Source organism: Bos grunniens, chromosome 22, assembly GCF_055505025.1.
Source record: "Bos grunniens cultivar Pamir isolate PY7600 chromosome 22, Bosgru_T2T1.0, whole genome shotgun sequence".
NCBI lineage: Eukaryota > Metazoa > Chordata > Mammalia > Artiodactyla > Bovidae > Bos > Bos grunniens.
The window spans coordinates 2628172-2700260 of record NC_141186.1 but is presented as its reverse complement, the minus strand read 5'-3'; the positions used below and the strand labels follow the sequence as shown (position 1 = coordinate 2700260).

The 72089-nt window shown below is 39.5% G+C and overlaps 1 long non-coding RNA gene across 2 annotated transcripts; it reads right to left on the bottom strand.

Moving 5' to 3' along the window:
• Positions 1 to 24744: 24744 nt before the first annotated feature.
• Positions 24745 to 69971, bottom strand: LOC147347929 (uncharacterized). Of its 2 annotated transcripts, XR_015150827.1 has the most exons (7): positions 69656 to 69971; positions 50106 to 50226; positions 49560 to 49758; positions 48141 to 48197; positions 46987 to 47055; positions 34173 to 34265; positions 24745 to 31924 (listed from the first exon to the last, which is right to left on the bottom strand). It is a non-coding gene; the product is annotated as an uncharacterized LOC147347929 (long non-coding RNA). The 2 variants fall into 2 exon arrangements; XR_015150828.1 differs by lacking the exon at positions 50106 to 50226.
• Between the last annotated feature and the right edge of the window lie 2118 nt (positions 69972 to 72089).

Here is a 72089-nt window from a genome sequence, read left to right as displayed (position 1 = left end):
AACCATAAGTTTTTCTACATCTGCAACTCTGCTTCTGCTTTGTAAAGAAATTCGTTTGTACCCTTTTTTAAGATTTCGCGTATAAGTGATTTCATATTTGTCTTTCTCTGTCTGACTGGCCTTGATAATCTCTAGGTCCATGATAATCTCTAGCTCCACCCATGTTGCTGCAAATGGCATCATTTTGTTGTTTTATATAGCTGAGTAATATTCCACTGTATATATGTACCACATTTTCTGTATTCCTCTGTCGACAGACATTTAGGTTGCTTCCATGTCTTTATGAACTACTTTTTTTTTTAATTTTATTTTTAAACTTTACATAATTGTATTAGTTTTGCTAAATATCAAAATGAATCTACTTTTTAAGCACCTACCAGGTATTGAGTATGATAGTAAACAACACAGAAATGATATCTGCCTTCACAGAGAGATGTCAAGTAGAGAGAAAGGACTCAGAAAAGTTAAAAATAAATGCACGTATTTTCTATTTTCCATATTTCTTTTTTGATATTCACCTTTTGGAAACACCTAAGCCTCCCTGTAGTGAGAGAACTTTCCCTGAAAAGAAGATGAGGTCACCATTCTGTTCTCTGTCACACTTACACCTTCCTGAAATAGTCTTTCTAGACTCCAGCCTGAACAACATGATCGGAAATAATCTTACGTTGCGCGTGGGCTCTTTCCGAACCCCACAGCCCACTTTTGGCAGGTTGTACTCATAGCCGAGAAGCAGTTGTTGGATTGCTTGTTAGCTCCAGCAATTAAATAACCATTGCTTAAAAAAGAGTATATGGATCAGTTGGAAGCAGTAGGTGCTACATGTTGGATATAAAGTTGCCTGGACTTGCTGTGTCTGGTGTTGATAAGGTAGCAGATGGTCTAATAGACTCCATCCTTGAGCAGCTAAATTGGTAGGTCTTGGTTTAATAATCTTGTGTTCTAATGATTTAGGCAACTGATGAAAAGCGGTGCAATTACTCACTTGTAATGATGCCCAGTTGGCCTGGATGGAAGGGCACTCACTCCTCATGGTGGGATGTAATTAACTCCTGGTCCCCATAAACAGGACTCTTTGTAGAGAGACTACCTTGATCAGACACATTTACCTTTGTGTTAAAATTTAAAAGCATTTTCCAAGTGAAAATGGCTCTTTGTTATTTACTTAAATCACATTTTCTAACTGAATGTGGTTGTAATGTCTCTGTTTCAAAAACATGTCCATGAACATAATTTCACTGGATTCTAAAATATGTTGCTGGGGGAAAGGTTCATGTGTTATGAAATGGTTCATGTGTTATGAACCATTTGTCATTGGAAGGGCTATCTGAGCCACAGAAAAAATCTGGAGGGCAGTTAGAACCCAGGTATCCTGAAATCCCCACCCAGGTGTACTCTTCTGTCTCTTCTACCCAACAGTTTCTTCCTGTCTCTGCGCAACTTCTCATCTGCTGTTCAAGCATGCTGTGTGACCTGTGGACTTAACTTATATCTTCTCCTGTTTTTCACTTAAACTTCTGCTATGGATAAATTGCGTGGTTTGTACACAGTCAAAATATAGGCAGTAATTAATTACACTTTAATATCCCCCATGATTCGATGTGACTTATACACAGTACTAACAAACATTTGATAAATAAAATTGCTTCTTAAAAAGACTGATTTGTAAGATCAACACACAAAAATCAATTGCATTTTTACTAACCACAAACATGTAGAGGGCAAAATTTAAAACAGTATCATTTATAACTACTTCAAAGGAAATTAAACACTTAGATACAAACTTGATAAAACATGTTTAGACTCTGTATGAAGGAAACTACAAAATTCTGATGAAAGAAATGTGAAAAACCTAAAATAGCTGGGGAATACACTCTGTTCATGGATTGAAAGACCCAACATACTAAAGATGTCAGTTCCCCAAACTGACATACAGATTTAACATAATTCCTATGAAAATTCCAATAAAATTTTTCTATAAATATAGACAAACTTATCATAAAATTTATATGGAAATATGCACACAATTTATCTATACAGTAGCTAAAAAAACTTGACATAGAAAAATAAACTGGTAGGAATCAATCTATAGCCAATGTGAAGACTTATTGTATAGCTATAGTAATCAAGACTCTGGGTCTTGGCAGTGGAATATATAGACAGACCAACAGAAGAGAGTAAACAATCCAGCAATAGAATAGAATTCATTCAAATATGCCAAACTGGACTTTTTATAGGTGCAATAGCATTTTAATGGATGACGTTTATTTAGCCTTTTCAACAAGTGGAGCAAACAAACAAAAGAACTAACTTTACCTAAGCCTCACATGTTATAAAAAATTATCTCAAAATTCATAATGGACTTAAAAGTGAATCAGGAAACCTTTTAGATGTAAACAGGAGAAAATCTTTAGGCCCTAGGAGCAGGTAAAGTCATTATCCAAAAAGAAAAATTTGTAAGTTTGACCTCATCAAAATTAAAAATGAACCCTGTTAAGAGAATGGAAATAAAAGCTACATTTTGAAAGACTACATTTGCAAACCACATCTCTGACAAAGGCTAGCATCTCAAATATATGAATTGCTCTCAATTTAAAACAGTAAAGCAAACAATCCAATTAGAACCTGGGAAAAAGGCATGAGGAGACATTTCACCAAAGATATACAGATGGCAAATAAGCACATGAAAAGATGTTCAACATTATTAGCCATGAGGGAAATGCAAATTAAAACCACAATGAAGTATCACTACACACCCATCAGAATGATTAAAATAAAAAATAATGAAAATGCCAAAATGCTGGCAGGATGTGGAGAAACCAGATGATTCATACGTTGCTGATGAAATTGTTCAGCCACTCTGGAAAACAATTTAGTGGTTTCTTTAAAAAAAAAATCAAATTATCATACAACTCTGCTGTTGCACACCTGGGCATTTATCCAGAGAAATGAAGACTTGTGTTCACATACAAATCTGTATAAGAGTATTTATAGCAGTTTTGTTCATAATAACTGTAAACTGGAAACAACTCAGATGTCCTTCAACTGATAAGTGGTTAAACAAACCATGAAACATATGTATCATGGAATAGTACACAGCAGTAAATAGGGATGAAGTATTAATTCAGCCAGTGGTCTGGATGAAATCCAGAGAATTGTGCTGAAAAGCCAGTCACAAGAAGCTACTACAAATGTTTTCATTTGATAACATTTTGAAATAACCAAATCTCAGAAATGGAGAATTATTGATCTGTTTTCAGGAGGGAATGAATGCAGGCAGGAGGAAAGGGGATGTGATGAAGAAGGGTACCATGAAGCATCTCTGCGGCAAGGGGGCTGTTCCTGTCTGTACTAATTTTTTTAAGTGTAAGAACATTTTCAACTATAGCCTCCTTTAATTCAACTGAAAAATATTCAAAGAAAAGAAATACGTGATTTCAAAATGTGGTATCATTGTCAGTATCCTGGTAGGAAATATCCGTTACCTAGAAGTTGGCTCTTAGTCAAATTAATTAGCCGTTTTGTCCTTCAGTTTTCTCACCTGTAACTTGAAGTCATGAATTAAAGATAGTTGTAAGGATTCTTTATATTTTCAAGTTATCTACATCACCATCTGATAGTCTGCAGTAATTTATTCAGATTTGACAGCAGATTTTGAAACTTACAACCAAACTTCATTTTAAACAATTTTGTATTTGTGTATAGTTGCTTTCAAATGTTGTGTTAGTTTCTACTCTACTGCAAAGTGAATCAGCTATACATATACATATATCCCCTCTTTTGGGGATTCCCTTTCTATTTAGGTCACCACAGAGCATTGAGTAGAGTTCCCTGTGCTATATAGTAGGTTCTCATTAGTTATCTATTTTATACATATATTCAATAGTGTATGTATGTCAATCCCAATTTTCCCTCCTTTCCCCTCTTGGTAATCATAAGTTTGTCCTGTACGTCTGAACTTCTCAGAATCGAATTCCTGACAATCACTGGGCACAAGCTGACTGCTGTCTCTTCCTGGGACCTCTTCCCAGTTGGATGGATCACAGCATGTATCGCATGGTGTGGGTTTAGACGGTCAGACAGATGTAGGCTTATGTTTCCTGCCAAGCATTGACATACACTTAAGCAGATGTTAGGGATAAGGTTTCTGCTGTTGTTTTTTTGTTTGTTTTTAGCTCTTGGCTTCCAGTTCCTGTGATGCATTTGTTTCTTTGGCGATATGCTGCATGATTTTTCAAACTGGGAAAAACCCTTCTGGCAACAGCTATTTTTTTAAGTGTAAGAACATTTTCAACTCTAGCCTCCTTTAACCCAGCTGAAAAATATTCAAAGAAAAGAAACATGGGGTTTCAAGCAGAAGAAAAATGGAATTGAGAACCCCCTTGCAGACTCAATGGTGATTTCATTCTGTCTTCACCCTACACAGCGAGAAAATAAACATTGGGATATCTGTAAAGCTTTAGCACTTCAGGACAGCTCTGAGGAACCAAAAAGCACCAGGGGAGCATTGGAAGAGATTTATTTTTTTGATTGCTAAGGAAATTTTGCAGACTTAATTTCATTTGCTTCTTGAAAATTCCACATCAGACACTTGGGTTTGCCTAACATGGCAGCTGGCCTATAGGGTCTGAGATTGTGTACTTTCTGCGTTTACTTGTCAAGGAATGGCATCTTAGTGATGGTGCTAATCTGAACTGGCACCCAGATGAAAAGTTTCTGGGACTTCCCTGGTGGTCCAGTGGTTAAGACTTCATCTTCCAATGCAGAGGTTGCGGGTTCAATTACTGGTCAGGGGCTAAGATCCCACATACCTCACAGCCAAAATGCCAAAACAGAAAACAGAAGCAGTATCATAACAAGTTCAAAAAAGACATTTAAAATGATCCACATCAAAAAAGTCTTTCAAAAAAAGTCTCTTAAGCACTGGGGAAGTATTGAATTGTGTGTTTTGGGGTGAGAAGGTGGTTCTGGGAGAGTTAGATGGGGGAAAAGTTGCAAACAATATTATAATACTGTCAAAGATGAGCATTCCTGAGGATCTATCTGGAAAACTCTCTCTGAAGACAAACAGAAGATTTTTGCACTCATCCTCAGTAACAAATCCTGTGTACCCACCTCATTTCTTGGGTCTCTAGTTAACATGCCTGGTACACAGAGTTTGACACAATAAGGCTTCATGGTGAGCATTTAACATGCTTATTACAGGACAGCAAGAAATGAATGGGTGAATGAATAAATGAATGAATGAAAGATTCTACTTCCTACTCCCAGGCCAATTACTAGAATGAAAAATCTAAAGCCAATGTGTGGTGGATGGATTCTGATTCTAGAATAGGAAAGACATAAATCTGATGCCTTGCTGTATTACTTACTGGGAGTGTGTATTCTGCAAGTTTGTTAACTTCTCTGAGACTTAGATACTGTATCTAATGATGAAAAGAATAAGAGCACAAATTTCATAATGCTGCAGTAAGGACTTACATATTCTTATACATTTCATAATGCCTGGTATGTAATAAACTATAATATAGATTGGCTACTGTCATCATCACCATCATTTATAGAACAAATTGAAGTAGTCAATAAACTTCCCACAGAGAAAACTCAGGCCAAATGACTTCATCAATGAATTCTAACATGTAAAGATGAAATAACATCATTTATACACAAATTATTCCAGAAATTACAAGAGGAAAAAACGCTTCCATTATTCTGACTCAAACCAAAGATGTTCTAAGATAAGAAAATTACAATTTATAGCCACACTGTCCTGAATGCACCTGACCTCAGAAGCTAAGCAGGGTTGGGCTTGGTTAGTAGTACTTCAATGGGAGAAAAGAAAATTACAGACCAATATCCCACAGAATATGCAAAAGACACCACCTTTATGGCAGAAAGTGAAGAGGAACTAAAAAGCCTCTTGATGAAAGTGAAAGAGGAGAGTGAAAAAGTTGGCTTAAAGCTCAACATTCAGAAAACTAAGATCATGGCATCTGGTCTCATTACTTCATGGGAAATAGATGGGGAAACAGTGGAAACAGTGATAGACTTTATTTTTGGGGGGCTCCAAAATTACTGCAGATGGTGATTGCAGCCATGAAACTAAAAGACGCTTACTCCTTGGAAGGAAAGTTATGACCAAATTAGCATATTCAAAAGCAGAGACATTACTTTGCCAACAAAGGTCCATCTAGTCAAGGCTATGGTTTTTCCAGTGGTCATGTATGGATGTGAGAGTTGGACTGTGAAGAAAGCTGAGCGCCAAAGAATTGATGCTTTTGAACTGTGGTGTTGGAGAAGACTCTTGCGAGTCCCTTGGACTGCAAGGAGATCCAACCAGTCCATTCTAAAGAAGATCAGGGTGTTCATTGGCAGGACTGATGCTGAGGCTGAAACTCCAATACTTTGGCCACCTCATGCGAAGAGTTGACTCATTGGAAAAGACCCTGATGCTGGGAGGGATTGGGGGCAGGAGGAAAAGGGGATGACAGAGGATGAGGTGCCTGGATGGCATCACTGACTCGATGCACATGAGTTTGAGTGAACTCCGGGAGTTGGTGATGGACAGGGAGGCCTGGCGTGCTGGGATTCATGGGGTCACAAAGAGTCAGACATGACTGAGCGACTGAACTACTACTACTACTATCCCACATGAGCATAGAAGGAAATTATCTTTAAAAAAAGATAGCAAATTAAATTCAACATTATATAAAAAGGATAATTCAAGATTGTTGTTCCTGGGGCATGTTATTTTAAAATCTAAAAATCAGTGGAACCACTATAACAGATAAAAATATACATATGATTATCTCCACAGGTGCAGAAAAAGTTTTTGATAAAATCAAACATACATTCATAGTAAAAACTTAAGCAAACTAGAAATAAAAGGGAAAGGATACAAAATAAACCAAAAGAAAATAGAAGGAAATAATTAACTTAAAAGCTAAGACTAATAAAGAAAACAAAAATTAAGAAAGACTGATAAATGAGATTAAAATAAGCTTATTCAAAGACCTGAGTATACTTTATATACTAAAGTAAGATCATAAATGAGGAAAATAAACAAAAAATATACATTAGGAATGAAATAGGAAAGAATTACAACAATTATGAAATAGGTTCCAGTAATGTTGAGTAACATTTTGCATCCCTTTTGTCAAAAACTTGAAAATCAAGTTTGAGTGAATGACTATATAACCAAAATAAAATGGGAAAAATGCTCAAGAAAAAGAAAAGTCAAGTAGACTGAAATCCAAAGAGGAAAATGAAGGTTTGTCAAAGATCTACCATTTGAAAGGGTGCCAGGCTCAGAGTATATCTAATAGGTAACTTCCATGTTATTGAGACCATAAGGTGAACAAATTTCTTACATCAAGACGAGAAGTGATAGCACTAAAAGAAAACTGCTGCTGAGTTATTAATTACTTGCATACATACAAAAAATTCCAAACAAAACATCAGTAAATCCAATGCTGAAAAATTAACAGAATAACTTTCAAAACTGAATCAGCACTTTTAAAAAATCTGTGATACATTTAGTTTCTTAATGTATGTAATGAAAAATGTTATTGTAGAAAGTGGTACCCAAAAGGGCAATAAAAATATTAGGATACCTAAGAAACTCTGAAATTGTATTTAAAGACACCAAGTAGTGTCTAAATAAAGAGATATGCCATACTGCCAAATGGAAACACTAAATATGTAAATTTAAGATGATTCAATATAAATCCCAGTCATTTCATATGTGTGTTTTTTTCACTTGACAAATTGATTTCAGAGTCCTTTTGAGAGAATAAATGAGTAAAATAGCCAAGGTAGTTTGGAAAGTGAGTTATAACGAGAAGATTAACAGTGTCAGGTGAACCAGTTATAGGAACAAAATCTCTAGAAATTCAAGAATGAGTAGAAAGTTAATATATACTAAAGATAATATTTTAAATCCTAGGGAGAAAATGGATTGAAGTAAATTGTGTTAAAGCAATCAGGAATCCATATATAAGGAAAATAGGCGCTAGCTTATATACAAAAATTAATTTCACCTGGATTAGAGATGTAAATGTAAGACCAAAATTTGAAATGTATTAAGAGAAAATGTTTGGGCATTATTTTTCTAAGTTTGGGGTTGGGAAAGCTTTAAAATTCAAAATTCCAAAGCCAAAACCTAATAAATATAACTGTGTAAGTATTAAATGCTTTATTAAAGCAAAGAATACATCAATAAAAATAAAAGTGGGAGACTAGGATAAAACATTTGGAAAATATTAGAAATAAAGGATTAACAATCAAAATATAAAATGGGTTTATATAAATGAATATGAAGAAGTCAATCTAATAGAAAGCTGTATGACGCAATAGGCAATTCACACAAAAATGAACACAAAGGCCCAGTCGATATGGAAAAAGAGGGAAAACCTGGACAGTGACTGTGGAAATGCAACTTTTGAAAACAGTAAGAAGGCATTTTGCTTATCGGCAAAAATTTTAAAGGTTAAGAGCTAATATAGGCAAAAGTTCTAGAAAAGAAGCATTCGCAGTTATTAAAAGACTTACAAGTATAACATTTTGAGGAAGAAGTTGGCAGCAACAAATCTAACTTAAGGAATTTCTGCTCAAGTAATAGTGTCACAAGTACATAAAGATATATGTCAAAACATATGCACTGTAGCAGCAGGTTACAGTGGAAACTCTTTAAACGTCATCAATAACAGAATGTCTACATAAAATTATGCTACAATAGTGGAAAATGCCCATACAAAAGAATGAGATAGATCCATACTAGCAGACCTGAAACAGGGCCAGGGTGTGATTTTAAGAAGTTTCAGGACTGTATGTCCGGCATTGAGGCAGGCTGGGACCTGGGATCTGAATCACTTAGCTGCAGTGCTTGCACCTGGACAAACATCTCCTCTCAGCAATAAAATACAAAGAAACTAGAAGGAACTAAACCAGGTAGCTCAGCTGGTAAAGAATCTGCCTGCAATGCAGGAGACCCAGGTTCGATCCCTGGGTTGGGAAGACCCCCTGGAGAAGGGCATGACAACCCACTCCAGTATTCTTGCCTGGAGAATCCCATGGACCGAGGAGCCCATGGACCATGGCGGGCTACAGTCCATGGGGTCACAAAAGAGTCAGATATGACTTACCAACTAAACAACAAACAACAAATGGACAAGATATGAAAAAAACAAAAAGACCAACTGCCACTTCTGAGAAGCTGGGAGCAAAAGCAGGGGACTGCACTCAATACCACCAAATGGATGAGCACACCACCTAAGCTACCCCTTCAGCCCAACCCTTAGACACACCCCTACCCTCACCCCATGAAAGGAACAATCTCACCCCACCTCAATGAGCGAGCAAGGGAATCTGTTTATTGATCTCACTGCCCTCTGCTGCAGCAGGAGCCCCCAGTAAAGCCTTGCCTGAATTTCTTGTCTGGCCTCTTTTCAATTTCTATTGATAAAGGAGACCAAGAACCTGGGTCCATAACTGTATGAGTCCACTGTTGCATAAAACTTATAATAGATGGTGTAGTGGGTGATCTCTTTATACTCATTTGGTTATCTTTATGTTCATCTTGTTATCTTTAAGTCTTCCTTTTGGCTTCTCAAACTTCTCCTCTACTCTTCAACTTCTCCAAATCTTCTTTAAGCTCTTGTGCTCCTGAGCAAAGTAGAAACTCAATCTACCCTTATCTGGAACCACTTAGAACCAGCAAGAAGTACCTAGGATTCTCACTTTCAAGAAGGGAACACCTGGGTACTTTAAAAATATATAAAAATATACAAAATTTGTGTGTGTGTGTGTGTGTGCGTGTGTGTGTAGTTTAACTGATATTGCAGTTAGAGAAAAAAAAATAAAAATATTTCTCAAGTTGAATAGAAATTCTAAATCTGGTTGTTGGTATATAGAAGATACATGATTCAACCCTTATGCATGTATTTATTGAACATTCAGTCCACAGATCCTCACTGAGTGCTTACTGTATGCCTTGCACTAGTCTAACTGCTGGGAATACAGCAGCAAGGTGAAGTACCTACCTTGATTGTGTTGTTCAGCTGCCCAGGCATGTCCAGCTCTTTGCAATCTCATGGACTGCAGCACTCCAGCCTTCCTAGCCCTTCACTATTTCCTGGAGTTGGCTCAAAGTCATGTCCATTGAGTCAGTGATGCCATCCAACCATCTCATCCTCTGTTGTCCCCTGCTTTCAATCTTTCCCAGCATCAGGATCTTTTCCAGTGAGTCAGATCTTTGCATCAGGTGGCCAAAGTACTGGAGCTTCAGCTTCAGTATCAGTCCTTCCAATGAATATTCAGGACTGATTTCCTTTAGGATGGACTGGTTTGATCTCCTTACTGTCCAAGGGACTTGCAAGAGTCTTCTCCAGCACCACAGTTTGAAAGCATCAATTCTTTGGCACTCAGCCTTCTTTATGGTCCAACTCTCACAACCATACATGACTACTGGAAAAACCATAGCTTTGATGATACAAACTTTGTTGGCAAAGTGATGTCTCTGCTTTTTAATACACCGTCTAGGTTTGTCATAGCTTTTCTTCCAAGGAGCCAGCCTTTTAATTTCATGGCTACAGTCACCATCCGCAGTGTTTTGGGAGCCCAAAAAAATAAAGTCTCTCACTGTTTCCATTGTTTCCCCCTCTATTTGCCATGAAGTGATAGGACCAGATGCCATGATCTTCGTTTTCTGAATGTTGAGTTTTAAGTCAGTTTTTTCACTCTCCTCTTTCATCTTCATCAAGGGGATCCTCTCGGCTTTCTGCCGTAATGATTGTGTCATCTGCATATCTGAGGTTGCTGATATTTCTCCAGTCAATCTTGATTCCAACTTGTGCTTCATCCATCTCTGCATTTCGCATTATGTACTCTGCATGTAAGTTGAATAAGCAGAGTGACAATATACAGCTTTGATGTACTCCTTTCCCAATTTTGAACCAGCCCACTATTCCATGTCTAGTTCCCCCACCAGGGATCAAACCCATGGCCCTGCATTGGAAGCGTGGAGTCTTAACCACTGGACTGCCAGGAAAGTCTTGGTTCCACCACTGTTTTTTGAGCATAGTTCATGTGCCAGGCACTTTCCAGACACTAGAAATAGAATAATGAACAAAATGGACACAGATCATACCCTCATGGACCTCACATGAAGAGGGTAAATACGCAAATAAATCAGGCAACTGGTAGTTGGGAAAGTCTCCACTGTAAGTAACATTTCAGTGGAGACTTGAAGGAAGCTTCAGGGCAAGCTGTTGTTGATGTATCTGAGGGCTGTGTACATTAGACAAAGAGAATAGGCAGTGCAAAGGCCCTGAGGCAGGACGGTGTTTGACATGCTTGGAGGACCCATGTGGCTGGAACAGAAAAGCTTGAGAGGGGCCAGCCACATAGGGAGAGCCCTGAGAATGGGGACCCTCACTTCAGTTCAGTCACTGAAGTCACAGTTCAGTCACTCAGTCATGTCCGACTCTTTGCAACCCCATGAACTGCAGTCCACCAGGCCTCCTGTCCATCACCAACTCCTGGATTTACTCAAACTCATGTTCACTGAGTTGGTGATGCCATCCAACCATCTCAACCTCTGTCGTCCCCTTCTCTTCCCGCCTTCAATCTTTCCCAGCATCAGGGTCTTTTAAAACGAGTCAGCTTTTTGCATCAGGTGGCCAAAGTATTGCTGTTTCAGCCTCAGCATCAGTCCTTCCAATGAATATTCAGGATTGATTTCCTTTAGGATGGACTGGTTGGATCTCCTTGCAGTCCAAGGGACTCGCAAGAGTCTTCTCCAACACCACAGTTCAAAAGCATCAATTCTTTGATGCTCAGCTTTCTTTATAGTCCAACTTTCACATCCATACATGACCACTGGAAAAACCATATTGTTGACTAGATGGACCTTTGTTGGCAAAGTAATGTTCTGTTTTTTAATATGCTGCCTAGGTTGGTCATAACTTTCCTTCCAAGGAGTAAGCGTCTTTTAATTTCATGGCTGCAGTCACCATCTGCAGTGATTTTGGAGCCCCCCAAAAAATAAAGTCTGTCACTGTTTCCACTGTTTGCCCATCTATTTTCCATGAAGTGATGGACAGGATGCCATGATCTTAGTTTTCTGACTGTTGAGTTTTAAGTCAAATTTTTTACTCTCCTCTTTCACTTTCATCAAGAGGTTCTTTAGGGAACCCTAGGACACGACATTTCCACTGGGTCAGATGGGACAGCACTGGTGAGATTTAAGAATAGTGTCATGACCCAACATGATTTACAACCATCACTCTGTCCTTCATAGTGTCTAGGCTGTAGGAAGACCCAGTGGATGCTGGGGCCAGTTAGGAAGCTGTTGCAATGACCCAGGTAAAAGATGATGGTGGTTCAGGAATCATATTCTGTGTCTATTTTGAAGAAGACAGGCTGATGTAATTTGCCAATGGTTGTGCTGATGGGAGGGTCAATGGTAAAGAATCCACCTGCCAATGCAGGAGATTCAGGAGATGAGAGTTTGATCCCTGGTTTGGAAAGATCCTGGAGAAGGAAACGGCAGCTCACTCCAGTATTCTTACCTGGGAAATCCCATGGACAGAGGAGCCTGGGGGGCTACAGGGGTGGCGAAAAGTTGAACACGACTGAGGTTGTGTTCACATGCTGATGGTTGAGTATGGCAAAAATGATTAAAAGGGCTACTGGAATGGAAAGCCAGTAGATTCTGCCACTGCTATGTATATAACTTTTTGTATGCCTTTCACAATGCTTGGCACACCTTAAATGTTCAACAAATATTTGCCAAATGCAAATATTTTAACCTTTTTAGAGGGCTAATCTCAGAATTTTTCTCACTCTACCAGACACCCACCATAAATGATGAAGCAAATTTAGGGAAAAACCCAAATTCTAATAGCACACACCAAGACTGTGTTTTCCTCTGACTCTTTGTCAGTGACACAACTTCTGGAAGCTTAAGGAAAAAAATATACTGCAAGGACACTTGTTTGTGACATTATTAATAGAACTTTCCAGAAGAAACCAAGTACAAAAATCTCCCATCCAACCATGATGGAATTTACCTGCTGTGTAAGTGGCTGTTCAGACCAAGTCATTTTCACACTTTTGTGTGGGAATCACACGAGGGCATATTAGGTGCGAAAAAACAATTGAGGTGGTAGCCGTGTGTAGGAGATGGAAAAAGGAAGAGAAGAAAGAATTTTTAAAAAGATTTCTCCAAACTAGCAAACAGCAAAATTCGTGACAGAAAGGCTGTCACCATGGACTCAAGTTCAAGATGCTCAAGGCCATCTGCCAGATGAAGAGCTGTGATGTAGAGACAAGTGACTCTTTCTAGCCTTTTTTTTTCTCAAAAAATAACCCTGGACTTTCATTCTTTGAGTGTCTCTGGACATATGGGTTGGTACAACATAGAATTAAAAAGTTAGAAATGAGTTCAGTGATATGGGTTAGCTAAAATGTTCATTTGGTTTCTCCAGTAGGATGTATGGAAAAACCTGAATGAACTTTTTAGCCAACCCAATATGTTAGGGTCTAGTCCAGTTGTTAAATGATTTTGTGTTCAATGAAAGCCCTCAGGAAACAAGAAGACGGTTCTAAACCCCAGTCCTCCTGACACCAAGGATGGGGGTCTTTCATTCATTCCCATCTCCCTAACCACAAATGCTTATTTCTCTACCACCACCGCCCACCCTTGGAGACTAAATTGATAATCTCACCAACGTGAGACTACTCATCTCACCCAGCTTGAAACTCTTTCTCCATGGGCCCTTGAACCCGAAACTCCATTAGACACAAGTGAGATTCTCAGACAAATGTTACCTAGGCAAATTAAGTGACACTTGGGCCTTGGAAAGCTGGAGTAGGTTCAAGCACTGAGTTTTCAAGCATCCCATCCAAGTCAGTGGGCAGCCTTCCTTTCCAAAGGTTGAAGGAGGAGAAGCTCAGCACCGAACAGTCTGCAATGAGCTAGCACTCTCAATTCATCTCCTTCCTGTGGCTCCAGCAGGGAGAGGATTTCATTAACAAAAGCCAAGCCAGGTCAGACCCTGCCGAAGTTATTGATTGTCTTCTCTGAGGGCCCATATACTCCAGCCCCCTCCTTGGTTCCCATCAATACTGTCCTTCCAAGTCCAAGATGATTTTCTGGCCCTTGTTTTGATGTCTTTATTCTTTCTATTAACTTACTCCTCTTAAGGAAAAATTTGGAGAAAAAGAAATTATCAACATAAGGAAAAGTTAAAAGCAAGAATGACCAACAACAGCTCTAAGGAAAGATAAAGATTGAAGAGTGGTGATTTTTTTAATGTTACAATGATTAGTTTTAAAATCTAGCTTCTTCTCTGAAGTTTGGAAAAAAGCTACCAACAACACCAATTTATGGGGATATAGACTGAGCTGGATCCTGCTGAGGCCTCATTGAGTCTTTAGTCACTAGATAATGTGTGTTACTTCTAGACCTGCTGAGCTTTATTTTGGACAGTGGGATCTGACAGGATGATCTCCTTGTGTTGACTGCAAAGAGCATCCATGTTTAGGAGGTTGGAAAGAAAGAGGCGATTATACTCCAGTCACAGAATTTCTTTTTGCAGCCAGCATACGTGAGAAATGCAAAAACTAAAGAGAAGCCTGGCACTTTAGCCATTTTCCTTGGGAACCTCACTGGTTTCCTCAAATGCTCTTCATTGCACTCTGCCCATCTCCTCTGTTTTCTGACTTTCTACCATTTAGACCAGCTCTCTGTTTGCAGTCTGGGCTGAAATACCCCTTTTCTTGCCTGGAGGGACAGGACTAGAACTGATATTTCTGATATTTCAAAGCTCAGATGAGCCCTCTCCCAGCTTTGGTTAAAGCCTAATTGGATCCGATGTTGCATTGCTTTAAAAAATAATTTTTAAAACCACCATGCAGGAGGAGAAGGGTTATAATAGAAAAGATGGTGGCATTACAGCCATCTAGTCAAAGCTTTGGTTTTTCCAGTAGTCATGTATGGATATGAGAGTTGGACTATAAAGAAAGCTGAGCACCAAAGAATTGATGCTTTTGAACTGTGGTGTTGAAGAAGACTCTTGAAAGTTCCTTGGACAGCAAGGAGATCCAACCAGTCCATTCTAACAGTCCTGAATATTCATTGGAAGGACTGATGCTGAAGCTGAAACTCCAATACTTTGGCCACCTGATGTGAAAAACTGACTCATTTGAAAAGACCCTGACGCTGGGAAAGATTGAAGGCAGGAGAAGGGGATGACAGAGGACGAAATGGTTGGATGGCATCACTGACTCAGTGGACATGACTTTGAGCAAGCTCCGGGAGTTGTCGATGGACAGGGAAGCCTGGTGTGCTGCAGTCCATGGGGTCGCAAAGAGTCAGACACGACTGAGCGGCTCAATTGAACTGAATGTGATCAATAGAAATACACACAGCTCGTAGCAGGCAGTCATGGAAGAAGCCAACTTCTCCATGAGCTGAGGATCCCCAATTTTTTGAGAAAATTGAACAGGTGCTGTGGGGTGTGATGGCAGAAATGTCAACAGAATGAATAGAGAGACCAGGCATCCCTTTTCTCCAATCTTTTTTCCTGCAAATAAAAGGAAAGCTAGAGATGTTGCCCTGGGCACTGGACTGTGGATTCTGGCCATCCCATTACTTCCCTCCAGAGAACTGGGGGGATTTGTAAAGAGTTAGGAGGATTTTGTAAAGAGAACTAGGGGATCTGAAAAGAGTTGTGCCAAAGTGTACAGTCACTCTGCCCAGAGGAGTATTTTTGCTAAAGGGAGTGTCGGAAAGGGAGGTAGGGGAAGAACCCTATACATTGTTTTGCTCAAATGCAGAAATGAAAAACATCTAGCTGTAAAACTCGATTTCCTTCGTTTCTGTATTTTGCTAAGCTAGTGAGTTATAAAGAACCACAGATGAAAAAAAAATTGTTTTTCTTGCAGGAATTCACAGGAGTTTCGTATATATACATTCTCTTTCATGTTCTTTTCCATTATGGTTTATCACGGGATATTAAATATAGTTCCTGGAACTCACCATTCTTGAGTAAACCATGATGACTGGATTTTCTGTCAGAAGGAGAAAGACAAATATCATATAATATTGCTTATGTGTGGAATCTTAAAAAAAAAATGACATGAGTAAACTTATTTACAAAACCAAAATAGACTCACAGATTTATGGTTATCAAAGGGGAAGGTGGGAGGATAGATTGGGAGTTTAGGACTGACGTTTAATTAACACTACTATATTTAAAATAAATAATTAACAAGGACCTACTGTATAGCACAGGGAACTCTGCTCAGTGCTCTGTAATAATCTAAATGGGAAAAGAATTTGAAAAAGAATAGATACGTGCATGTGTATAACTGAACCACTTTGCTGTACACCTGAAACTAACACAAGATTGTAAATCAACTATAGTCCAATATAAACTAAAAAATTTTAAAAATAAGTATATTCACACATACATCCTTTTTTACAAAAAAAAAGTGTTTTTGCACAAATGTGAGTAAATTTGTAGAATACATTTGCAAAAGTGAAAAAGTGCTGTGCTGTGCCCAGTCGTGTCTGGCTCTTTGCCACCCTATGGACTGTAGCCCACAAAGCTTCTCTGTCCATGGGGATTCTCCAGGCAAGAATACTGGAGTGGGTTGCCATGCCCTCCTCCAGGGGAGCTTCTCAGCCCAGGAGTTGAACCAGGGTCTCCTGCATTGCAGGCATATTCTTTACCAGCTGAGCTACCATGGAAGCCCAGAAGTGAAAATATTGGGCTCTAAATTATAGGCCTTTACAGTTTTAATAGATAGGGCTGGATCCTCACTTTCCAAGTTATTTTAATTAGCATTCTAACCATTGACCCATGGGAGACTTGCATACTATCTCCTATCACGTGTCAGAATCTTCAGAGCTTCGCCAAATGCGTAGGTAGAGCATGCTGTCTGATCCTTTCAATTTGTATTTCGTTAAGCTAACAGCATTCTTCCCCAACTGGCTATTGATTTGTATTTCTTTAAATTAATAATAAAGCTCTAAATTTTTCTTTTTTTCTTGATGAGTCTGGCTAAAGGTTTATCAATTTTGTTTACCTTGTCAAACAACCAACTTTAGTCTCAGCGATCTTTTATTGTCTTTGTCTCTATTTCATTTATTTCTGCTCTGATCTTTATGATTTCTTTCCTTCTACTAACTTTTGGTTTTGTTTGTTCTTCTTTCTCTAGTTGCTTTAGGTTCTAAATTTCCTTTTAATGCCTCTATGGTCTACTTTCTTCTCTTTTTCTTTTGAGTAGTGCAAATTCTACTTAAGGCGTTGTCCTCAAACCATCAGCTGTGACATTACCTGGGAGCTTGTTAGAAGGGCAGAATCTCATGCCCTACCCCAGGCCTGTCTGAACCGGAATCTGCATTTTACAAGATCTTCAGCTAATTTGTAGGCACATTTCATTTGGGAAGCACCATTACAGATAGTCTCCCCTGGCCGTAATCTAGAACTGTACCCAACTTGTGCCTGTCATTAGCAACACTGTATCGTGTATGTCCAAGTTAAAAACTTCCAAAGCATTGAACTTGTTCATGTGACACAGTTCTGTGGTGCTTGGCTATGAAACGGTTACTGTCATCGCCATGGTTTGGCTTATCCCAGCCTCCTCCCTTCCTCCCCACCCCTACCCCTAGGGCCTAGACAGTCTATTTATAACTTGTACAACTGTCATCTCTCCACACGTCACTTCTTTATTAATGGGGTCTATGCAGCTGATGATTTAAGGAAAGTGTGTGTAACCAGGTCATGTAAACACACAAAACTACCACCAACTGGTTAATGCATTCTCTATTCATCACATGCACTTAATCAGGATTTAAACATCCTGGGCTCAGAAAGTTGACTTATAATTGTGAATCTAGAGCTCAACAAAGAAAGAGCAATTTCCCTAATTCTGTAAAACAGACTGATATCATTGCCTCTTGGCAATGCTTGGTAAAGAATCCCCTTAAAAAACAGATTTACAACAATAAGAAGGATCCTTCTGTATTAGTTGGCTAGGGTTGCTGGAACATGCACTGGGGAGCTGAAACAATACACATGTATTTTCTCATAGCTCAGGAGCTAAGAAGTGCAAGTTCAAGGTGTCAGGAGAATTGATTTCTTCTGAGGCTTCTCTTCTTGGTATAGAGATGGCCATCTTTTGTTTTTCTTTCATATTTAAAACACTTTTCTAGTGGTAAAAACACTTAACATGCGATCTACCCTCTGAATTTCTAAGTACACAATACGATATTGTTAATGACAGGCACAAGTTGTATACAGACATCTAGAACTTGTTCACTTTCCAAAACTGAAATGATATACTCACTGAATAGCAACTCACCAATTCCTTTTCCACATTCCTCTTGGCAATCACATTTCTTTTTGGCTTCTGAGGTCTGACTATTTTAGGTACCTCATGTTAAGTAGAATCATACAGTATTTGTCCTGTGATTGGTTTATTTCACTTAGTTGAATGTCCTCCTGATTCATCTGTGTGGTCGAATTTAGCAAGATTTCCCTTTAAAGGCTGCATAATATTCCATTACATATTCATCCCACAGCTTCTTTGTTCATTCATCCTTTGGTGGACATTTAGGTTATTTCCATATCTTGACTAATGTGAATAATGCTGCAATGATTATGGGACTGAAAATATCTCTTCCAGAAAGTGATTTCAATTCTTTGGTACACACACCCAGAAGTGGAATTGCTAGATAATTTAACTTCATTTTAAAATGTTTTAAGGAACATCTGTAGTTTTCCATAGCATCTGCACTATTTTACATCCCTAACCAACAGTGTACAAGAACCTCAATTTTTCCACATCCTCACCAACATTTGTTTTCTTTTGACTTTTTGATAATAACCGTCCTCACAGGTGTGAGGTGACATCACGTTATGGTTTTGATTTATATTCCCCTGAAGACCAGTGTTGTGTTGAGCATTTTTTTTTATATATTATGTTCTATACAGATACTTAATGCTTCATGCTATTCTTCATGTTTGTTGGCTATTTTAAATCTTTTTGGAAAATGTGTTTTCAAGTGTTTTTGCCCATTTTTAATCGGTTTATTTGCTTTTTTGCTATTGAGTTGTAAGCATTTCTTATATTGTTTGGATATTAACCCTTTATCGTATAAACTGTTTTCAAATATTTTCTCCCATTATGTAAGTTGCCTTTTCACTCAGTTGATTGTTTCCTTTGCTGTGTAAAACCTTTTTAACTTGATGTAGTTCAATTTGTGTATTTTCACTTTTGTTGTTTATGATTTTGAAGTCATATCCAAGAAATCATTGCCAAGATGGATGTCATGAAGCTTTTCCCCTAATTTTTCTTCTAGGATTTTTATAGTTTCAGGTCTTATGTTTAAGTCTTTAATTAAAGAGTTGATTTTTGTGTCTTATGTAAGATGAGGGTCAAATTTCATTATTTTGCATGTGAATTAGATGGTCATATTCTCCCTGCGTTTTCACATGAGTCTTCCCTCTGAACCAATCTGTCTTCAATATCCTCTTCTTATAAGGACACAAGTCATATTAAATTAGGGCCCATTATAATCACTTCATTTTAATTTAATTACCTCTTTAAAAACTGTGTCTCCAAAAACAGTCACATTAGGTTGGGACACAACTCAACACCTTCCAAATAAAATGTCTTGATTTCAAGACTAAGGATGTAAAGACTGGTTTCCTTTTGTGATTTTAGTGAATATAAGTGCTATTAAAGTATTCTAGAGAAAACATACAATGGAAAGCAAGACATTGTATGATTTTGGGTAAAGAGTTTACCTCAATTCTTCATGTTCCATTTTTTCTGTGTATAAACCAGGAAACAAATGTATTCCCTATTCTCTCTGAACTTTTCCAAAAGACCGCAAAATTTCAGTCTTTACCAATGGTTTTTGTTAATATCAAAATCTTGTGTTTATTCTCTTCTCTGTGGTCTTCATTGCAGTGTAGCCATTTCCCACTTGTGCCCAATGATCACAAGTTCACAGCAGCCCCAGGGTCTGGGTGAGCGAGCAAGTGCTCTGCCACCATTTTGCTGATAAGGAAATCAAGGAGGCTAAGGAAACTTACATCTCCAAAGTCACAGGTAATAAATTGTGGCTTTAAAAATAGAATCAATTTCATTGTTACATCAAAAAAGAATGAAATACCTAGGAACAGACCCACCTGAAAACTATAAGATGTTGATAAAAGAAATTAAAGACAACACAAACAGATGAAAAGATATACTGTCTGCTTGCATTAGAAGAATCAACATTGTTAAAATGGCCATACTCTCCAAGGCAATCTACAGATTCAATGCAATCCCTATCGAATTACCAATGGCATTTTTCATAGACCTAGAACAAAAAATTTTAAAATTTGTATGGAAACACAAAAAACCCTGAATAGCAAAAATAATCTTGAGAAAGCAGAACAGCTGGAGGAATCAAGCTCCCTGACTTCAGACTATACTACAAGCCTACAGTATTCAAAACAGTACAGTACTGGCACAAAAACAAATACAGATCAGTGGAATAGCATAGAAAGTCCAGAGATAAACTCACACATGTATGGTCAATTAATCCATGACAAAGGGGCCCTGAATACACAGTGAAGAAAAGACATCTCCTTAATAAGTGGTGCTGGGAAAACTAGACAGCTACATGTAAAATAATGAAATTAGAATATTCTCTAACACCATACAAACACACACACATACACCCACAAATTCAAAATGGATTAAAGATTTAAGTGTAAAACTAGACACTATAAAAATCTCAGAGGAAAACACAGGCAGAACACTCTTTAATATAAATTACAGCAGTATTTTTTAAAAATCTGTCTCCTAGAGCAACAGAAATGCAAACAAAATAAACAAATGGGACCTAATTAAACTTAAAAGTTTTGTAAAGGAAAGGAAACCATAAACAAAATGAAAAGACATCCTGCAGACTGGGAGAAAATATTTGCAAATAATGCTACTATGAGGGATTAATTTCCAAAGTATACAAATAGCTCATACAGTTTAATATTTTTAAAAATGCAATAAAAAAATAGGCAGAAGACCTAGATACACATTTGTCCAAATAAGACATACAGATGGCCAACAGGCATGTGAAAAGATGCTCAATATCACTAATTATTGTTGTTCAGTCACAAAGTCATGTCCAGTTCTTTTGCAACCTAATGAACTATAGTCTGCCAGGGTCCGCTGTCCATGAGGTTTTGCAGGCAAGAGTACTAGAGTGGGTTGCCATTTCCTTCTCCAGGGGATCTTCCTGACCCAGGGATCAAACCCATATCTCCTACATTGGTAGACAGATTCTTTACCACCTAGCCACCAGGGAAGCCCCATTACTAATTATTAGAGAAAGGTAAACCAAAACTACAGTGAGGAACCTACCACCTAACACCAGTCGGAAAGGTCATCATCAAAAAGTCTACAAAGAGTTTGTCCTGGGGAGGGTGGAGAGAGAGGAACATTTCTGCACTCCGGATGGGAATGCAAATTGGCTTAGCCACTGTGGAGAACAACATGGAGGTTTCTTAAAGAATAAAAATAGAATTGCTGTGTGATACAGTAAACCCATTCCTGGTCATATGTCTGGAGAAAACTCTAATTCAATAGCCAAGACATGGAAGCAACCTAAATGTCCATTGACAGAGGAATGAATAAAGAAGATGTGGTATATATGTGTATGTATGTATGTGTATATATATAGTGGTATACCCAGCCATGAAAAAGAATGAAATGACGCCATTTTCAGCAACATGGGTCATATTGAATGAAGTAAGTCAGAAAAAGACAGTATCACCTGATATCACTTATATGTGGAATCTAAAAAAAAAAAATATGCAGATGAACTAATTTACAAAACAAACACAGAATCACAAACATAGAAAACAAACTATGGTTACCAACGGGGAGAGAGAAGAGGGCAGAGGGCAGATAAATTAGGAGTTTGGGATTAACAGATACACACTGCTGTTGCTGCTGCTGCTGCTGCTCCTAAGTCACTTCAGTTGTGTCCAACTCTGTGCGACCCCATAGACGGCAGCCCACCAGGCTCCCCCGTCCCTGGGATTCTCCAGGCAAGAACACTGGAGTGGGTTGCTGTGTCCTTCTCCAATGCATGAAAGTGAAAAGTGAAAGTGAAGTCGCTCAGTCGTGTCTGACTCTTCGCGACCCCATGGACTGCAGCCTACCACGCTCCTCCGTCCATGGGATTTTCCAGGCAAGAGTGCTGGAGTGGGGTGCCATCGCCTTCTCCCAGATATACACTACAATATATGAAATAGGTAGACACTGCAATATATGAAATAGGTAGACAACAAGGTCCCATAAAATAGGTAAACAACAAGAGAACTATACTCAATGCCTTGCAACAAACTATAATGGAAAAGAATCTGAAAATGTATATATATATATATATAGTGAAGGTGATACTTGCTCAGTCGTGTCTGACTCCTTGCGACCTCATGGGTACAGCCCACCAGGCTTCTCTGCCCGTGGAATTCTCCATGAAAGAATACTGGAGTGGGTAGCCATTCCATTCTCCAGGAGATCTTCCTGACACATGGATTGAACCTGGGTCTCCTGCATTGCAGGCGGATTCTTTACCACCAAACCACCATGGAAGCCCGGATATATGTATAACTGAACCACTTCGCTGTGTACTTGAAACTAACACAGCACTGTAAATCAACTAAACTTCAGTAAAAATGTTCTTAAATGGAATCGATTTTTTTCTGGCCTATTCTCTAGCGATATTTTAACTACACTCTTAACATATCACAATTTTGAGCAGCAGTTTTTGATGTGAAATAGGATGAGAGGACACTATTCTGAGACTAAATAGCTGGAAGCACTAAGAATCTTAGCACTTTTCTCTAGAACTGGCCCCCATTTCCCTAAGGGTAACTAGAGTAGAGCATCTTATTAATAGCATGGCTTCAGTGAGAGTAGAAATATTGCCGTCATCATGTATCTTTAGTACCTTTCCAGGCACTGTGTTTATAGAATGATGGTGACTCTCTCCCACAGATGAGTCATGTTCTGTGGTTTAGATATGTTTCCTCAGCTGATAATCATGAACTGATTATCATTATGGCTTTTTCCTGGGCTGGTTTCAATGCTGAATTTGGTTTAAAGAGTGTGCTCACACATCTGTTGTCTTGTAATATCCTTTGACAACTTAATTTCTATTGGGTTGTTGGGCTTTCACTTATTAAGCCCCTTAGGTAGTACTGGTATTTACCCTGCGTATTAAATGGATTGTAAATATTTTTATGGAATATTTGCCACATGAAAGTTAGTTTTTGTTTACTTTTCATAGTAAAAATCTGTTGAATTTTACCTTGTTTCTGAATTTAATGATTTTCTTGCCAAGATTATATAATAATTATTTACATTTTGGCCTAATACTTTACAGTTTTTAAGAACGCATTTCATTTTTAAATTTACCTGGAATTTTTTTGTATTTGTGAAGAAAGAAAGGATATAACTTTATTTTCTCTCTGCATGTCTAATAAATTATCTCAGCAATAATTTTTATTAAATTATTAAAATTATTATTTTCTGCATTTATAGCGTATATTTAATTCCCATTGTACATGAGCTAGGTGCTGGTTTCTCTATTCTTCCTTATTAATTCTTTGGTCTTTTTTTTTTTACTACTATCACACTACTTAATTCCTGCACATTTCTATCATGTTTTGATATCTAATGGGAAATTTCTGTATTTTCAATTATCTCTATACTTCTAACACAGGTACTCTTCCAGTTTTGAAAATACCTTTGGGCTTTTATTTTAATTCAGTTTTATTTTAAAAACTACTAACCTATTAGACCAAAAGATAAGCTGTTATTATATTATTCTGAATTGACTAAGAAACTAGATTTTGGTACAAAAAAAACACACAAACACTAACTTTCATATGGCAAAATCATCTCCAAAAGGATTGAAATGCAGTTGAAAATGTCAGAAAAATACTTGCAATATCTAATGAGCAACTTGCTATGTCAGACACAAGGCGCTGGGCCTCATGAACAACACGAGGAGTGTTTCCTGCCCTCGTGGCATTTACACGTGGCAGGGCATGGCTGACAATAAACAATAAATATAAATGAGTAATTGTGTGGTCGTTAGAGGGCAGGTATGCGATGGAAAACAGATGAAAAGTAGGGGAATTGCCATGACTTCATGGCAAATAGATGGGGAAATAGTGGAAACAGTGACAGGCTATTTTTGGGGGCTCCAAAATCACTGCAGATGGTGACTGCAGCCATGAAATTAAAAGACACTTGCTCCTTGGAAGAAGAGTTATGACCAACATAGACAGCTCATGAAAAAGCACAGACATTTCTTTGCCAACAAAGGTCCGTCTAGTCAAAGCTATGGTTTTTCCAGTAGTCATGTACGGATGTGAGAGTTGGACTATAAAGAGAGCTGAGTGCCAAAGAATTGATGCTTTTGAACTGTTGTGTTAGAGAAGACTCAGAAATCAGTCCTTAATATTCATTGGAAGGACTGATGCAGAAGCTGAAGCTCAAATACTTTGGCCACCTGATGTGAAGAACTGACTCATTTGAAAAGACCCTGATGCTGGAAAAGATTGAAGATGGGAGGAGAAGGGGACAACAGAGGATGAGATGCTTGAATGGCATCACCAATGCGAAGGACATGAATTTGAGTAGGCTCCGGGAGTTGGTGATGGACAGGGAAGCCTGGCGTGCTGCAGTCCATGGGGTTGCAGAGTCGGACATGACTGAGCGACTGAACTGAACTAAATTTGGGGGAATTGGGTAAGGGAGTCTGAGTTCTGGATTGGGGTGGCAGGTGGAAGCTTTGAACAGTGAGTGTGATCAGGAAAAGCCTCATTGAGAAAGGAGCAGTTAAACAAAACATGAAGAAGGTGGAGGATTTAGCTATGTGGATACCAAGGATTATCTCTTGGGATCAGTGGCTAATATATAAAGCTCATTCGGCGAGATGATAGATTATTGATTCTTCCTAACCAGGAACCAAATATGTCTTTCCATTTATGTAGGTCTTCTGAGCGGAACTCATCATCATCTTCCTCTAGGAGAAGGCAATGGCACTCCACTCCAATGTTCTTGCCTGGAGAGTCCCAGGGACAGTGGAGCCTGGTGGGCCACCATCTATGGGGTCGCACAGAGTCAGACACGACTGAAGCGACTTAGCAGCAGCAGCAGCAGGTCTTCCTCTAATCCCTTCAGAAAGATTTGTATCTTCATGGATTTTGAATATTTATAGATCTTCCACAATTTCCATTAGGTATATTCCTAGGTAATTTATGATTTTTTTACTTTTGCTATTTCTAATGGAAAAGTGAACTTTTCCATTATATTTTATAATTTTAGGTATATTCCTAGGTAATTTTTTTAGAAATAGCAATTTTAGAAATTGCTATTTCTAATGGAAAAGTGAACTTTTCCATTATATTTTATAATTTTGTTTCTGATATAGAAAAAGTATTGATTTTTGCTTATACATCTTATATCCATCTATCTGATTCAACTCTTTTATTAGTTGTAGGTTTTTTTAAGAGTTTTTTTTTTTTTTATGTGGAACATTTTTAAAGTCTTTAATTTGTTGCAATATTGATTCTGGGTTTTTTTCTTTTTGCTTCTGTGTTTTATGTTTTGCTCTTTGGGCCATGAGGCATATGGGATCTCAGCTCCCCAGTCAGGGAATGAACCTGCATCCCCTGCATTGGAAGGTGAAGTCTTAACCACTGGACTCCCAGGAAATCCCAGTTGTAGGTTTTTAATTTGTTAACAAGGTACAGTTTTTCAATATGTAAACAAATTGTGTTGTTTTAGACAACCATATTAACTAAAAAATAAAAATAGTTCTGTTGTTACCTTTTATCTGTCCTTCTTATTTATCTATCTGAAATATTGACTAGAATTTAAAAAATAACATTGAATACCACATGTAGTAATAAGTATCTTAATTAACCATGACTTATTCCTGATATAAATGGGGATATTTCAAACTATTTCACCATTAGGTACTATATTTGTTCAAGGTTTCTAATAGTTCACTTTTATAAATTTAATGAAATTTAAGAATCAGAACCAGATGTTAAAGTAAAAGATGTGAAAGTCATCTATTGCAATAATTGTGTTATTTTATGACTTTAATATATGTATTAATATGCATATATTAGTTTAATGAATGAATGAGTGAATTTTAATTTTCTGAACAAGTAGGTAAATGTTTTTAGTTCATCATTAGGATACTTATTTTTAACATAATACTAAATTCAATTGATTCATGCTTTATCTGCATGTTCACATTACATTTCTTAGTGAGATTGGTGTACAATTTTCTTTTTTGTACAATAATAAGAACTATCTCTCTTGGACCTTAAAAGCAATGGCCTTGAAAATTGTCTGGACTTTGTATATCTTTTCTTGTTACTCTTTCAGTTTGCTCAGTGGTTACAGATCTAGTCAAGTGTCTAGCCCTTGATTTTGCTAAAAGATCATCTCGAGTTCATCTAGATTTTGACATATTTTGATATCAAGATGCATAAGTTATCCTCTTAAAATTTGTTTTCATTGCCTGTTTCAGTGGGATGACCTCTTTTTTATGTCTAGTCTCGTTTATTTATTTGTTTTCTCATTTTTTGGATCAAACTTGCCCAAAGTTTTACTATTGCATTGGGCTTTTGTAAGAATGATTCAGTTTTATGATCTGCTTTTATTATTTTGTTTTATTTTTACTATTTTTAATGTTTTTTTTTTATTTTACTTTATTTCAGTTTTGTCTTTATTGATATTTCCCTTCCACTTTCTTTAGATATCTTGGTCTTCTTAACTTTTAAAGTTAACTCAGCCATTAAAAAGAATACATTTGAATCAGTTCTAATGAGATGGATGAAACTGGAACCTATTATACAGAGTGAAGTAAGCCAGAAAGAAAAACACCAATACAGTATACTAACGCATATATATGGAATTTAGAAAGATGGTAACAATAACCCTGTGTACGAGACAGCAAAAGAGACACTGATGTATGGATCAGTCTTATGGACTCTGTGGGAGAGGGAGAGGGTGGGGAGATTTGGGAGAATGGCATTGAAACATGTATAATATCATGTATGAAATGAGTCGCCAGTCCAGGTTTGACGCATGATACTGGATGCTTGGGGCTGGTGCACTGGGACGACCCAGAGGGAGGGTATGGGGAGGGAGGAGGGAGAAGGATTCAGGATGGGGAACACAGGTATACCTGTGGTGGATTCATTTCGATATTTGGCAAAACTAATACAATATTGTAAAGTTTAAAAATAAAATAAAAAAAAAAAAAAAAGAAAATTCCATGGACAGAGGAGCCCAGTGGGCCACAGTCTGTGGGCTGACCCGTATATTTTTTAAAGGGTACATTTTATGATCTGTATTACCATTCAATAAAGCTGTTTTATTTAAAAAAAAAATTAAGTTAACTGCCTATACATACATTTTTTTTAATTAATGCAAAATGTTAGTAAAATAAAAGATTATAAAATCAATTACCAAGTTCCCTGCCCCACTGACTCCCACATTCCAGTTCTATTTCTTATACAGTAAACCACTGCCAAATCGTTTACTGTGGTGTTTGGTCCTTACTTACTATCCTCTCAGCAAAGACTACTTCCATTGCTATTTATTGATCTCTCAGTTTTAAATGTTCAATATTATCTATTAACTTCTGTTATACTTTGCTCTGTTATAGGAACTGCATATAACTTAACATGTCTTATAACTCGGTTTAAAATTGTACTCAATATTTACGATATTTTCATGATGTAAATAGAGTTTGCTATGGAGTCACATAGTATTTTCTTTCCTGTGCACTTCTTGTTTTTCTGGAGTTGATATTTGTCCCACTTTTTCTTCTGTTTTCCAAGCACTAACCCAGAATGAACAGTCTTTGCTCCATTTCTGTCCCAGTGGCTTCCCTATCCCAGCTCTCCAGGCCAACTGTGGAGCTTTCCTTCTTTTCTTACACAAAATTCCGTATTTCCCCATCTCATGCTTTCACTTTTTGTTTTACTCTCATTTTACTGAAGCACATCTTCCAAACATTTCTCAGAAAACGATGAACAGGAGGGCCTCATAGGTCTGAAATATCTCAATATTGGGCTCATGTTTAATTGATGATTTGACAAGCCATGGAACTCTAGTTTTAAAATCATCTCCCCTTAATTTTGAAGGCATTGTTCCATTATCTCCTTTTAGTACTGAGGTTAAGAAGCCCAGTGGTTCTCATTCCATTTCCTTGTTTTTAACCTTTTCGTGCGTCATTTTTTCACAACAGTATTTTTGGGTTTTATAATCATGGATGTTGGTATGTCTTTTTCTTTCCTTGTGATGGGCCCTTTCAATCTGTAGGTTGTTTTCTGCAGTTGTCCTTAGTTTTTCCGAGGTTTTCTTGTAATCTTTCTTGACAACTTCCTCCCCTCTAGTCCTCCGTCCTCCACTGTTCTCTCTATAACTCACTCCTGATGGTGGGATGCCACATGCTTGGATTGATCCCCCAATGTCCTCAAATCTTCTTTCTCTTTGTCCATGTATTTGTTTAGTCATTCGTTGATTTATTTCAGTTTTAATTGAAGTGAATTCAGAAGAAAATCACTCTGGTTTTCAGAATTATTTTTATGCCACTCATTTCACATTCCCTAAGACCATTGTGGCAGGTCCTTCAAGCTGAAATAGACTCCCATGACCAATGCTTTTTTTTAAGATAAATTTTCTTTATTAATAACTCGAACTGTATTTCTTTAGATACAGGAATTTTGAACTCAAACACTTAGGAGAAAACAAGTTCAGGTTGCCTTGTCCTGCGATTCATTACCAGTAACATCCTGCAAGTAAAACAACTTGGAAAAGAGGTGGGAGGGGAAGGGGAATGAGGGAGGGAAGATAAAGAAAAGGAATTAAGTTGATCGAGTAGAATTTTTTTTCCTTTTTTCTTAAAAAAAAAAAAATTTAATGAATAACATGAGATGCATACATCAGCTTGACCTTGAAACAGCTCTGAAGTAAATCCAGTTGCTCTAAAACCTGGCCCAGGTAATGGATGAGCTGAAAAGCGGGTGTATGTATTTACTGGAAAATCACATGGTCATGCTTCCTACCCCTGCTTAATAGCAATCCCCCTCTCCCTGCACACGCTAAAACCTCCTGGGCTCCTCTGCCTGATTCCACCCTTGAACTTGCTCTCTACTACCTCTAGCTCTACAGCTACTTTCTTTCATGTATTCTTTGAACAACTATCCACTTAATAAATTCCAGGCCTACTCTTGGCGCTGCAGATACAGCTATCAATAGTGCCCGTTCCTCTGCCTGGGTCACTGTGGAGACCTAAAACTGAGTTGGGTCTTTATTATAAAGAATTGGCTCACATGATTATGGAGCTTGACAAGTCCCAGGTCCGCAGTTGGCAGCTGGGGACCCAGGAGAGCCCATCGTGGTCCAGTCTGAAGGATGCAGGGTGAAGATGCATGAAGAGCTGACATATCATTTTGAGGCCTTCAATTGATTTGACGAAACTCACTCACATTAGAGAAAATGATCTAATTATTCAGATGGCCAATTGAAATGTTTATCTCATCCAAAAACACCCTCACAGAAACACTCAGAATAATTTTTGACCAAATATCTGGGCATTCCAAGGCCTAGGGATGCTGACACATAAAATTAATCATGACGAGTTCCTTTTTGGGTGACAGAAATGTTCTAAGATTAGATAGTGGTGGTGGTTTCCAACTCTGTGAATATACTAAAACCACTGAATTGTGCACTTTAAAAGGGTGAATTGAATGGTACATAATTGTCTCAATAAAGCTGTTTTGAATTTAACAAAAACAAAACATACTCAAAACTCAAGAACAAAAGCAAACACAAGAGCAGGCATGATCCTAATAGTGATCCTAGTGCCATGAGATGTTCATCTAGAAATGCATCCAGTATTTTGCTTCTCAAAGTGTGGTCCATAGGTCAGCAGCCTAGACACCATCAAGGAGTTTGTTGGAAAAGTAGAATCTCAAGCCTTGCTCCAGAACTGCTGACCCAGAATCTGCATGTTAACAAAATCTTTAGGGAATTTGTATGAGAGTGAGCAAGTTAGTGAGAAGCTTTTCTGATTTGGTGGCCTTAATTTTGCTTATTGGTTTCTTTTATTTTGGCTGTGCTGGGCCTTTGTTGCAGCCCTTGGGCTTCTCTCTGTTGCAGAGCAAGAGCTCTGGAGCACACAAGCTTCAGTACTTGTGGTGTGTGGGCTTAAGTGCCCTGAGGCATGCGGGATCTCAGTTCCCTGATCCGGGATCAAACCTGCGTCCCCTGCATTGCATGGTGGATCCTTAACCACTGAACCACCAGGGAAGCCCCTTATTGGTTTATTTTGAACAATGGAATCATTTCTTAATCAACATCTCAGTCCAAAGCTTGATCTAAGAAACAGCGAGAAGAGAGCATCTTTGTTTGAAGAGAATCACGGAGCCCTGAGCCCAGCTGGCTGTCCCCACCTTAGACAGCTCACAGACCCTCCTCCCCAGGAATCCAACTCCAGGGGGTCAGCTCACTCTCTCTCTTTCAAGCAAAGTTTATAATAACAGTAGTAGGCAGAGTCACAGTAGACTCAGTCCTCTCTTGGGAAAAGCAGAAAGAGGAAGGAAAAGAAGTCCTAACACAGACTATTTCCTCTGCCCCCGGGAGCCCTCGCCCAGCCTTGCTGTCCCTCCCCGCCATGGCATGACCCTGGGGTCCACGCTGCCCTTCAGCTGACAGCGTGGACTCGCCTGTCCTGGTGCACACTGCAAGAAGCAGACGTTTCCCGGCACCTGTGTGTCTGTGGGTGCCTCCAGCTAAACCCCGCAGTTGAACCGTTGGAAATGCACTGACCTTCCCTGAGGAGCTGATGCCCTTCCCTCACAGTGTTCACCGGGCCATCAGACACCATCCCAGTGACATTTCTTCACAGCTGCTGGCCATGGCCTTTAGTTCCCCTGGTATTTAACCAGGGTGACACAGCCCCTGGCTATCGCATGTTTGTTGGTGTGAGCGGAGCCGGGCTTGTCTCTGCTCCCCCTCAGCCAGGATTTCACACCAACTTGCAGTCTGAGGGCACCTCAGCCACCACAGCACAAAACCTCTCCTTCCTCTTCTGCTCAGGCTTTGCATTTTAATGCTCCCTTTTGAGCGGCTCTCTGTCAGCAGAGAATTGCAGGATGGAGCTGGAACATGTCATTTTAATGATCAGTAAAATCAGACATAGACGACCATCTGAACTCAGTCTTTCTGATTCCAGATGCCTTTGTCCTGGACAAATACTGTCCCAAATCCTTCAGCTCATCACACGTCAAAGTCCAGCAACAAAGCGCCCGCATCACAGGAAATCCTCTAGCATCTTTGTTTTGTTTTTTTTTCCTTCCGGTGTTGCTGAGATGCAATGGAAACACAGCATTGCATAAGTGTAAGATGTGCAGCAAATGATTTGATGGTGTACATCATGAAATGATTCTCACAATAAGTTTAGTGAATGTCCACCATCTACCACAGATACAAAACAATAGGAAAAGGAAACTTTCTTCTTGCGATGAGAACTCTGTTCCTTTCCTCACTTTTCTTTCCCACCACAAACCAGCTTCTCTGTCTCAATCTGGAAGTTCTGTACAGACCGCCTCCAGCCTGGGCCTTGGTGAGTGACTCCCGCAACAACACAGAACTGGTCCTTGAAGGTTTCTGGGATACCTGCTACCATCAGGGAGAATGCGCCACTGCAGCTGTGACCCCAGAATCTGGAAGCCACCATCCTCCCAACACAAGTGTTTCCTTGTGTTGACAAAGGTGGGGGATAGACACAGATGTTGCTTCAGAAGACTCATAGCTAAAAACATAACAAAACAAGCAGTCAAATGCACTTCTGCCTGCAAATTCTCACAGGAATGCATTAATGAGTGAATCTAATTTGAATATACAGCCCGCAAAGGGGCCTGAAGAACATCATTGTTTACCCTTTGACCTCTGAAGCACAGGAAGGCATGTGATCAGAAAGGGGGTGAAGAGTCTAAGGGTCCTTCGACCACGTCTGACACACATAGTCAGACCACGTTCAGAGAGATTTAAATGTTACATAATCAAATTGGTCATTATTCCTCTTTGTAATTTTTCTCTTGCTTCAAAGCTTACAAAGTCATCCTGCTCCAGAGAGATAGAATAAGTATCACATTCTGATTTCTTCTTACCATCTTATTGATACAGTGAGTCCCCTACATACGAACTCAGTTCCATTCTGAGAGCACGTTCATAAGTCCAATTTATTCATAGGTCTAAAGTTAGCCCAGTTACCCAACTAACACAATCGGCCACATAGTCCCATAATGTAATAGGTTTATAAGATTTTTCACACAAATAATGCCCAAAAAGCAAGCACAAAAGATCAACATTTTTAATCTTACAGTACAGCACCTTGGAAAGTACAATAGTACTACTACATCATTGCTGCTTTACTCTTGCTTCAGGACATCCTGGGCTTAAAGATACTATACTCTGGGCTTCCCAGGTGGTTCATTGGTGAAGAATCCACCTGTCAATGTGGGAGATGCAGGAGACATGGTTCGATCCCTGGATCAGGAAGAGCCCCTGGAGAAGGAAATGGAAACCCAGTTCCAGTATTCTTGCCTGCAAAATCCCATGGACAGAGGACACTGGTGGGATACAGTCTATGGGGTTGCAAAGACTCAAACCTGACTGGGCATGCATGCAGTAATCCCTGTACTCTACACAGTACTGTGCAGTAAAGTACACAAAAGCATACCTACTGGTAGAGGATACACGAACATGACAATGTACGCCACCCTACATGATTGGACACGCAAACACACGTTGGCATCTTTGAAAGTTTGTAACTGGAAGGTTTGTATGGAGGGGACTTGCTGTACTCTCATCTGAAATGAAGATGGACGTAGAAACACAAAGATGAAAATAATTGTTGGGGAATAGTAGATTTTTTTCATTGTTGCTCAAAACTGGAATCAACAGTTATTTGTAAAATTTTTAAAATGATCTTAAAAAGTAGCACTATACAGATTGTTCAAATCTACTTTGGATTTCTGGTTACTGTAACTGCCTGTGGGCAAATCATGTCATAAACTAGGCACCAGTTAACACTGATGTGCAGTTTTTAAATACATAGGTAGAAGTTATCCTCAACTTTCCACTCTCACAAAAGTACAGCGTTAGTCTGTTCTCACAGGACAGCTGATGGGACAGAAGTCCACAGGATCAGAAAAAACAAGGCAAGTCAGAACTCATAATCATTAAGTGATAGTCTCTTTCTCATGTGAAGCTTAATTCAGAAATGATTCCTTCAGTAAGGACCTACTGTATAGCACAGAGAAATCTACTCAGTGTTCTGTAATAAAATGGGAAAAGAATCTGAAAGAATGAATATGTATATACGTATAACTGGATTGCTTTGCTCTGCCCTGAAATTTGCACATTATAATAAATCAACGCTGTGTTCACGCTAAGTTGCTTCAGTCATGTCCAACTCTTTGAGACCCTAGGGACTGTAGCCTGCCAAGTTCCTCTGTCCATGGGGCTTTCCAAGCAAGAATACTGGAGTGGGTTGCCATGCCCTCCTTCAGGGGATCTTCCCAACCCAGGGACTGAACCCACGTCTTTTATGTCTCCTACATTGGCAGATGGGTCCTTTAACACTAGCGCCACCTATCCAATATAAAATAAAAATTAAACTAAACATTAAAACAAGTAATAATTCTCCTTATAAGATTTTAACTTGAGGCTTTCCAAAATCTTTAATTCTTTAAAAAAAAGAGTCAAACTCCCCTAAACTCTCAGAATGTATTTCTTTTGTCCACTACTTTAAAGACCCTCACCACCCCACAGAGATTTCTTTTCACCATAACATTCTGCCTGTGCTCTGCCTCCTCCTTGTGATGGCTAGGGGCTGGATGCCGATGTAGGGAAGGTTTTCCAGAGCAGCATCTGTGTCCCCACAAGTCCTGGGGCTGCAGCCGGCACGGTGGTCCTCAGAGTCCCCGCAGCACCTCAGTGGGTTGGTTTAGTCAATTGAGGCCTCGCTCCAGCTGTTACATCCTTAGGAAACCTACCTTCTCTACTGTGCCTTTGGCTAAGACTCTGTTGAACCACTTTTCCCATCTTTCTTGTGGACAATCATGTGAGCTTATCCCTTTTCATGGGGTCTGTTGAGGAAAGAAAGTCATTAAGGCTGGTTTTCCCAATCTTTACTAAACATCAGAATAACTTTCAGAAATTAAAAAAAATTATACATATAGACCCAGCGATTCAGATTCAATGATCTGGGGTGACACAGGGACCGGCCTTTCTAAGCTCTCCTGGGAATTCTACTCTGCAGCCAGGGCTGAACACTGCGGGGAAAAGAAACGGGGGCCTAGCACCAGTGACTATTCTGTTCTGGTTTGCTTGAGATTTGTCTCGTAGCCCAGGAACCCCTCAGTCACAGGTAAACCAAGACAGCGGGCCACTCTAGGCCGAGAAGTTTCCTCTCTCCAATTTCTTCCAAGAAAGCCGGTCCCATAAACGCACCGGTCTGCAATGATGCAGAGGACACGCACTGGCTTACAGACCCCAAGGCCAGGCTGCAGCCCTTCTGCTGCCCCCACTGCTTACCACCAACGGTGGCCGGGGCTCACCTGGCTCTTCAGGGAGAGGGTTTCCTTGTCTTCTGCTCCCTCACTTCCATATCATGTGGATCAAGCGACCGCACACAGGACAGAAGGGGAAACGGAGGCTAGAGGAGGATGCTGACTGGCGATGCTGGGTCCCTGGTTTGGGGAGACCCTCAGCAGCCCCCAAGGACAGTAGGACATGCCCCCACCTCCTCCCCTGGGACCACTCGCTCGGCATGAGCCCACATCTGCAGCTCAGACACTATTTGTGGAAGTTGTTGTCCAGCCTCACTCTCAAACTCTTCCTTCTCAAAATGTAGCTAGGTATCCCACAAAATTGGGCTTTCCAGGTGGTGCTAGTGGTAAAGAACCTGCCTGCCAATGCAGGAGATGCGAGAGATGAGACACAGGTTAGATCCCCTGGAGGAGGGCATGGCAGCCCACTGCAGTATTCTTGCCTGGAGAATTCCATGGACAGAGGAGTCTGGTGGGCTACAGTCCATGGAGTTGCAAAGAGTCGGATACGACTGAAGTGACTTAGCACGCATGCACCCGATATATGATGGTGACCTTAAAACTGTATTCTGTTCACTTCTATAGTATCTTCCTATCATAGGCCATCTGGGAAACAGAAACGTGGTGCCCACAGACTCTGTGATGCAGGAGGAATCCAGGGGCCGCATCTTCCAGAGATGCCAGGGAGTCCAGAGGATGCTTGTCTTACACCCAGAGTTATTGGCCTTTTGACTGCACACTCTCACAATGAAAACTTTGAGTAAACTCACCTCTTAAAAACTTAGTTTCAAAAATAAATAAATAAGGACAACTAGCACCTTTTTAAGTGATGTTCTCATCACGGTTTGACTGAGCAACTTGGTAGAACCAACTCGCCCGTCTGGAGTTGAAGGGACAGAAAGGAACAGATTTTTAAAATAATAATTCATAAGATGTCAACTCTCATAACACTGTTTCTTGATTATCTCCTGACCTGAGGGGCTCTTGCTCTGCTCTCAGAATAATGTGTGACATGCTGACATCCGGCTGGTCAATGGTAATGAGATATTTAGTGGGTAAAAGAAGGCTGGAGTAAGTCCAGCCTCAACCTCCCTTTGTCTGCAATCCACTGGGACAATTCACATAACATTTCAAGGGGTACTTGGTAACATTAACTGAGAGTTTAATCCTAAAATTTATGGTCTAGGTGGGAGGGGGCAAAGAATAAAAATGATCCAAGAAAAATGTAGACTTTCTTGAGGGAATTTTTAAGCATCTAGGGGATGTGCAGAATAGAAAAAATGGCTGTCGGGAGAATTTCAAATCCCCCTCCATCAGTATTCTGGCTGTGTGACCCTGGACAAGTCATTTAAACTCTCTGAGCCTCTTTTCCCACCTTAAAAATGAGGTAAACACCTCTGGGGACAGTGGTGATGATGAAATGCAATAATCCACATAAAGTATCTTGTGCATAAAAACATTATCCAATGTTTTTGGATTGATACTATGTATTGATACATTGTATTGATACAATGATTGATACTAAATCGCAAGATTTAGATGTAAAATCATTATTCTACTTATGTGAAACTTTAATGTTTCTGTTTTGAACTGGACTTCCAAACATGTTTGGTTGAATATTGCATTTGATGTGGCAAGTGTACTGCTTTGAAGAACATGATGTGAGTAGAAAGTCTGATTTGAGAAAGGTTCTGTGATTCTCAAAGGGCAGTGACATTATGCTTTTTAAAAAATTCATAGTGGCTTTTATTTGAATTAATTTTCATTTCAGGTTCTTGGAAAGTAAATATCATAATGTTGTGGATGTCCCTAATTTTTTAAAAAAATTGATTTACAGTGATGCATTAGTTTCAGATGTACAACAAACTACATCAGTTTTGTATACACTTGCATACGTTCTTTTTCAGGTTCTTTTTCTACATTATGTCTAACTCAAAGTTGCCTGCCAGGTTGGTTTCAGACGGGCAGGTCTTGCTCGTGTTTCTGCCACATACGAGCAAAGCAGCCTTGAGAGAGGCGAACTGTGTGAGACGAGGTGCTCGTCTCATCTATGATTATGGTACTCTGACCTTCCCATCACAGGGTTCCCGGAAGAACTAAGAGAAGGTGTATACGAGGGTGTGAAGTCCTGTACAGGCATGAGAATGCCATGATCCCGAAGAGTCCAGTGAACTCCTGACAGGTATTCACAGCTGTGGGCTTAGGGATCTAGCTGTATGTTGAATACATGCACTTTGGCATCCCAGAGGAATCTCCCAAAGACACCAGCTTGGAGCCAATACGGCCTCCTGGAGGCAGCCTTCCCCCTCCACACTTTATAGAGAGGGTTGCTCTGTCTCAGCTCTTGACAGAGCCACGCCTCAGGTGTAGCCAGTGTCCCCCTCCCTGTGCCTCGACACTATCCACAAGGTCGCGGAGTAAGTCCCCCCCAGAGAAAAGCACCTGCGGCACTGATGAATGGCCATCGCACGACTGTCATCCTTGCCCACAGCACAGGGGCCTGCTTTGGACCGAAGTTCAGAACATCCGAGTTCAGGGGCCACCCTGGAGGTGACCCTGAGCCCACTACTGTCTCTGTCTCAACTTTCAAAAACCAATGAAGAAAATGATTCTTAGGAAAGACATTCAAAGGGCCATGCTACCAATTTGGCTGTCTAAATCATGATTCTTGATCTTTTAATATATAAGTATTCTTTATCAGCCCAAAATTGTCTGATTCTTTTTTTAAAATGGAGGTGTAACTGACACACCACATTTTATAGGTTTGCATACCACAGGTTTACAACCCAATGGTCTGATACTTGTGCACGTTGTGAAATGATTACCGCAATGAGCCCAGTGGTCAGTGACTGCTGTTAGAGCTGACGGGAGAAACTGACTCACACTAACCAAACTTAAGAGACTGATGTATAACCAGAATGCGGGCACGTGATTTCACAGCAGGGGCAGCGTCCATTCAGCGAAGAAAATCAGTGTCCACCACCCAGCACGCTGCCTCCCCTGTGAAAATACACACTGAGAGAGTATTTGGGGGTCAAAATACTCATCAGAGCTTGGTTGGTAAATATTGAGTTTGACAAATAGAATCAGCCATTTCTCCTTTCCGTTCACTTTTCCTAGAACATTCTTAACATATTCTTCAAGACAATCTACGTGCTTGTTTTTGTCCCTCTCTGTTGGGTTTCTACCAAATGTCCATCCAAAGTTAAGTGCCCCTATCTCTTTGGTTGACTCCACACAGAAGTAGATCCCTTAAAAAGGAATTAGTTCAAATCATTTATTTGGAGAGGAGCTGGGAAGTGAGACAAGAAAGGGAAAGAAACCATTGCAGGGTGTGTCGAGGAGGTTGTCACTGTGAGCACCTGGGTCTCAGTCCCACTGGGGACTCATGAGGAATGACGTAGAGCACTCCTGAGAACAGCTACACTTGAGGAGCGAGGAGGCTGGGAGCTTCTCTTCCGACTCCATCACCATCACCAACTCCATCACCATTGGCCAAGGGATGCTCCCAGAGACATCATTTCCCCAGAGCCACCCTGAGCCAAGTGTACACTGAGTATTTGCTAGCATAGAGAGTCACAGGTGTTGGCAGCATGAAGTGGTCAGGGGAACAGGCATGCCGAGCTGGGGTGGAGGGGGCGGGGTGGGAGATGTGCAAGACACTGCAGCATCTGCTAACATCCCACTGGGCATGATTTGTGTCAAGTCATTTTAAAGATGGTTGACTCATAATTTATATATGAGTATTCAGGGATTAGATGGAGGCGATCAAGGCAGATTTTCCTCAGTTCATGAGCAGCACCCTGAAAACTTGTGTGACTTTTTTCTTAAGACAAGTGCAAACACTTTTAAACTTTATTTCCTGCCTACCTACCAGAGTTCCTAGGTGGTTGAGGTGATGAAATAAGATAAAGGATGTAGAACAGAAACAAGGTTGGTGACAATGTATCATTTTCCACAGCTGCTATAACGGACGGCCACAAATATGGCAGCCAGAGCAGCATGTACATTTGTCATCTCACAGTTTCCAAGGACCAGAAGTCCAGGGACAGATTATAAAGCACAGGCTTGCACACGGCTGTGATCAAGGTATCAGCCAGACTGCATTTGTATCTAGGGAAGATGTCTGCTTCCAAGTGCGTTCAGGGTATTGGCAGAATTCATTTCCTTGTAGTTATGTGATGGAAGGGTACCCTGAGTCTTTGCAGAATGTCAGTTAGGGATTATACCCAGGTTCTAGAGGCCTCTCAAATTTTTTGCCATATGGGCTTCCTCCATATGGCAGTTTACTTCATCAAGTCAGCCAGGAGAATCTCTGCTAAGAAGGAAGGAATTGTGTGTGTGTGTGTGTGTGTGTGTGTGTGTGTGTGTGTATGCTTAGCTGCTCAGTTGTGTCTGATTCTTTGAGACCCCATGGACTGTAGCCCACCAGGCTCCTCTGCCTATGGAATTTTCCAGGCAAGAATACTGGAGTGGGTTGCCATTTCCTTCTCCAGGGGATCTTCCTGATCCAGGGGTCAAACTGACATCTCTTGTATCTCCTGTACTGGCAGACAGATTCATTACCACTGTGCCACCTGGGAAGCCTCCGAAAGGAATCGTACATAATATAAAATCATCATAGAAACGGCAGTCTATCATTGTTGCCGTATAATGTAACCTATTCAAAGGAGTGACACCCATCACTTTGGACACACTCTGTTGGGAGGAGGTAAGTCCCAGGTCCAGCACACACTCACAGGAAGCAGATGACACAAAGGAGGGGACTCAGGAAGTGAAGGATCATTGAGGGGTCACCTTAGATCCATCTGCCATGGATATGTAGTGCACACTCAGTCAGTATGAATGTGTTTCCCCTGGTCTAGACTCTTCCATGCCCGCATGTATTATTACTGTCACAGTGCATTTATGCCAGAATAAGGCCTCATGATGGACATGGATTCTCCGGGATGAGAACGCAGCGCAGACATGACAGCTCTGTGGTGACGGGGAACACTGTCAGATCCCATTACCTGCCTGCGCACAGTTATCACACATTTAATGTGGCGAAATGTTATGGCCACATCACAGTCAGGCTGAGCTGATGGTTTTAATTTGGGTCTAACGCTAGGGCTATGCTGATGCTTTTCACCACTGGCTAGACCCGGGGAGTCACATTTCCACGAGCTTCTGCAATCAAGAGGAAGTCTTTGTTCCCTCTTCATCTTGATATTTTCAAGCAAGTGAAAGCTAGTATTTACCAGGTGGAAAAAACTGTCATTAGGCATTAGTTCCTTGCATTTTATATGAGATGAGATTCTGAGTGAGTTATACAAATAGAGGGGTTGACACACTCAGGCTTTGGGAACTCTAAGTGGCAATTGAAATCTGGCTTCCTAAGGAACTGGTGAAAATAAAAGAGCTCATACAAGTCTGCAGCAGCCAAGGTGCCACCTGAGTATAAGCTGCAAAAATGCTTTATGTTCATGCAACTACCATTGACCCTTGAACAACACGGGTTTGGACTGCATGGGTTCATTTATGTGTGGGCTTTTTCATTTCCCATCACAACCCCAACGCTGCTGGTTAGACCTCCCAAAAAAATGACTTGGCAGCCAACCTTCCCTGCAGCAAGGAACATTCATGACTTAACTTGGAGGATCATATTCTTGGAGTGATCTCTGTTGATTTTGGAGAGATTGAGCTCATTTTATTGACTGGTGATGGTACTACAAATGTATATGGATTAAGAAATCGATAAGCAAATATTGCAATCCTTAAAATACCATTTTCTGTGAATTCAGAACCTGAGAAGTCCGGGGTTGTGATGTTGGAAAGAACAAACGTTGTGAAGAAGACAAACACTATCCTAGAAGTTCCAATTGATAAAATTCTGTGCCCACATATAGGTTCCTTGAGGATGCCAGTGGTGGAAAGGGTCCAGTTGATTCTAAAATCTCCTCTTGGAGATTTGATCCAAAAGGCACTGGGACATTCCCCAGTGCTTGTGCAAATGACCATGAAGGCTGTGAATAGCTTGGAACTGATTGGCTGTGACCAGCTCAGTTTCATTTTTGGGGACAAACTCTCAGAATATCCTATATATATATATATATATATATATATATATATATATACACATACACACACACATATGAAACTGAGTCATTTTGCTGTACAGAAGAAATTAACACAACATTATAAATCAACTATACATCAATAAATATATTTTTAAAACATCAAACCTTAAAAAGAGTTATTATGAGGAATTATTGAAAAGGTTACCCTTTAATCAGATGCAAAGCTGAGGAAGATCATGTCACAGTTCCCAAATTTTAAACATCTACAGATTCACACATCACATGTGGAGATGATTCTGTCATTTTTTCTAATAATTTTTTTCTACTTGATTTAGGCTTAAATAGTGTATTCATCCGGAGAAGGCAATGGCACCCCACTCCAGTACTCTTGCCTGGAAAATCCCATGGGCGGAGGAGCCTGGTAGGCTGCAGTCCATGGGGTCGCTAAGAGTTGGACACGACTGAGTGACTTCATTTTCAGTTTTCACTTTCATGCATTGGAGAAGGAAATGGCACCCCACTCCAGTACTCTTGCCTGGAGAATCCCAGGGACGGGGGAGCCTGGTGGGCTGCCGTCTATGGGGTCGCGCAGAGTCGGACATGACTGAAGCAACTTAGCAGCAGCAGCAGCAGCATGTGGTGCTGGTTGTAAAGAATCCACCTGCCGATGCAGATGGAGGAGACCTGAGTTCAATTCCTAAGTGGGAAAAATCCCCTGGAGTAGGAAATGACAACCCATTCCAGTATTCTTGCCTTGAGAATTCCATAGGCAGAGGAGCCTGGCTGGCTACAGTCCATGGGACTGCAAAGAGTCAAACACGACTAAGCAACTAAGCACACACTTGAGATATTATTAAAAATATGTTCTTTCAGGACATCGTATAATAAAAAGTACAGGGAAATATATAAAAGTATGTGATTTGGGGTCAGATGAACCAGAGTTGACTTCTATGTCGTCACATATCAGCTGGTACCATGAGCAAGTTATTTAAACTTTCTGAGCTTCAGTTTCCTTATCCGTAAATTTGGGCTAAGAATTTCATAGAATTATGGTGTGGATTAAATGAAATCATCCAGGCAAGATGCTAAGTACAGGTTTAGCACATATTAAACATGAAACAAATGCTCTATTTTCTATGTTTGTCATTATTTAAAGTAAGTCCTGGCTAGTTTATAACTAGAAAATGTAGATTAGAAAGAAATCCTTCAAAAAAAAAGAAAGAAAGAAAGAAATCCTTCTTTAAGTGCTGCCCAATAGAATTATAACACAAGCCACACATGTAAGTTTAAATGCCCAAGTAGCCCCAATAAAGTAGAAGAGGTGAAATTAATAATACATTTTATTTAATCCAATATATCTTCCTCTTAAGAAACCTATATGCAGATCAGGAAGCAACAGTTAGAACTGGACATGGAACAACAGACTGGTTCCAAATAGGAAAAGGAGTACATCAAGGCTGTATATTGTCACCCTGCTTATTTAACTTATATGCAAGGTACATCTTGAGAAATGCTGAGCTGGAAGAAGCACAAGTTGGAATCAAGATTTCTGGGAGAAATATCAATAACCTCAGATATGCAGATGACACCACCCTTATGGCAGAAAGTGAAGAGGAACTAAAAAGCCTATTGATGAAAGTGAAAGAGGAGAGTGAAAAAGTTGGCTTAAAGCTCAACATTCAGAAAACAAAGATCATGGCATCGGTCCCATCACTTCATGAGAAATAAATGGGGAAACCGTGGAAACAGTGTCACACTTTATTTTTGGGGGCTCTAAGATCACTGCAGATGGTGATTGCAGCCATGAAATTAAAAGACACTTACTCCTTGGAAGGAAAGTTATGACTAACCTAGATAGCATATTAAAAAGCAGAGATATTACTTTGCCAACAAAGGTCAGTCTAGTCAAGGCTATGGTTTTTCCAGTGATCATGTATGGATGTGAGAGTTGGACTATAAAGAAAGCTGAGCACCGAAGAATTGATGTTTTTGAACTGTAGTGTTGGAGAAGACTCTTGAGAGCCCCTTGGACTGCAAGGAGATCCAACCAGTCCATCCTAAAGGAGACCAGTCTTGGGTGTTCATTGGAAGGACTGATTCTGAGGCTGAAACTCTAATACTTTGGCCACCTCATGAGAAGAGTTGACTCATTGGAAAAGACCCTGATGCTGGGAGGGATTGGGGGCAGGAGGAGAAGGGGACAACAGAGGATGAGATGGCTGGATGGCATCACCGACTCAATGGACATGAGTTGGTGATGGACAGGGAGGCCTGGCGTGCTGCGATTCATGGGGTTGCAAAGAGTTGGACACGACTGAGCGACTGAACTGAACTGAACTGATCTGAAATATTATAATTTCAATATGTAGTCAGTATAAACATTATTAATGAGGAATTTTTTATTCCTTTTTATACTCAGTCTTTGAAACCCCACGTTCACACTTTTAACATTTTAAGTGCTTGACGGCCCCATGTGTCTGCTGTCAGTCATGTCCGACTCTTTGCAACACCATGGAACCTGTCAGGCTCCTCTGTCCATGGGATTCTCCAGGCAAGAATACTGGAGTGGGTTGCCATGCCCTTCTCCAGGGGCTCTTCCCAACTCAGGATCCAACCCAGGTCTCCCACATTGCTGGAGGATTGTTTACCGTCTGAGCCACCAGGGAAGCCTATAAAAATGATTAGTGAGGAACTTTTTATTGCTTTTTTATACTCAGTCTTTGAAATCTCATGTTCACACTTACAACATTTCAAGGTTTGACAGCCCCATGTGTCTACTTGGACAAAACACAGTTGGAAACTTTTGTTTTAAATGGACTATTATACAGAGTGAAGTAAGCCAGAAAGAAAAACACCAATACAGTATACTAATGCATATATATGGAATTTAGAAAGATGGTAACAACAACCCTGTATGCGAGACAGCAAAAGAGACACAGATGTATAGAACAGTCTTTTGGACTCTGTGGCAGAGGGAGGGGGGAGGATGATTTGGGAGAATGACATTAAAACATGTATAATATCATATAAGAAACAAATCGCCAGTCCAGGTTTGATGCAGGATACAGGAAGCTTGGGGCTGGTGCACTGGGATGACCCAGAGGGATGGTATGGGGAGGGAGGAGGGAGGCGGGTTCAGGATGGGGAACACGTGTACACCCGTGGTGGATGCATGTTGATGTACAGCAAAACCAATACAATATTGTAAAGTAAAAAATAATAATAATAATAATAAAATTTAAAAAATAAGAACACAATGAATACATTAAAAATAAATAAATAAATAAATGGACTGTAGAAAAGGCTTCTTCGGTTGTGAGGGTGGCGTGGGTCATGGGAGTGCTATGAACCAGCGCCTCTTGAATACAAGAATCACCTGTGGAGAAGGTTAAAATGCAAATTCCTGGATCCCAATTCCAAAGATTCTGACTCATTAGGTCTTGGTTAGGGACCAAGAGTTTGCCTTTCCAGTAAGCTCCCAATTGATGCTGATGTTGGTCCACGGACCTCAATTTTTTTTAGTTTGTCATTTTCCTTATTAAGATAAATTGCTATGGTAACAGTGAAACTCTGTTTACCTGAAAGTCTTAAGAGAATGAATCATTTTGAACAAAATTTCATCATAGCTAATTTTTAAATGCATGGTCAGTTTAGTCAGCTCTAAAAACTGTATTCTATACTTTCTCAGCCTCTTAATTATAGCAAATTGAAGACAATTTTACTTTTTTTTTTTTTTATTCAGGTCATTATCAGCATTATGCTGTGCCATAAAGGAAGTTGTTCATTATTTCTCCTTTTGTGGGGAAAAAAAAGTTCTTTGAGATCTTGTGTATGCATTCTGCCAGTTTTTAAAACTTCTTATTTTCTATTGGAGTATAGCTGATTAACAATGTTGTGATAGTTTTAGGTTTGACCACCTTTTTGGGTACATTGGTGCAAAGTCTCCCTCGGTGAGTTTTACCAGGACCTCGCTGTTTTCATTACTTTTCCAAAAGCTTGCATGCACCTACTTTGGCCACAGCAATAGAAATGCAGGCCTTTTCCATGGCACACATATCAGGCCCTATCTATACCAGCCCCACGTACTTAAGGGATGCAGCCTGTTGACTCTACTCTGCTAGTTACTGAGCTACTACAGCCCAAGCCTGGTCATATCTGGAGAGCCCCATCTCCTCCTCCATTTGAGGACCAGCTTGCTCTTGTTTCCCCAAACCTGGTGATCTGGCAGAGGCCCCCCAGGGGCCTGTGCCTCTTCAGCTGTTACCGCTTCCTTCTAACCATCATAGGCTCTGCCATTAGTATTATCTTGAGTGTGCATTTAAGACAGTTTGGCACAATGGACTGGCTGAATTTATGTGATAATTTTGTCTTAAAATCTAATATGATGTTGCTGCTGCTAAATTGTTTCAGTCATGTCTGACTCTGTGCGACCCATAGAAGACAGCTCACTAGGCTCCCCCGTCCCTGGGATTCTCCAGGCAAGAACAATGGAGTGGGTTGCCATTTCCTTCTCCAATGCATGAAAGTGAAAAGTGAAAGTGAAGTCGCTCAGTCGTGTCCGACTCTTAGCAACCCCATGGACTGCAGCACACCAGGCTCCTCAGTCCATGGGATTTTCCAGGCAAGAGTACTGGAGTGGGGTGCCATTGCCTTCTCCGAAAATCTAATATAAGTATATACTAATATATATTCAGTCTTTCTCCATAGTATATATTAATGATCATTCCTTTTGCTTGAATACAACGATGCTAATATTTAGGCAGCAGATCATCTGCTCAAACACATGCCTTCATGCCAGTATTCACGTGTCAGATAATCTTTATTGCTTATCATATTGCCACTACAAAAAGATGTTGAATAGTTATGATGTAAACTATGGTTTAGTCAATGCTTATAATTAACGTACGTGATTTGTCCACCATCTTGTTTCACCAGAGCACTATTTCAACAGTCTGGCTTCTTCGTCCTCTGAGAGGATATGTACTGACAGCTCAGCAGTCTATTCTGTAAAAGCTGTTTATCATTTAGTTGGGGAAAACTATGCAAATGAATATCAGACCACCTGATCTGCCTCTTGAGAAATTTGTATGCAGGTCAGGAAGCAACAGTTAGAACTGGACATGGAACAACAAATAGGAAAAGGAGTATGTCAAGGCTGTATATTGTCACCCTGCTTATTTAACTTATATGCAGAGTACATCATGAAAAATGCTGGACTGGAAGAAACACAAGCTGGAATCAAGATTTCTGGGAGAAATATCAATAACCTCAGATATGCAGATGACACCACCTTTATGGCAGAAAGTTGAAGAGGAACTAAAAAGCCTCTTGATGAAAGTGAAAGTGTAGAGTGAAAAAGTTGGCTTAAAGCTCAACATTCAGAAAACGAAGATCATGGCATCCAGTCCCACCACTTCATGTGAAATAGATGGGGAAATAGTAGAAACAGTGTCAGACTTTATTTTTCTGGGCTCCAAAATCACTACAGATGGTGACTGCAGCCATGAAATTAAAAGACGCTTACTCCTTGGAAGGAAAGTTATGACCAACCTAGATAGCATATTCAAAAGCAGAGACATTACTTTGCCAACAAAGGTCCGTCTAGTCAAGGCTATGGTTTTTCCTGTGGTCATGTATGGACGTGAGAGTTGGACTGTGAAGAAGGCTGAGCACCGAAGAATTGATGCTTTTGAACTGTGGTGTTGGAAAAGACTCTTGAGAGTCCCTTGGACTGCAAGGAGATCCAACCAGTCCATTCTGAAGGAGATCAGCCCTGGGATTTCTTTGGAAGGAATGATGCTAAGGCTGAAACTCCAGTACTTTGGCCACCTCATGCGAAGAGTTGACTCATTGGAAAAGACTCTGATGCTGGGAGGGATTGGGGGCAAGAGGAGAAGGGGACGACAGAGGGATGAGATGGCTGGATGGCATCACTGACTTGATGGACGTGAGTCTCAGTGAACTCCGGGAGTTGGTGATGGACAGGGAGGCCTGGCATGCTGCAATTCATGGGGTCACAAACAGTTGGACACGACTGAGCGATTGATCTGATCTGATGCAAATGAAGGAGATATAGCTCAGTATTGCTTAAGTTCACCTAAAACACCATGAAGCTCCGGGCACTCAGTGACAGGTACCATGGGAGGCAGGAAATGGGCTGAAGAGGTGGACCAGGTTTGAGTGATGCTTCTGTCACTTACCAGTCCGTGTAGTAGCAGGCTAATTACACAACTTAGTTACTTTCTAGTTACTTCTCCAAACTTAGTTTCCTGTAAAACAAAAATCACAAAACCCCGAGTTAATGGGGGTGACTGTGAAGATTAAATAATGTCAAATGTGATTGTTCCAGAAGGAAAAAAAAAGTATTCCTCACTTGATAATCTGAAAACATGTCATGAAGGAGACAATACTTGGGTTGGATCTTGAAAAATGGTAAGATTTGTTTGGACTTTTTTTTTTTCAATATTTTTTATTGGAGTATAGTTGATTTACAATGTTGTGTTAATTTCTGTTGTACACCAAAGTGTTATACATATATACATCTATGCTTTCTTTTTCATATTCTTCTCCATTACGATATTGAGAATATTGAATATTCTCACAGGATATTGAATATAGTGCCACGTGCTGTACAGTAGGACCTTGCTTTTTATTCATGTTTGTCTTTTTTTTTAGTATTTTTAAACATGAATGAATCCATTGTATAAAATATTAAAGTTAATTAGAAAAAATCACTAATGATTCCATCACTCAAAGATAGTCCCTGTTACTATTTTGGTGTGTTTTCCTATCTACCACTTGGTCTTTTTTATAATTTTATCTAAAACGGCAACGTCTTTAACACGACTCTTCCTATCTCAGGGTTGGCCAATGTCCCCACATTCTAAGGCAGAGTACCAGAGGATCTATGCAGGATTTTCATCTGGGGTGCTCTTTTGCCAGCATTAGCTTACCACCCATCTTCATAAAAAAGAAGAAAAGCTAAAGGAGTCATTAAGTAGGGAGGTTTGTAGAAAAAATGCTTTTAGGTCAGTGGCTCTCAGGCGGAGACAGTTTTACCCCCAAAGGACCTTTGGCAATGGTTGGAGACATCACTGGTTGCCACAACTGAGAGCTGATGCTACTAACATCTCGTGAGTAGAAGCCTGGGATGCTGCTTATCATTCCATAATGCATGCGGCAACCCCACAATAAGGACGCATCCAGGCCCAAATGTCGACAGTGCTAAAACGGAGAGTGTCATCTCTGCCTTACAGAGAGTGTCATCCTGAGCAGCTGCACTGTTCCACCCCACAGCTTGCAAGGAGCACTTCCGTCTCGCCCTGATCTAAGTAAAGAGACTCAAGAAAAATACCTGGATACCTTGGGCCTCTTGAGCTTGCTGGACGCAGTAGTAGTATTTGATGCTCTCCTGGAAAAATGAAAGAGGAGGAGCTGAGGGAAGTAATCAGTGCCAGCAGGTGGGGTGGGGGAGCCTGAGTTAAGAAGTACCTGCACGTCAGAACAACAACAAAAACTGTACTGTATACTTGAAGTTTAAGAAAGTATGTCTTGGAGAAGGAAATGGCAACCCACTCCTGTAATCTTGCCTAGTAAATCCCATGGACAGAGGAGCCTTGCGGGCTACAGTCCATGAGGTGGCAAAGAGCTGGACACAACTGAGTGACTGAACAACAAAAAAAGTACCAAGTGTACAATCCTAACTAGCTAGCTGATCATTTAGAAGTTGAGTGTGAAAAAAAGAAAAGAAGTTGAGTGTGTCAAAGTCACAGAGAACCTGTGTGTTAGAGCTCATTCAGTTAGTAAACTTTATCGAATCCCATATATGTTTGTTAAAAAAAAAAAAATTGAAAGCCTTTATATAAAAAAAATTTTTAAAAAAGAAAGTATGTCTTAAGTGTTCTCACCAAACACACAACAAAAGGGATAACTACACAAGATTGTAGATATGTTGATTAACTTGATTGTGGTCATTTTTTCGCAGTGTATATGTATATTAAATTATCACATGTACACCTTAATATGGGGCTTCTTGGGTAGCACAATGGTAAAGAGTCCACCTGCCAATGCACGAGATGTAGGGGGACATGGGTTCAATCCCTGGGTCGGGAAGATCCCCTGGAGAAGGAAATGGCAACCTACTCCAGTATTTTTGCCGGGGAAATCTCATTGACAGAGCAGCCTGCCAGGCTATAGTCCATGGGGTCACAAAAAGCCAGACACAGTTGAGAGACTGAGCATGCATGCGCACACACCTTAAATGTATATGATTTTTATTTGACAATTATATCTCAATAAAGGAGAAAGAAATGGCAACCCACTCCAGTATTCTTGCCTGGAAAAATCTCAAGGACGGAGAACCCTGGCAGGCTACAGTCCATGAGGTCACAAAGAGTTGGACATGACTGAGTCACTTCACACATCTCAATAAAGCTGGAAAAAATTTCAGACATAAAATTGGGTATTTTTTGTTAAGAAATTCAAATACTGAAATACTTATGAATGTAGATTTAATTTCTAAATATGTAAAATGTGAAGCAAGTATATGTTTATAAATTATATCTACATGACACCATAGCAACTGAACACAAAATGAAATATTCATTCTGTAGATGTTATGCTTTCCCTCCATTAAATGTCTCTGTTTTTTCTCTTAAATGACCTGATATTTTGACAATTTAGGAATTCAAAATGCTGAGAGTTTACTGACTTGAGGCTTTTCTTAACTATTGACATAGACAAATAAATCATAATATTCTTAAAAGAAAAGTACCTGCACTTCAAGAGTTCACTGGGACCAAGATCCCTGTTTCTTCGTTTTGTTGGCCACATGGACCCTGACTATAATCATCTCCAAAGGAATCATTTCCAAGAAGATATTGAAAATCACGATGGACTGCCTGGGATGAGGGTTGAGGAGAGAGTCGTGAGGCACAGAACCATCCTGATGAGTGGAGAGAGCAGAAGAGGAGCTGTGAAGAGAGAAGGGTCAGAAGATGACGCTGTGGGGAGGGGCACAGCACAGGCTCTGAGGATACCAGATGGCACCCATCTTTTCTGACCTCTCCTTTCCTCCCTGCCTTCCAGCTTCAGATGACCAGCATTTTAAAATTCAGTCAGCAATTAAAAAGGACAACAAACACTGACTGCTCTTAAAGTTAGAAAACAGGAAAAACTAAGCAGGTGTTTTCTTACTGCAACCAAAGTATATACACATACTGTAATTACAGCTAAGTAAATGCGAGTTTAATGAAACATGCAAAAATCTATACTGTGCAATGTTTTCTCGACCATTTCGTAACATTCTTTGTTCACTCACCAAGATTTCCAAAATTGGAGTACAGCCTTTGCGTTTTCATTAAGAACAAAAGTGTGTCTTTAAATGTGTATAAGTTGCTTTTCTGATTATGAATTGATGCTGCTTCCACAAAAATAAACTCCTAAAAGTAAAAAATAAAAGAAAAAGAAGCAAAGTGGCACAATTATAAAGAAACCAACCAAATCCTTTCTCAGTAGAGAAGTTTACATTAAATAAGAAACTGAAGGTTGGATGTTAGTTTAGACTAGACTATTTAATATCTTCAAATGGCTGGAAAAGCTAAAGGATTTGCTCACAAGTTCATCCTAGCAACAGAAGATATGAGTATTGAGTATTTATCCGAAATGTTGTATGAAAAAAATAAAGGTATTTTATATTTGCAACCTACCAAGTCCAGTTTATGCAACAAATTGGTTACACACATTATACAATATATATGGTATAAATATATATGTGTGTGTAGAGAATATATCCATGTATAATTATATCATCTATATAACAAATAGGTATACATATATGTGTATGCATATATATTATATATTTGGGTCACACTATATCAAGAGTTTTATATCATGATTTATTCACTCAACACTTTACTATAAGGTTATTTTCATGTCACTGAAATAATATCATACATGTATATCAACAATTCATGTGAGCAACCCCTAATTTTGTTGTTGGAAATTCAATAATGAATTACCAATTTACTATGGGAAATAGCATCATAATGAACATCCCTTATGGATTTCTGCCTATATTATGATTTCCTGGACTTAGGTTATGAATTTGGAGTTCCCTGTCTGTCCAGTGGTTGAGATTCCATGCTTCCACTGCAGGGGGCATGGGTTCAATCCTTGGTTGGGAAAGTTCCACATATGGTACAGTGTGGGGGAAAAAAGATATTGATATTTTTGTCCAATTGCAATGAGAAAGCTTTATCATTTTTTAAAATTACTGTAACAGTCATAACATAAATCTTACCATCTGAACCATCTTTAAGTGTAGAGTTAGAAAACCAAGATTATGGCATCTGGTCCCATCAGTTCAGTTCAGTTCATTTCAGTTGCTCAGTCGTGTCCAACTCTTTGCAACCCCATGAATGCAGCACACCAGGTCTCCCTGTCCATCACCAACTCCCGGAGTTCACTCAAACTCATGTCCATCCAGTCATTGATGCCATCCAGCCATCTCATACTCTGTCGTCCCCTTCTCCTCCTGCCCCCAATCCCTCCCAGCATCAGGGTCTTTTCCAATGAGTCAACTCTTTGCATGAGGTGGCCAAATTATTAAAGTTTCAGCCACAGAATCAGTCCTTCCAATGAACACCGAAGACTGGTCTCCTTTAGAATGGACTGGTTGGATCTCCTTGCAGTCCAAGGGACTCTCAAGAGTCTTCTCCAACACCACAGTTCAAAAGCATCAATTCTTCGGTGCTCAGCTTTCCTCACAGTCCAACTCTCACATCCATACATGACCACAGGAAAAACCATAGCCTCGACTAGACGGACCTTTGTTGGCAAAGTAATGTCTCTGCTTTTTAATATGCTTTCTAGGTTGGTCATAACTTTCCTTCCGAGGAGTAAACGTCTTTTAATTTCATGGCTGCAGTCACCATCTGCAGTGAATTTGGAGCCCAAAAAAATAAAGTCTGCCACTGTTTCCACTGTTTCCCCATCCATTTGTCATGAAGTGATGGGACCAGATGCCATGATCTTAGTTTTCTGAATGTTGAGCTTTAAGCCAACTTTTTCACTCTCCTCTTTCACTTTCATCAAGAGGCTTTTGAGTTCCTCTTCACTTTCTGCCATAAGGGTGGTGTCATCTGCATATCTGAGGTTATTGATATTTCTCCTGGCAATCTTGATTCCAGCTTGTGCTTCTTCCAGCCCAGTGTTTCTCATGATGTACTCTGCATAGAAGTTAAATAAGCAGGGTGACAACATACAGCCTTGATGTACTCCTTTTTCTTTTTGGAAACAGTCTGTTGTTTCATGTCCAGTTCTAACTGTTGCTTCCTAACCTGCACATAGGTTTCTCAAGAGGCAGGTCAGGTGATCTGGTAGTCCCATCTCTTTCAGAATTTTCCACAGTTTATTGTGATCCACACAGTAAAGGCTTTGGCATAGTCAATAAAGCAGAAATAGGTGTTTTTCTGGAACTCTCTTGCTTTTTCCATGATCCAGCGGATGTTGGCAATTTGATCTCTGGTTCCTCTGCCTTTTCTAAAACCAGCTTGAATGTCTGGAAGTTCACGGTTCACATACTGCTGAAGCCTGGCTTGGAGAATTTTGAGCATGACTTTACTAGTGTGTGAGATGAGTGCAATTGTGTGGTAGTTTGAGCATTCTTTGGCAATGCCTTTCTTTGGGATTGGAATGAAAACTGACCTTTTCCAGTCCTGTGGCCACTGCTGAGTTTTCCAAATTTGCTGGCATATTAAATGCAGCATTTCACAGCATCATCTTTCAGGATTTGAAAGAGCTCAACTGGAATTCCATCACCTCCACTAGCTTTGTTCGTAGTGATGCTTTCTAAGGCCCACTTGACTTCACATTCCAGGATGTCTAGCTCTAGGTCAGTGATCACACCATCGTGATTATCTGGGTCGTGAAGATCTTTTTGGTACAGTTCTGTGTATTCTTGCCACCTCTTCTTAATATCTTCTGCTTCTGTTAGGTCCATACAATTTCTATTCTTTATCGAGCCCATCTTTGCATGAAATGTTCCCTTGGTATCTCTAATTTTCTTGAAGAGATCTCTAGTCTTTCCCATTCTGTTGTTTTCCTCTATTTCTTTGCATTGATCCCTGAGGAAGGCTTTCTTATTTCTCCTTACTATTCTTTGGAACTCTGCATTCAGATGCCTATATCTTTCCTTTTCTCCTTTGCTTTTCACTTCTCTTCTTTTCACAGCTATTTGTAAGGCCTCCCCAGACAGTCATTTTGCTTTTTTGCATTTCTTTTCCATGGCGATGTCTTGATCCCTGTCTCCTGTACAATGTCACAAACCTCCGTCCATAGTTCATCAGGCACTCTATCTATCAGATCTAGGTCCTTAAATCTATTTCTCACTTCCACTGTATAATCATAAGGGATTTGATTTAGGTCATACCTGAATGGTCTAGTGGTTTTCCCTACTTTCTTCAATTTAAGTCTGAATTTGGCAATAAGGAGTTCATGATCTGAGCCACAGTCAGCTCCCGGTCTTGTTTTTGTTGACTGTATAGAGCTTCTCCATCTTTGGCTGCAAAGACTATAATCAATCTGATTTCGATGTTGACCATCTGGTGATGTCCATGTGTACAGTCTTCTCTTGTATTGTTGGGGAAGAGTGTTTGCTATGACCAGTACATTCTCTTGGAAAAACTCTATTAGCCTTTGCCCTGCTTCATTCCGTATTCCAAGGCCAAATTTGCCTGTTACCCCAGGTGTTTCTTGACTTCCTACTTTAGCATTCCAGTCCCCTATAATGAAAAGGACATCTTTTTTGGGTGTTAGTTCGAAAAGGTCTTGTAGATCTTCATAGAACCACTCAACGTAAGCTTCTTCACTGTTACTGGTTGGGGCATAGACTTGGATTACTGTGATATTGAATGGTTTGCCTTGGAAACGAACAGAGATCATTCTGTCATTTTTGAGATTGCATCCAAGTAATGCATTTCAGACTCTTTTGTTGACTATGATGGCTACTCCAATTCTTCTAAGGGATTCCTCCCCACAGTAGTAGATATAATGGTCATCTGAGTTAAATTCACACATTCCAGTCCATTTTAGTTTACTGATACCTAGAATGTCGACGTTCACTCTTGCCATCTTCTGTTTGACCACTTCCAATTTGCCTTGATTCATGGACCTAACATTCCAGGTTCCTATGCAGTATTGTTCTTTACAGCATCGGACCTTGCTTCTATCACCAGTCACATCCACAACTGGATATTGTTTTTGCTTTGGCTCCATCCCTTCATTCTTTCTGGAGTTATTTCTCCACTGATCTCCAGTAGCATATTGGGCACCTACTGACCTGGGGAGTTCCTCTTTCAGTATCCTATCATTTTGCCTTTTCATACTGTTCATGGGGTTCTCAAGGCAAGAATACTGAAGTGGTTTACCATCCCCTTCTCCAGTGGACCACATTCTGTCAGACCTCTCCACCATGACCCACCCGTCTTGGGTGGCCCCACACGGCATGGCTTACTTCATGGCAAATAGATGGGAAACAATGGATACAGTGACAGACTTTATTTTGGTGGGCTCCAAAATCACTGCAGATGGTGACTGCAGCCATGAAATTAAGACACTTGCTCCTTGGAAGAAAGGTTATGACCAACCTACACAGCATATTACAAAGCAGAGACATTACTTTGCCCACAAAGGCCCTTCTAGTCAAAGCTTTGGTTTTTCCAGTAGTCATGTATGGATGTGACAGTTGGACTATAAAGCTGAGCATTGAACAATTGATGCTTTTGAACTATGGTGTTGGAGAAGACTCTTGAGAGTCCCTTGGACTTCAAGGATATCCAACCAGTCCATCCTAAAGGAAATCAGTCTTGAATATTCACTGGAAGGACTGATGCTGAAGCTGAAACTCCAATCCTTTGGCCACCTGATACAAAGAACTGACTCATTTTAAAAGACCTTGATGCTGGGAAAGATTGAAGGCAGAGGAGAAGGGGATGACAGAGGATGAGGTGTTTGGATGGCATCACTGACTCAATGGACATGAGTTTGAGTAAGCTATGGGAGTTGGTGATGGACAGGGAAGCCTGGGGTGCTGCAGTCCCTGGGGTCACAGAGTCAGACGCAACTGAGCAACTGAACTGAACTGAACTAGCTGCATTAAGTATATTCATATTGTTGTGCAAGAAATTTTCAGAATTTTTTAATCTTTCAAAACTGAAACTATGCCCATTAAATGACAGCTCTCCATTTCCTTCTCCCCGCAACTGCTGGTAACCACCATTCTACTGCTTCTACGAATTTGACCATTTTAGATAACACATGTGAGTGGAATCACACAGTATTTGTCTTTTCATAACTGGCTTATAATGTCCCCAAACATCATTCATGTCATAGCAGGTGATAAACTTGCCTTCTTCATTTATGTATATGATACACTTAGTTTATCCATTCATCCATCAATTGACATTTAGACTACTTCCACCTGTTGGCTATTATGAATAACACTGCTATGAATAATGAGTATACAAATATCTCTTCAGAACCTTTTTTCAGTTCTTTTGGATAAAGGACTTGAGTAGACATTTCTCTAGAGATTATATTAAAATGACCAACAAACACAGGAAAAAACATGTTCACCTCATTAATACAAGAGAAGTGCAAATCATAACCACAATGAGATGCTACCTTAAGCCCATGAGGGTGACTACTATTGAAAAAAAAAAACAGAAAACAAAAAGTGTTGACAAGAATGCAGAAACATTGTAAACCTTGGGTACTGTTGGTAGCATTGTAAAATGGTGCAACCACTATAAAACATAGTATAAACTGAAAGTGTTAGTCGCTCAGTCGTGTCTGACTCTTTGCCCACCAGGCTCCTCTGTCCATGGAATTCTCCAGGCAAGAATACTGGAGGGGGTTGCCATTCTCTTCTCTGGGGGATCTTCCCGACCCAGGGATCGAACATGGGTCTCCTGCATTGCAGGTGGTTTCTTTACTGACTGAGCCATCAGGTACTTCAAAAAGTTAAACATAGAACTACCATATGATCCAGGTTTATCAATTTATATGCACATCAGCAACACAGATCTTTACACATTAGATGCATAGCATCACTTCTATCCCATTCTATTGTTCAATACAAGTCAGACTATCCCGATTCTAAAGAAAAAGAAATACACGCCACCTCTTGATGAGAGGTTGACATGCATGTTACAGCAATGGAGGAATTCTAGGTGGCTATCTTTACAGACGGAGAAGGCAATGGCACCCCACTCCAGTACTCTTGCCTGGAAAATCCCATGGACAGAGGAGCCTCGTAGGCTGCAGTCCATGGGGTCGCTGAGGGTTGGACACAACTGAGCAACTTCACTTTCACTTTTCACTTTCATGGATTGGAGAAGGAAATGGCAACCCACGCCAGTGTTCTTGCCTGGAGAATCCCAGGGACGGGGGAGCCTGGTGGGCTGCCGTCTATGGGGTCGCACAGAGTCAGACACGATTGAAGTGACTCTGAAGCGGCAGCATCTTTACAGACCATTTGCAATAGATAATTTGATGGATGGATGGTGATAATCTTATGCTTTATTGTGCATTTCATTGATTACTCGTGAGGTTTTTCTCATGTTTCCCAGTCATTTTGTAGTTCTGTGAATCATCTGTTCATGACTTTAAAATGTCTTTGACAGTTTTTAAATTTCATTTATGAAATCTGTATATATTAGATTTGTTGATTGCAAGAAAATATGACATTAACTCATTTTCTATATTTATTGCAAAACTCTCAATCTATCCGATAGCATTAAATATTTATATGTAAAAAGCATTCTAAAATTTTTAATTTTTAAGAGCAAAGTCTGTTGAGTTTTCTTGTAACATATTCAGTGATAATACGCAATATACGTAATCATAGTGAGCTGGCATCGTCTTTGGAAACTCAACATCTTAACGCTTTTCCTAATTTGAGAACATTTCCAGTTGTTGGGTTTGGAATGAGACAAGGCACATGCCTGGTGGTGGTGTGTATGGTTCACTAGGACAGAACAGAAAAAAAACTGAAGTATCTCTATTCATTGATTGTTTTCTTTAAAAAATATAGAAATGAAACTTTACTAATATTTAATAGAGACACGAGCCCTGGGACTGTACTTGGATCACATATCAGTTATAGGAGGTACCCTGGGAGAAGGCAGCAGTGATGCTCTCCTATCTTCCTTCCTTTGCAGAGGATTTCAGTGTGTTACCATTTATTTACATGTGCCTAAAAAGTGGATTTATAGATGTTAGAACCCAGCTTTATTTAAACTACCCTTCAGATATGGACATGTGTCTAGAAACTTTCCTGCAAATAAATGTGGAATGGATACACTATCATCAATGCAAAAGGAAGTGAACCACAAAAGAACAGCAGAAGCAACACCCCACTTCTTAGTATCTACCTTCAAAACCCACCAGATATGCCAAGAGATTAGTCATCAGAGATAAAATGAACGAGAAGGCTATCTGACATGTACACATAGACTGACACCCTGTGCACATTTCATCTCAGTAGCTAATAGCAACGGGAGGTCACAGTAATTGGCAAGACCATCTACATAAAGGTAAAAACAAACATCCATCATTTATTTTTACACATTAAAATTCACATGATGCTCATCCACTACTTCTTTTTTTCCCCTAAACTTAATGGTAGATGTTTATACTGAAATATCTTTCTGAGGAGAAAAATTTCATCTGTGACAGCATTAAAAGTTGGTATTAAAATAAACTTAAGAAACAGTTCTTTGGATGCACTCTTAAAATAGCAAAGGCAATATTGTGGTATTTTTTTTTAAATAATGCTGCTGTTTACAAACTATTATTTATAACCATTTTAGGGCATGAAATTAAAAGATCCTTACTCCTTGGAAGGAAAGTTATGACCAACCTAGATAGCATATTCAAAAGCAGAGACATTACTTTGCCAACAAAGGTCCGTCTAGTCAAGGCTATGGTTTTTCCAGTAGTCATGTATGGATGTGAGAGTTGGACTGTGAAGAAAGCTGAGCACCGAAGAGTTGATGCTTTTGAACTGTGGTGTTGGAGAAGACTCTTGAGAGTCCCTTGTACTGCAAGGAGATCCAACCAGTCCATCCTAAAGGAAATCAGTCCTGAATATTCATTGGAAGGACTGATGCTGAAGCTGAAACTCCAATACTTTGGCCACCTCATGCGAAGAGTTGACTCATTGGAAAAGACTCTGATGCTGGGAGGGATTGAGGGCAGGAGGAGAAGGGGACGACAGAGGATGAGATGGCTGGAGCATCACTGACTCGATGGACGTGAGTCTGAGTGAACTCCGGGAGTTGGTGATGGACAGGGAGGCCTGGCGTGCTGCGATTCACGGGGTCTCAAAGAGTCAGACACGACTGAGTGACTGAACTGAACTGAACCAAGGGTATAAGTAAAATACATTACCACTACTACTGCTAATATAAAATATGTTAAAAATGCAATAATTTCCATTTTCATCTTTATATCACTTAAAATGTATATTTTTGTGTGACTTTTATATATATTTACACATAACCACATATAAAGAAATAAATATGCACAATCATGATACTGCTGTCCCAGAAAATAGGCATATTACAAACAGCATTCTTAGAATACACAATGGGGAAAAACAGCCTCTTCAATAAATGGTGTTAGGAAGATTGGATAGCTACATTCAAGAGAATGAAAGTAGACCATTCCTTACATTATATACAAAATAAAGTGAAAATGGATTAAAGACTTAGGTATAAGACCTGAAACCATAGAACTGAAAAGATAGACAGCAAACTCTTTGACATCAGTCTTAGTAGTATTTTTTTTTTTATCTGTATTCTCAGGGAAGAGCAACAAAAGCCAAAATAAACAAATGAAGCTACAGTAAACTATAAAGCTTTGGTCCTGTGAATAAAACCATCAATAAAATGAAAAAGACAACTCACTAAATGGGAGAAGATATTTGTACGTGGTATAACCTCTAAGGGGTTAAAATCCAAGCTATACAAACTCAACATCAAAAAAGCAAACAATCCAGTTAAAAATGGGCAGAGGACCTGAATATACATTTTCCCAAAGGAGACATACACATGGCCAACAGACACACAAGAAGATCTGAACCCCACTAATCATCAGGGAAATACAAAACAAATCACGAGATATCATATCACCTCTGTCAGAAAGACTACCATCAAAAAGGCAAGGAATACCAAGTGCCGGTGAGGACGTGGAGAAAAAAGAGCCCTTGTGCACTGTTGGCAGGAATTTAAACTGGAGCAGCCTCTATGGAAACAGTACAGAGGTTCCTCAAATAATTAAAATACAGAACCACCTTGTGATCCAGCAATTCTACCTCTGGGTAATTACCCAAAGAAAACGAAAACACTATTTCAAAAAAGAATTTTGAACACTGATGTTCATTGTAGTGTTATTTACAATACTCATGATACAGAAGCAACCTAAGTGTCCACTGATATTAATAGACGAATGGATAAAAAAAAAATTGCGTGATACACAATGGAATATAGTCAGCCATAAAGAAAAGAATGAAATCTTGCCATTTGTAACAACATGGATGGATATAGAGGGTATTATACATTGTGAAATAAGTCACACAGAAAAAGACAAATATTGTGTGTGTTTGCTTTCATGTGAAGGTTAAAAAACCAAAACAGGACAGAAATAAATTCATAGATACAAAGAACAAACTGGCGACTGCCAGAGGGGAGAGGGTGGGGGACTGGGCAAAATAGCTGAATGGAAGTAAGGTGTACAAATTTCCAGTAATAAAATAAATCATGGCATATAATATATAGCATATATATTATATATAAATATATTATATACTATATATAGCATATAGTATATAGCACAATATAGTCAATAATATTGTAATAATTTTGCCTGGTGACAGACAGTGATGAGGTTTATTGTGGTGATCATTTCATTTAGTATTTAAATTTCAAAAGACTGTATTATACACCTGAAATGAATATAATACTGTAATTCAACTACACCTAAATAAAAAAATAAGAAGGCCCTTGCACTTTCAAAAAAATAGTGCTCTTTCATTAAATAAGTTTTTTTACTAATATATTCCTTAAAAATCTATTATTTATTTCTACAAACCACAAAATTACCAAATATGCTGTGTAAATTATAAAAATAAGATTACCAAACATAAAATAATAGAAAGTGAAATTTTTAAACAAAATAATTACAAATAACACAATTTCTTTTTAAACAGTTGTTTTACAGAAATGAAACATTTATGATGATTTCCATGCTTACTTGCTTCAGTATGTCATTTCCCACAGAAATCACCTCAGACTTTCTAGTTTTCTCGAGATACTGCTGATCAACTTAAGTAGTTTTAAGTACATGTAAAACTTGATACTCTGTTTTCTCCACTAGCAAGTCTGGCAGTGCCACTTTTCCTACAGACTTTGCTCACTTCGTGTCTCTGTGTCATGTTTTAGTAATTCTTGCAATATTTCAACTTCCATGAAATGGACAACCCACATAAGTATTCTTGCCTGGGAAATCCCATAGACAGAAAAGCCTGGTGGGCTACAGTCCATGGGGGGGGTCACAAGAGTCGGGCATGACAGAGTGACTAAACCACCACCAGCAGCAAAAAGATTACGACACCCCAAAGGCTCAGATGATAGTGTTTCATTACCAATAAAGCATTCTTTAAATCTTCCTGGGTTGGGAAGATGCCCTTGAAGAGGAAAATGGCAACCCACTCCAGTAGTCTTGCCTGGGAAAGTCCACGGACAGAGGAGTTTGGCGGGATACAGTCCATGGGGTCTCAAAGAGTTGGACATGACTTAGCTACTGAATCACCACCACCACCACATTTGTTTAGAGTGCTATAGCACACAGTAGGCCCAAAGATCATGTAAACATAGCTTTTAGACCCACTGGGAAACAAAAGAATATCTGTGACTTGCTCTACTGCGATGTTAGCTTTACAGTAGTGGCCTGGAAATGAACCCATAGTTTCTCCAAAGTGCCTGTATATGGAAATGTGTTTAATAAATTTTTGTGGAAAACAACTCAATAGTGAAATTGTAATATCTCAGGGGAAATCAATCAAGATTTTAGAAAACAGCTTAAAAATTCTAGTTTCTCAAATATTCACGACTCACCAATATCACATCCTCTGTTACAGCCATCAGTGGGTGGCAATTATAGCTTTTTATGTTGTTATAGTATTTCATAGTCCTCATACTTCCTCAAATGACATGTTATGTAGAATATCAAACAGACACGGTATTTGCTTAGCATCACGAAACTTTCTTTAATGATTTCCTTAATGATGACATCATTGCATTTAATACAAAACCCAAAATTTGTGACTTGGAAATTTTGGATTTGGATCACCAATGGGTTGACTGTGGGATTCCCAGTCAAAATTGGTTCTCTTACTTTTAGTTTTTATCTAAAACGATAGGTTCAGACCTGTGTCAGCAAGTTGTAATTTTTTTTTTTTTAGCACAATAACAGATTCTTCAGAAAAATCACATTTCTTTTTAAAAGGAATCTCCTACTCTCTTTGAAGTTTTGAGAATATTACATCTTTTGAATCTGGTTTCTGCAACAGTTTGCTTATAACTCTCACATATTAAAAATATGGTAAATTAGTACTAACCAAATGTTATAAATGTTATAAAATATAAATGTTGATACTTTTTCAAGTTTACTTTGGTTTATATTCTAGAATTCTTAGATTAATATCTTTATCAATATCTTTATTAATATTAAAATAGTCTAAAAGAGTTTAACCTGCTTCAACTTGTGTTTTTATTAACATGATGTTACCAATTTCATTTCCTATTAAAAATTCAATGGTGGCCAAGTACTTATATTTAGCAAATGTGTTTTCAATAGTCTTAACTTCTATTGAGTCTACAAAACAGTTGTACAGTTTGTGCAAGATAAAAGCTGCTCAGTGTAGTTAGATTTTTTGCTGTCTCATTTCCTTCCAGTTAAAAAATGCACAGAAAGCAGAATGCAGGATATTCTATCATTTTCAAACATCGTCAGTTGCAGTTTGGTATGTTTTCCATGAACATCTATGCTCTTACTGTAGTCTGATTTTAGATGTCCAGATTATATCTTTGTAAGTAGTCAATTATATAGAATCATTCTTGAGTTGGTGTTACCTATAGGACAACATTGTCAAAATAGTCTCATTTAGAGATACAAGACTTGCATTTTGAAATTCACACATCAAGCAACTATGTCATCTGTTGTACGTGACTTAGATTGTATATATAGGAGCCGGATTGCACTGGTTGGTGAAATCGATTGTTAAACCTGAAGGACTTTTGTGAGCCAGTTATTAAACTAGAAATAAGCTTTATTAGGGTTGTTTAATTTACCAGTGTTACCATTGAAATCGGCTTTTTTATTTCTTTTTTAAGAGAGTCAGTTTTTCAGCCCACCACTAGTTGTATCTAAAGTAATTGAATAATAATTAGCAGAGCTCACCTTCATGAAATTAAATAATTTGTTAATTTCATCATCTATAATCTTAATTTTTGGTTTTGTATTTCATCCCCTCAGTAATGTACAATGTTGTTATTTATCTTCAATATTTATATTATGGATAAGTATGAGTCATGACATTGTCAAATTCTGCTATGATTTCTTTTTTTAATACAAATTTATTTATTTTAATTGGAGGTAATTACTTTACAATATTGTAGTGGTTTTGCCATACATTGACATGACTCTGCCACAGGTGTACATGTATCCCCATCCTGAAACCCCCTCCCACCTAGCTCCCCATCCCATCCCTTGGGGTCATCCCAGTGCACCAGCTCCGAGCACCCTTCTGCTATGATTTCTACCAAATGAAGAAAAATCCCAGTTTTGTAATTTTTTCTCTGAATGCCAATTGATATTCATAGTATATATTTATTAGTAGCATGTTAACATTTTCTTGTTTTAAAGTAATTATTTTGTCACATCAATAATTATATCTTCTTCTCAATAATTTAAAATTTTAAACATTCAGTAACATGTTTGTGGTGCATTTCACTCTATTCCTGTTTTACAACAATTGACTGATAAAATCTGCTACCATTTCCTTCACTCAGTTGTTTTTTTCTTCATCCTTAAAGAGTTTACAAATTAAAAAAAAAATTTTTTTAGAAAGAAGGGCTTTCAAGCTTAAAAAAATAAAGTAGTTCAAAATTTTTTCCCACTGTTTATCAGTATTCTTGTGTAAGAAGTTTCCAGAAACTTCTTACCTGTGCTTTCTTCTGCAAGATAAACATTTGTTACTCGAGATGGATCATCTCTTCAAGAGGGGGTTCTGCTGTTTAATATTCAAAGATATAACTAAATCAACAGAAAGTACATTTCATTTAATGGGTTCCCCATGTTTTTTTTTCTCATTTTTTAAAAGGAATTCATCCATTCTTACTAACGTGAAAATAAAGAGTGGGTTCACTATCTCCCCCTCTGAGATAGTGTTAAGTGTCTGTACTGGATCCTTTTGAGACTGACCCGGCATTGAACAATCCAAGTAATTTTCTTTCATTTTACTGTGTAGTAGATGCCCATTTTCTATTTTTTCTGACTGTGATATGTTATTTTCTTAGCTTTCTAATACCAGGCAGAAATAATGTGATCATTTAATTAGTTTACCATCAAATGTGTATTATTTTAAAATTATATTTATTTAAATAAACCGTTAAACTTTAACAACGATCAAAACTGCATGATAAAATGTTCACAACAACCAATAAATAATAGCTGTGATATAATTCAGTGATTATGTGGTCATGGAAAATAAATATTAGGTCCTTATTATACAGTCATTTATGTCAGTTTAAAGTGTTGTTAGACTTAAATTGAAATACTGCAATATCATTTTCATAAAATAAATTACAGTACTGTGAACTGCAAAATGAGACATCAGATTTAGCTAACTTTTACTATAGGGAATTTCACTTTTTCATCTGAAGATATTTTCTGATGCAGTGCGGCCGGCATGTGTGCTAAGTCGCTTCAGTCATGCCCATCTCTTTGCCACCCCATGGACTGTAGCCCACTAGGCTCCTCTGTCCATCCTCTGTCCATGGGACTATCCAGGCAAAAATACTGGAGTGGGTTGCCATTTTCCAGGGGATATCCTAACCCAGAGATCGAACCTGTGTCTCCTAGGGCTACTGCGTTGCAGGCGGACTCTACCGCTGAGCCACTGGGGAAGCATGAACGTCTAAAGGACCTTCCAGTGTTAGGAGCGTTGTTTAGCACTAAACAAGTCTTCTGTTCATGGAACCCCTTCCTTCTTCAGGAGTCAAAGCAAAATGATACCTGTCTCCTCTGTCAGTGAGAAGGTATGTCACTTGGTTGGTCAGGGAACGAACATAACAAATACACAAATAGCCTGTCTTTGCAACCTAAAACATTATAGTAAAACTATAAAAAATATCTCAAAATAGTGAAAGCCTACACTATGAACGGTCGCGCCCAGGCACAGGACGCAGCCCGTACATCTGTGAACAGCAGCCGCCCTCCTCTGTGGACACGCGCCCATGCACAGGACGCAGCCCGCACATCTGTGAACAGCAGCTGCGCTCCTCTGTGGACACGCGCTTGGGAAGGTTCAGAGCCCACTTTATCACCGCGGCATGAGACCCGGAGCAAGCAGTCAGTTTTTACTGATTTTGCTGTCTCTAGCACTAAAAACAAAACTTAAACTAGTTAATTTGATCAATCCATTCCTTTTGTGATTTCCTCCACTGGTTTTGCTTTCTATTTTTGCTTCTAGAGTCTTTTTTTTCCCTCTCTCTCTCGGAGATCATGGCACTAATTGTAATTTGTTATTTTGTTATATTAAGAAAACTTTTCAATTCTGTTCAGTTTCTTTTGATATAGAATATATAGTGGGATTCTAATTTGCTCTCACAGTTTGCTCTATGGTGTACTCACCCTTTATGTGACAAGGTAAACTATATCATAATAATTTTTCACAAACTAGCATCAGCTTCTGTAACACCTCTTATTTGTACCCATTTTTGGACCCATAACCTGCTATGCTACCTGGCATAGCTTTATAATACACTTTATCATTTGGCAAGATGACTCCTCACTCATTAAGCTTTGGATTATGTCTTTCTTCATAAGACATTTTTGCCTGTTTATTCTTTAGGATACACGACATGGGACATTAAAGAGTGGAGATAAAGAAGGAAAAGGTATTTCAAAGCAGGAAACAGAAAAGGCAGAAGAACTTGCTCTGGATAGATGCACTTCAGGTCCCGCGGAGCACTGAGTTTAAAAAAGGAGGGTTGTCTTCTCCTCATCTCAGCTGTCTCAAAGCAAAGTTTGCCGACAGAAGATCATGTAGGTAAGAGACTTAGAGAAGAAACACATAAATATTCTATTAGAATGATTACAGCCGCCTTGACACCACACTTGCTGCTTATTGAATTTGCTCTTTACAACATGTCATATAAATAGAAAGTCTCTGAAAACATTCTGAGAAAGTAAAATTTTATTTTTATAATGGTTTCTCCTAAACCTGCTATTTGTTTCACACTGCCCTCCACAGAAACCTTACCTCCTACCAACTTTTGTGAAGTTGTCATATATTCTTTTAGTAAACCTGAGTCAAGATTCAAGGAAACTCTGGTTTTAAAATGTAGAGGTTTTGGCTTGGTTTCATTTTGAGGTTTTGGGGGTTATAGAAACTCAAAGCAAAATGAAGTCTCTATAAATCCTCAAACCTCCATTTTATAAGAAGTATTCTTGTGATACCCTCTGTTCTATTCCATGAAATTTATACTTAACCTACCTACACATAAATATTTTTAAAAGTTAATGTCTACATTTAATATGAAGAATAAATAGAAGGAAAGACATTCATAATCTCAATATGTAAATGCTTGGTCACGGTCACACGACAAGGTGTCAAGAAGTTGCAGATACTTGTAAGTCTATGTAGCAATCACCATGAATAGCTGTTAGTGAGGTGCAGGGTGTTTGCAACTCAAAAGCCTGAGTTGAGAGACTGTCAGTAACATGATTTTCCAAAATGGTAAACCACTGTTGATAAAATTCAGTCTAAAACAAAAAACAATCTTCTCTTGATTTTTATGTGTTTACATCCTTGAAAAAGTCAGTGTATACAGAAAACAAGTTGAAGTCTAGACTCAATTCATCACACACATCCACTGTCTAATGCTTTCCAGAAGTACTATAATGTAGCCCCTAAAGGATAGACTCGCAGACACTCAGTGGGACATTCCCAGGATCATAATGAGATGAGAGACTGGATCCACCATGATAATCTCAGACATGTTAGACAGATAGGAGTGAGCACAGAGAGACGGAAGAAAGGGGGATGGGCGGGTGATCACACCCAAGACAGGCTCTCAAACCAAAATTCCAGACAACGCACAGAAAACAAACACCAAGAAATTCAGCCAACAGAACCTACAACCAGGAAATAGAGTCAGCCTCTCTAAAAAAGAATTTTTTAAATATAGAAGAGTCTGAAAATAATTCCACCCGTCATCCTCAATTAGCTCTGTTAGCTACATAAATAAAATATTTTCACTTTAAAAAGTCTGCTATTTTTCAGATGGATAGTTATGGTTACATATATAACCTGAGCTAGGTTTTTTATTTATGTGGACCACTTTGAAAGTCTTTATTGAATTTGTTACAATATTGTTTCTGTTTTATGTTTTGGTTTTTTCTCCACAAGGGATGTGGGATCTTAGTTTGAACCCCGTACCCCCTGTACTGGAAGGCGGTCTTAACCACTGGACCATCAGGGAAGTCCCTGAGTTAGTTTTTACTGCAGTTTTTTCTTGAGGAAGTGTCACATGCCACAACAGGAAGAAAAAGCCTATTTCAAACTGAATTTTAAATAATTTTAACCAACAAATAAAACGTCCTAGGGGTTCAGAATCAGAGACCTCAGCATCACTCAGTCCAATGCCGATCCCACCAGAATCTCAGATCTCTCCACACAACCCACCACACCTTCATTACCCTCTCCTAGTGAAATCACGACTTCTGAGGCCAGTCTAACTCCCTGAACTCACATGTTACTACATGTGAGTTCAGGCAGGTATGATGCAACATTTCCACATCTCCATTTCTATACCTGGTAAATGCAGATGCTAATAATAGTACCTGCCTCCCTGGTGGCTCAGCCGCTAAACAATCTGCCTGCCAGTTCAACAGACACAAGTTTGATTCCTGGGACTGGAAGATCCTACGGTGGGCTACAGTTCCTGGGGTTGAAAAGAGTCAGACACAACTGAGCAACAAAAACAACAACAATAACACCTACTGAATTGTTTGCTGCAAGAATGAAGAGTTAACTTACATAAGGTGATTGAGACAGTTCCTGGAAGATAGAAGGTGCTACATAAATGTTCACAGAAAGCCCCCCTTGGTCTGCATTTAACTCTGAATACTAGAAAAGTGCTAGCGTTGCAGCTAAGACTCCGGGTCCTTGTTTGCCTTCTCCCACCGTGTGATTGTGATTCTCTTTTCATCCTCATCAGGCTCCATTGGGCAATACTCTTGAAAACTGGGTTCCTAGACTGAATCCTTCGTTCAGGTGTATTTGGACCTGTGTGACACAGAATGCATTCAGGCAGCAAATACAAATTATGTACTCTACTTCTAATAATAATATGTCCAAAAATCATATTTGTACAGGGAACTTGGATCTCAGGCAAAATGAAGTGGTCAAGAACTTTTCTTTGTTTTTCTGGAACTGAGTACAATTTATAGTGTGAGTCTCTGGGGGGCAGAAACTTAACGAGTCAGCTCACATCCGCTTCCTCCACATCCCCCAGGGTTGCATCAGAATTCTGGGGGGCTGTAGGCTCACTGTGTCAGAGTACCGGCGTGGATGGGTTCCCCAGGCGCTGCAGTGGTAAAGAATCTGCCTGCCAGTGCAGGAGACACAGGAGATAAGGGTTTGATCTGGGTCAGGAAGATCCCCTGGAGAAGGGCATGGCAACTCACTCCAGTATTCTTGCCTGGGAAATCCCATGGACAGAGGAGCCTGGTGGGCTGCAGTCCATGGGGTCGCAAAAGGCTCAGACACGACTAAGCGACTAAACGATAACAACGACAGTTGGGGGGGACTGGGAGAGAGCACCCGGTTGTCAGTGGGCATCTACTCTACTGTCCACTCAGGTGTCCCGGTTTTCCTGTGAGACGTCAGTCACTGGTCGTTAGCAGACCAGCACCGTACCCTCCCACCCTACCATGAGCTTCCCATCTTTAAGGCCTGTTTAAGACCCCAGGGTCCCCCTGAGTCACACCTGTATGGGGGGAAATTCTACTACATGGTGTGACTCTGATCTTGGGAAACTGCTGTGTTTTCAGGTACTAGACCCATCTATTGTGCAGGGCTATGCCACACAGCACCGAGACTCCTCATCAGCTGGTGATAGGCATTGGCTCTGCGTCTCCCCACCTCCACCCTGGGCAGCACCCAGGGACAGACGCCCACGTCTTCTCTGCTGTCCTACCTGCAAACTTAGCTCCGTTTCCTCTACCCTCGGCCCACCCCATTGCCGCAGGAGGCTCCCAGGTCTCATCATGTCCCCTCTGAATCTCCGCAACATTCAGAATAAGGAATCTTTGTTCATCTCTTTGAAGTAAATACTGACTCTGATTCATCGTGTTTTCTTCCAAATGAGATGAGGCCCTTGAAAAGCCAAAACTTATGAACTTTATCAGATTTCTGAAAGTCCACTTTCTGCTATTGCATCCCTTTTCCAAAAAGAAGGCAAATGCTCAGCTCCCCAGTCGGAGGTAGACAAAAGGAGAGAGTTAAGAGCTACAGGAAACATGAAGAAAAAATACTAGTTAGAATTAGAAAACTTCTCACATTATTCCTTTTTGGATGTCATTCAACCAGACTGAATCAATTCTATGACCAAGTAAGAAATGTTTTCTCAGCACCTACCGTACAGACCAGATATTGGCCTGGTGCTAAGTCATCAAAGATAAATCAGGCCTGGACCTTGCTCCCAAGAAACATTCTCTTATACCTCAAGCAGGGCTCATTCTCTTCATTTCCTCCTCTGCTTTATTTAAGATCAGATAATTTTTCAGTTGTATATTTTTGTATAATTATAATATAATTAATATAATAATATATATTAATTATTAATATATTTAATTATGAATGTATATTTATATAATATAATATTATATTTTATATATTATACTATAATATGATATAATATAATAAATACAATTTTGTATGATTTTTTAATATAATTTCTGTCTATCTCTCTGCATAAGTTTTCTTATTTTCTAGTTTTATGGACCTCCTACTCATTCTTCACATTGACTACCACATAAATCTAATCACATCATTCTTTTACTTAAAAATCTGCAGAGGGCTCCATCATCTTCAGGACAACATGCCAGGCATGATCTTAGTGCTTAAAAATATTTCTTTCAGTTCTGAAAACAATTCTATCTGAAAACAATAAATTCTATAGTTATTATGATCTCAAGTTTACAAACAAAGAAATTGAAGTTTGAGAAGCTGAAACCACCCTGATCAAGTTCACAGAGCTGGGACAACAAACACCCAAATCAGTCTCTATACTCACTGCTTTTAATGTTAGACTTGCTGCTCTGGTCTCCAAAATCAGTCTCCCTCTTACATGGAGGAGTGATTTATAGGAGGATTACTGCTACTATTACTCCATTACTCCATGAGTATAAGTAACTATTGCTCGTTACTTATTAATAGTTACAAGCACAGTTACAAGCATGGTCACATGCTATTATTTATGTTCAAAATGAAAAAGGAAGTAGGAGGAGGACACTTACCTTGTCAGCCAGGTCGGTCCATGAGTCTCATGAACCTTGTCAGTCCACGGATGGCACGACTGAGCCAGTCACCCGCGAGTCCAGTGTAGTCCACAAAGACTTAAAGATGAAACGCTCAGTGACCTCAACGTTCTCAGATACTTAGTGTTCACGCACCACGTCACTGAGAAAGTAGAATGGAAATTCCAACCTCCCAAATCCTCTGTCCACGAAGCCATAACGCAACACACAAATCCACTCATCCAAATGAACCCTTGCATGAGTCAGGCCAGCGTAACAAGCAGCTTAACACTTTCGAAAGCTTCAAAATATGGCACTTAATCACATCTCTAGGAAGAGTGTGGTACAGCTAAATACAGCTAAATGGCGACTCATGCACAAACCTCAAAAACACCAATGTTGCTTCTGACTGTAAACCTCACTCAAAACTTTTTTCCCAAGTGGTTTCAATATTCAGTTGGAAGAGTGACAGTTGAACTTAATGGTTTTCTTTTCTCACTTTTCTGCAGAAACCAATCCATCTCAGTGCTACAGTGCTTTGAAACCTTTTTAGACCCATGACCCTTTTGGATAAACTTGAAAATCTCATGACACCATCCCCCACTCCACCTCTAATTCCCATCTTGAGCTAGTACAGGGAACAAATTCTATTTCCTGCATATCCTGTCAGACAAGAAAAAACATTATGGCCTTTATTTTTCAAGTTACATGAAAAAAGATATTTTACTTTCCATATATAAATATATTTTTTAAAAAATTTCAAATCACATAACTTCCTCTCCTAACACCCCACCCTGCTACTCCATCAACTAAGGGCTTCCATAGGTTGATAATGCATGGCCTATTCTATGCAATATTGAAGCTCAGTGTAAGACTCTAAATGGGTCTAATTATGAAAATAGTTAGCATATTTGTCCTTCATAAAAGAATTTCTAGTTAAAAAGGAAATTAAATAATAGACCCGAAATTCAGAGACTAAGCTATCCAGGTGCTAAGGGCACAAAAGGATTGTTTAGCCTCAGGCTTTCCATGCGAGACCTCATAAGAGGTCCAATTTTTGACCCTGAGGCCTAGGGATCTGGGTTGTAAGCAAGCAACTGAGATCAATCCAATAACCACTTGAATTGGGGACCCAGTTACTCAGTCTTATCCCAGTATTTGGCAAGTGAGGAAACTGAAATGCAAAGAGATGATAGGCAGCTTACCCAGTTCACAGACCTCACTTCACTTTCCACTGGCTATCAGTTCAGTTCAGTTCAGTCGCTCAGTCGTGTCCGACTCTTTGCGACCCCATGAATCGCAGCACGCCAGGCCTCCCTGTCCATCACCAACTCCCGGAGTTCACTCAGACTCACGTCCATCGAGTCAGTGATGCCATCCAGCCATCTCATCCTCTGTCGTCCCCTTCTCCTCCTGCCCCCAATCCCTCCCAGCATCAGAGTCTCTTCCAATGAGTCATTTCTTCGCATGAGATAGCCAAAGTACTGGAGTTTCAGCTTTAGCATCATTCCTTCCAAAGAAATCCCAGGGCTGATCTCCTTCAGAATGGACTGGTTGGATTTCCTTGCAGTCCAAGGGACTCTCAAGAGTCTTCTCCAACACCACAGTTCAAAAGCATCAATTCTTCGGTGCTCAGCTTTCTTCACAGTCCAACTCTCACATCCATACATGACCACAGGAAAAACCATAGCCTTGACTAGAGGAACCTTTGTTGGCAAAGTAATGTCTCTGCTTTTGAATATGCTATCTAGGTTGGTCATAACTTTCCTTCCAAGGAGTAGCAATAAAAAAAAAAAATCTTTCAAATCTGATATAGACATTTTTTCAGGCATAAAAACCTTGACGATATAGTACTAAGTAATTTAAGTCAGATTGTTGCTATTTAGATGCTAAGTCATGTCCAGCTCTTTGCAACCCCATGGACTTCTCTGTCCCTGTGATATTCCAGGCAAGAATACTGAAGTGGGTTGCCATTTCCTTCTCCAGGGGATCTTTCCCACCTAGGGATCAAAACTACATCTTCTGCATCTCCTGCATTAGTGGGTGGATTCTTTACCACTGAACCACCAGGGAAGCCCTTAAGTCAGATAGAGAAAGATAAATACTATATGATCTATGATCTCAGTTCAGTTCAGTTCAGTTGCTCAGTTGTGTCCAACTCTTTGCAACCCCATGAACCACAGCATGCCAGGCCTCCCTGTCCATCACCAACTCCTGGAGTCCACCCAAACCCATGTCCATTGAGTTAGTGATGCCATCCAACCATCTCACTGATTTAAAAAAAATCTCATAGAAACAGACACCAAATTTGTGGAGCCCAGGGGTAGAGGAGGAGGCAGGAGAAGGGGCCAAGTTCACAGGAGGCAGTTCTTCACTTTCCTCCAACAAGTTCGATCCTGGGAGAGCCTGTCTCCAAGGAACCTGAAATGAAGAT